Here is a 72,089-nt window from a genome sequence, read left to right as displayed (position 1 = left end):
TTCTCATTGGAAAGACCATCCGTAATGAGTAAAAACATAGGATTTTTACACGTAGGAATCTAGGGAAATATCTTTCACAGCTAAAGTCGAAATAATGCTACGAAAAAACTGGAAAATTCAAGAATAGAAAGCTATTGAGGCATGTAGGAATTAGCGTTGAGAAAACAGCGTCAACGCCAAACGCCGACGCTGTTTTCTCGCGCCAAATTCTTCCACTACTGAGCTAGAAATCTACCTTCTTGTTTCAACTAGTTTTGTAGTACTGTTTACTCGATTTTACTTCATGATTGAGTTTTTCTCTATTTTTTGAAACCCGTATGTGTCCTATATATGGAAATAACCCTCCGGGAATTCATGCTCCATCTACCCAATCGAACGCTCATGGCAACAAAGGGTACATCCGAGATTGTTGAATTCACCAAACCATGGAAGCGAGTTTAACTCGCGGGGTCCCATCCACACGCGCCAACCCTTCCAAAGGTAAGGCTTCCACGCGATGCATCCGGACTCATAACCATGGACTAGGGGTGAGCAATAATTTAGGGTACCCGGTTTTGGAACAGGGACGGTTTGGACCCGGCGGGTCCAGACTCGGAACTGGTCCAACTAGGTCCGGTTCCAAAATTTTGGACCCGGTTAGAACCAGTTCCAGTTCCGGATCCAAAAATTTTGGACCCGGTACTCGGTGGGTACCTGGTTACTACTTACAATTTTACAAAAGGATGAGAAAAAGCTGTGTGTTCTTGCAGCCCAAAAGACAAAGCCCAACATTAACATGCACCTAATATAAATAGCCTAATCTTACCAAACCCTAAAATATCTTATTCTCTCACAGCCTCCAAAATCCAAGTACACCATTTACACTACACTGATACATGAACTCCTTCACCACATTAATTCAATTCACCAAAAAAATCCATCACATGAAAATCGCAACCTCAATACTCCATGATTTTATGAAAATCGCAACCTACATACTCCATGGTTTTATGTAAATCGCAACTTAAAACCACCGTCATATAAGGGATCTGCTACGTCTTCTTCCTACAAATACTTCTTATTCATTGTTGGGTTGTTGATGCAAATATGCAATGGCTTCTTCAATTGATTGTTTTTTTTTTTTTTTTTTTTTTTTTTTTTTTTTTTCAGATTTAGAATTAGGAGAGTCAAAGAGAGTGTGTTACTTAAAAGAGATAAAATACTATTTTTTTAATTCATTTTTTGTTAATATATTTGTTGTTGTAAATCTGTAATCCTTTATATCCTTGTAGATCTAAATGTATTAAATTTAATAATTTTGCAAGAAATTAATTTTTTATTTTTGAAAAATCTGGATAATCACAAGGAACCGGGTACCCGGTCTGGGAACTGGTTCCTACCGATTCCGGGACCAGTTTTGAAAATCAGGGACCCGATTATAACCAGTTCCGGGACTAGTTATCGTGGACCCGGTTATAACCAGTTCCAAAACCAGTTCCTCACTTTTGTACCGGGTACCCGGTATTACTTACACCTACCATGGAACCTCTTTGACTAGCCCATTACCTGAACTTTAGAGAACTAGAGCCATGGTTAGTGATTAGGGGATTTTGCTCCCACCAATCGGAATGCGCCACGTGGGCCAATCAGGTCCTGCCAAGTGTACCCCAGTTGGAACTGTCAGGGTTTGCCACGTGGCACACGTCTATTTGTCCACCCTGGACCTATTATGTCATGACATGTGGCGTCCTCCATGCCTAATGGAGAAACCGGCCACCTAGGCCCAACTTCCGAGGGAAGCCCAATCAGCCCTAGGTTAACCTAAACCTAGGATTGACACGTTTCCCAAGGTTATAAATACCTCCCTTAATCCTCATTAAGGGGGATTACGCACATTTAACACTCTCACCTAGAGAGACCCAATCACTTTTATTTCCGCATTAATTACTCCTTAATCAAGTACTAACTTGACCGTCGGAGGCGGATCTCCAATCTTCCGGAGCATCCGTTTGTTTTGCAGGTACAGGCGTCCGGTCCCAGTCTCGGAATTGTAAGTCTCCCGCAGGACATCAGAAAACCCTGAAACATTTTGGCGCCGTCTGTGGGGAGAGTACTTCTGAGATGGCATCCACGTCTGTACCGACTCCTGAAGAGAGGCGTCCCCTAGACGACCCTCAAGTTCAGTCGGACCATGATACTGAGGAAGAATTTGAAGTTGAAGCTCACACAGCTTCAGACGGGACCCTAAGGCCCGACGCACCGTCATACCGAAAGGAGGGAACGAGAACATCTTCAAACTGGACTCAGTAATCCAGCGCCACCGTTCAGCAGCCGCTGATGGGTCTGCTCCCATTACAAGAAACGAACTCATGACCTTCATGAGGGGCTTCAAGGGAGAGATTCAAGAGTTGCTCAACAAGAAACCTGCTCTGGCCAAGGAGCAGTCGGCTAAGAAACCTTCCACTTTCAGGGAAGAGGAAGCCAGTTCAAGGGCGAGAGGCGACCCCTCATCCTAACTCTAGGAAGTGGGAGCTGCCTGCCCTTGATTTCACAAAGTACCGCTTTCCTACTCCAGGAAAGAGGAAACCTGTTCGTCATATTCAGGCGGACGGGTCGAAGAAAACATACACAGATGCTCGGCTATTGCTAGAACAGAAGAAGAATGACTGATTGTCAGAGTCGGCCTCTACTTCAGACTTCCAAGACAGTCTACGCAATACCTCGATGAAGTATACTCAGTCGTATCATGAGAGTCAGTCAGGCGGCACCTCCCGTCAGTCCGGCTTTCATAGTGACCAGGCGGTACCAAACTTACCATTTGTACCGCAACAACAATATTTTTTGCAGCCACCTCTGTTTGGTGGGCATTACAGCAAAGAATGTCCAACCTATGGACTGGCAGCTACGGTTGCTTAGACTTGGGGAACAGCCGTCGGCCTTCTCCAAGGAAATTGCTGAAGCCGCTCTGCCGACCAAAGTGAAAAATGTATTAGTAGGCGCCTATGACGGCACTACTAACCCAGAAGAACATTTGATGGCATTCACCAACCTGATGTACCTTCAAGGGTTGGATGATCCCACTTGGTGCAAGTGTTTCCCAGCGACTCTCAAAGGAATCGCACAACAATGGTTCGGCAACCTGCCGACTGGTTGTGTGAATAACTTCAGGACGCTTGCTTACTTATTCACCTCCAACTTTGCCATGAACATACCTGCGAAGAAGACGACCCTTGATTTAGGAACGATTCATCAGGGCAAGAAGGAGGGGCTTCGTTCTTACATCAGGCGGTTTAACCTGATGAGAATACAGATTCAAGGGTTACCGGATGAGGTAGCCTATATTGACTTTTTCAGAGGCCTCAAAGACGGATCGACATTCAAATTTGATTTGGTCCGAAAAAGGGTGGCGACTCTTCAAGAGGCCTTGATTGAAGCGGAAGCCTATATACAGGCGACTGATCTTTGTAGTACAAAACAGTCGGACGGGAAAAGGTTCGACAAAAAAGAAGGACGACAGAAACAATTGTCGAACAAAGATGAGAAGAAAAGAAAAGAGGTCTGGGCGGCTGATTCCTCTAAACAGCCGGCCCAGAAGAAGAAAAAAGAATTCAAACCATACTCCCCAAAGTATGCGTTTAACAAGGATAGCCAAGCTATCCTAAAGGAAATCAAGGGACGGATCTCAATTGAGAAGCCGGTCCCCATGAAGGGTTCTAAGCAACCGGAACCAAGAAAAATTCTGTGATTATCATGAAGATGTTGGTCATCACACCAACGAATGCATCAGTCTCATGCGGTATCTGGACCGCCTGGCTGAGCAAGGCGATCTTGACTCTTATGTAAAGAAATCTACGGGGAACACTTCCTCGAAAAAGCAGTCGGCCAAAAAGAGTCAACAGGCCGACAGCTCTGATACAGATGATGCAGTCGTCTACACCATTGCAGGCGGCTTCGCAGGAGGCGGTCCCACTATTAGGGGCAACAAAGACAATATCAGGAGGCTAGATGTAAATTCCGTTCACCAACAACGGCCCCCCAAATATTCATTTCCTGAGATTGTCATCACTGAAGAAGATCTAGGAGGGGTAAGGGGCCGCATGACGACCCTATCGTTATTGAATGTAAAGTGGTCAACCAAAGAGTTGGCCGAATCCTTATAGATACTGGAAGCTCCTCAGATCTTATCAGTAGCAAATGTCTGTCAAAACTAAAAATCCTTATACATCCGGCATCCCACCCTTTAGTAGGGTTTGGAGGAGGTGTCGTCCACCCAGTAGGACGAGTGGATTTACCCATCCGCCTGGGTGAAAAAGGGGAAGGACGACACATGGTAGTCCGGTTCCTGGTAGTAGAAGAACTCTCGGCCTACAACATGATTCTGGGACGACCAACCCTGAATAATTCCAAGGCTGTTATAATCCCATCTCTTATGTTGCTCAAGTTTGAGAGGGATAATGGAACAGTCGGGTCCCTAAGGGGAGATCAGAGGATGGCCCGAGAGTGCTATCTCTCGGATATCAAGCCCACTGTTATGGCCGCTGGGTCAAGTGGTGGAAAAAACAGACCTTGACAATGTCAAGGAGAGTGCGCCTGTTCAAAAAGCAGGCGGCAAGAAGAGAAAGGCAGCCCAGACGGGGGCCGCAAGAAAGGACAGAAAATAGCAATCATTGACAGAGGAGCGGTCGGATGAATTCCGCCCTCAGCCGGCTGGTGAGCATACGGACTTGATTGTAGACGACTCACGTCCTGAGCGAACAGTCAAAGTTGGGACGACTACTCTGAGAGTCCTGGGTGACGATTTTCACAAACTATTAAAAGAATACAAGGACATCTTTGCATTCGAAGTCCACGAAATGCCAGGCATTAGTCCTGACCTGGCGGTACATAAACTGGTTGTGGATCAGAAAAAGAAGCCGGTAAGGCAGAAGAAATGGAACCATGGCGAAGAAAGAAGTCAGGCGGCAGCCGCCGAAGTTAAAAAATTACTTGATGCAGGGTTCATTCGGAAATGTTACTTCCCAGACTGGGTTGCAAATGTGGTGCTTGTTAAAAAGCTGAATGGCACCTGGCGAATGTGTGTAGACTACACAGACTTAAACAAGGCGTGCCCCAAAGACAGTTACCCTCTGCCTAAAATTGATAACCTGGTCGACTCAACAGCCAGCCATGCTTTGATGAGCTTTATGGACGCCTACTCTGGTTTCCATCAAATTCCTCTATGGAAGAAAGATCAGGAGAAGACGGCCTTCGTCACTGATCAAGGGTTATACTGTTACACGGTCATGCCGTTCGGTCTTAAGAATGCCCCGGCCACCTTCCAGCGAATGATAAACACTGTGTTCTTTGATCAGATTGGGAGAAACGTCGAGGCATACATTGATGATATGATTGTCAAGTCTAAGCTTCAGATAGATCATCGGTCGGACCTCCGAGAAACTTTCGCCACACTCAGGCGGCACCATGTCATGCTCAATCCCAAGAAATGTGTATTTGGAGTTGAGTCTGGGAAAATTCTCGGATTCCTTATCAATCAGAGAGGAATAGAGGCGAACCCTGAGAAGGTGCAGGCGGTCATCGACATGCAGTCGCCTCGTACCGTCCGAGAGGTTCAGAAGTTAACAGGTTGTCTGGCGGCCTTGGGAAGGTTTCTAAGCCGATCAGGCGACAAATGCTTATATTTCTTCCAAGCCATTAAGAAGAAGGAAAGGTTTGAATGGGGGCCGGATGCTGAGGCGGCCTTCCAGAAATTGAAAGTTCACTTGCATTCCTTGCGGAGGCTGGTCAGCCCTTTGCCCAAAGAAGTACTCTACATGTACCTGGCCGTCTCTGATCATGCGTTAAGCGCTGTTCTTCTTGCTGAAAGAGACGGCTGTCAGCTACCGGTCTACTTTGTCAGTCATGTACTAAAAAATGCCGAGTTGAGGTATCCTTTAGTGGAGAAATTTGGTCTTGCGCTCTTCATGGCTGTTAAAAAATTGAAGCCCTACTTTTTGGTACATGCAGCCGTCGTGTATACAGATCAACCTATCAAGCGGCCACTGACCACCATGGAGTCAACAGGCCGGATGATCAAATGGGCCATAGAAATACAGAGCCTCGAAGTTACTTTCGAGCCTAGAAAAGCAGTGAAGGGGCAAGCCTTTGCTGACTTTATTGTTGAGATGACTCGTCTCCCTGATTCTCGAGATCCAGACCAAGTCTGGAAGGTATATGTGGATGGAAACTCTACTTCAAATGGCTGTGGAGCAGGCGTCATATGTCAGTCGCCAGAGGGCGACAGGTACGAGTATGCTCTACGCTTCAGTTTTCAGGCCTCAAACAATGAGGCAGAATATGAAGCTTTACTAGCCGGAATCCGCATGTGCAAGGCGGTAGGGGCACGAAAGATAGACGCTTGTTCCGATTCACAATTGATAGTGAGTCAGTATAATGGCGAATACGAAGCAACCCATCCGGCCATGATCAAGTATTTACAGGCGGTACGACAGGCAGTCGGATCCCTTGAAGATTTTCATCTGACTCAAGTGCCGAGATCAGAAAACAACCAGGCGGATACACTTTCAAAATTAGCATCGTCCGCCTCTTGTGATACACCTCGAACTATTTTTTGGGAAGTAATGGAGAAGAGAAGCATCGAGGAAGACCCTATTGGAATCCTAGACAGAAGCTCAACCTGGATGGATCCAATCAGGGCATATCTGACAGACGGTACCCTGCCGGATGATCATCACCAGGCGGCAGCGCTGAAAAAACGGGCAGCTAGTTTTGAAATGATAAAGGGAGAACTTCACAAAAGAGGGTACCTTCAACCCTACTTAAAGTGTGTTACTCCAGAAAAGGGACGAGAGATACTAGACGATCTTCACTCTGGTTACTGCGCTTCCCATATAGGCGGTAGGCCGCTTGCTCAATGGACAAGGCGGTAGGGCTACTTTTGGCCTACTTTAGAAGCAGATGCAATGGAGATGGTGAAAAAATGTGACAAGTGCCAAAGGTTTGGCAAACTAATTCACAGTCCGGCTACTGACCTTACTACCATTCATAGCCCACTACCGTTTGCTAAGTGGGGCATGGATATTCTGGGTCCCTATACGCCTGCTACAGGCGGAAGGAGGTACATACTTATTGCAGTCGACTACTTCACTAAATGGGTGGAGGCGGAAGCTGTAAAGGGAATCAAGACGAAGGATGTAATTTCATTCATCTGGAAAAATGTCATCACTCGGTTCGGGGTTCCCATGTCTATGGTTTTTGATAATGGTCCCCAATTTGAGACGCCTGTTCTCAAAAGCTGGTTGGGTGACCAAGGAATTGCACACCACTTTGCATCAGTCGGCCGTCCACAAGCAAACGGCCAGGTAGAAGCCTTTAATAAAATCATCTCAGACGGTCTCAAGAAAAAGATTGAACGAGCAGGCGGCCTATGGGCGGATGAATTACCACATGTTCTCTAGACCATTAGGACGACTGAAAAAGGGGCGACTGGAGAAACTCCATTCCTCCTAACTTATGGTGCGGAAGCTGTTCTTCCAATTGAACACTACGAGCCAACTCTTCGAGTAATGTTATATGACGAAGAGGCAAACTGGGAAGCCATGCGCCTGGCATTAGACTCACTCCCAGAAAGGAGGGGCAATGCTGTCTTGCGCCATGAAATTTACCGCCTGAGAATGACTAGATCATACAATAAAAAAGTACACAGGCGTCCACTCAAAGTGGGGGACTTTGTACTTAGAAAAATGGAAGCAGTTGGTAGGGCTAATGAGTCTGGAAAATTAACTCCCAACTTGGAAGGACCCTAACGAATCTATGAAGAGGTCAGGGACGGTACCTACCGTCTGGAAACACCAGACGGCCAACCATTGCCTCGAACCAAGAATGTAGATAATCTTAAGAAATATTTCTTTTGAATAATGTAGATAGTCGAGGGCTACTTAATAAAAGTTTGATGTTTCATTCAATTTTGTACTAAGAGGGGCATGCCTACTAACAAACAGTCGGCTACTCTCCATGTTTATTTTTCATTCTTAACTAAGAAGGGCATGCCTACTGACAAACAGTCGGCTACTCTCCATGTTTATTTTTCATTCTTAACTAAGAAGGGCATGCATACTGACAAGCAGTCGGCTACTCTCCATGTTTGTTTTTCATTCTTACTTAAGAGGGGCACGCCGCTTGTTTCATACAACCGGCTACTCTCCCATAACACAGTTCACCAAGAACTATCAAAGGCTCATAGCTAAAATGATCAGACCAGGCGCCAAGCCAACTGATCCAAATATAAGTTCAATTCGACCTGTCCCAACATTATAGCAGGCGTCCGACGGCATCCATCTGGATGAAATTCGTCGCAGAGAACAGCTCCCTTTTGGGTGGAACATTGTTCTATAAAATCATTACACGGCACCTATACGACTGTCTAACCAAGACAACCACGTAGCCGTTTCCCGGACAAGGCTACCCCTCACTTAACTGACTAATCAGGTCAAACAAGTGTTCGCAGTAACCATCCGTGTCAACCTACCGACTGAACTACTTGGGATAAGAACAGTCGGTATCTTGTGAGTTAATAGCCAACAAACATTGGCAAGTAAAGGGGAGCAACCGGTACCCACCGCTTGATACCTCTACTACTCAGTTACCCGGGGACTAGGTAACAATCATGTTTACTTGGTCACTCCTTAAAAATTTAGTATGAGACTAAAAAGGTGTTCATACAGCGCTTGTTCACACTAGGTTAAATGTGGCGGGAAATGGTCGGCCTGGACCGACTAGAGTCTCTAGCTTAAAAAAAACAACAAAAAAAAAGCAAGGCAGGTAGGAAACCACCTTCCTACTTGGATAAAGGGGATCCAGTCTTTAAAGTGGCCGACTGATCGCTTAGCCTGGAAACAGACAACCAGTCGTCCAGGGGCATAGGTGGTGTGATTAACTACCTTGTACCTGTCCGCAACTATCGGCTATGCAAAACAGTCGGTATAAGTATGCAATTGGATATCAGAGTTTTGATACTTAACAAATTTTAACAAATTCAAAACGAAACAAATTCGAAGGACTGGCATAAACATTCATACCCCCGGCCCCTTGGCCGGGTAAAAGATACAAAAGGAAGCCGATCATGAAGACCGGCAAAATATTCAGAACCCCGGCCCCCTGGCCGGGTAAATAGAAACAAATGGCACGCAGGCCGTGAAAAGAAGACATAAAGCTTAAGAAGGGGGCAGATCTTCAATAATAGCAGTTGCCGCCTGGTCAGCACTCTTTTTGCTGGACTTGGCTTCAGCTGCATCCTTCTTCGATGCATCACCCCCAAGCGGCACAAGCGCCACTACCGGCTCCTCCTCCTCCAACGCCTCGTCCTCGGCAGCCGCCAGGATCTCTTGATTATATCTATCAGAACACTGGCGGTACGTTTTTTCCCAGGAGGAAAAGTCGGCATTGGGGAAGAGACGGCCCCAGGTCAGGCGCTGGATTTGAGCAGAGTCTTCCATCATCTCCCGGACCAGCTCTTTCTTTTCTTGCTCGGCCTTTGCCGAGAGCTCCTGAGAAAGACTCTTCTCCAGGGTCACCAGACATTCCTTAACGTGCGCCAAGGATTTCTCCAAGGTGTCGTATGAGGACATTTTTTGGCGAAGAGGTCTCAGCTCGGCCTTGAGATTGTTGATGGTCGTCTCCAGCTCATTATTTTTCTTCTGGGCCGCCTCTAACTGAGCCCGGATGGCAGAAGTAGCCTGCGCCTGATAATAAAGAATATCAATTGTCAAAATCTCATTTTGGGCAATTTGAAACATTGCCTTATCGCAGTCAGAGGCAGCCATAGCTTTTGCAGCCTTTACCTCTTTGTTCTTCCTATCAAGCGGCTTGCGAAGGTCGTTCACTCGGAGCAGGGCCTAAGTAAAAGGGAACAGGCGTCAGTTTCCAAACAAAAAACAGGCGTCCTGGAATTTAAATAACCAAAAATATGCTAAGTATACCTCAGCAAGGACCACTACAACCCCGTCTAGGTCAAGGGTGCCGACACCCCTGACCGCCTCCCTTTCAGCTGGAGGGACGGCTTTGATCATAGACTTGGTCACCTCGACCAAGTCCGGCTCCTGAGGGCCGGCTGCATCAATCATAAACAAACGGGTTAGACCTAGTAAAGAAGGGAGCAAGTCTAAATTCACAAGGACAGCTTCATACTTCTAGGCGACCCGATTGGAGTTTTAGAAGGAGTGGACGGCTGTTTCTCAGCCGCCGCATGTTTCCTGGCAGAACCAGGAGTCCGGCTGTTGGGAAGAAGAGGCTCTTGGAGTGCCTGCCTAAAAAAAAAAAAAAAAAAAAAAAAAAAAAAAAAAAAAAAAAAAAACACACTCGGTCAGTATATGCATAAACCCAACTCCAAAAAGAGAGTGAAAGGTTCGAAGCTCACCAAGGGCGTCCCCTTATTGGGGGAGTCGGTTGAGGACTATTGCATGATGGAGGCTCGCAACATGGTCGTCGCAGTCTTGGAGGCGGTAATTTTGCTCATGGCGTCCGCTGCAAAAACAAATAGCAAAGTTAATAAAAAGTCATAACAGTAATGCATGGAAAAACAGAGTATTCGACAGGCCGGCTACCTCTTGAACACCGACTGCTAAGGCCACAGGCGGCCAGAAAGTACTCGTCATAGAGCCATTTGAAGCTCGGGACGCAGTACAGGGGTACTTGCTCTCGTACCCCTGTAGTAGAGTCGACCCTCGACTCTACTTTAAAGAGTCCTTTATCCAGGATCTCTTTCTTGGCTTTGGGGGGAACAGGCGGCATGCTGCGGCCGCCTGCAAGAAGAGGCGGATTCCTGTTCCACTTGTTGAAGCGCTTGTTCAGCTCTGTGTCTGAACTTTCAATGATAAGGAAGGTGATTCGCCAATCCTTCCACTTGTTTGCTTTACCTCTTGTCATGAGGTAGCCTCTGTGGCTCGTCAATTGATACCAGCCGGTACCACCTGCCTTAGGGGTCCGGCTGAGGTAGTTCATGTGGGCGAAAGCCTCGAAGTTTGGCTCCACCCCGTGCAGTTCGCACCCGGCCACATAGCCGAGTACGTTGACCCAGGAGTTTGGGGCTAATTGCCATAACCCCAACTCATACCCATCCAAGATCCGCTGAACAGCCGGATGTAATGGGAAGCGCAGCCCAGCCCTGATGGCCGCCTCGTAGCAGCCAAAGCAGGCGCCATCATAACTAGTACCAGCCGGCCAGACGACTGTGTCTTCTGGATCCGGCACGAAAACTAAAAAGTCGGGGCCCATTGTGTGGTTCGCAATAAAGCTCCCCACTTTCTCTTGCATGGCCGTGATCCGGCTCCGTGGGACAGTGCAGTAGTAGGGGGTATTTTGCTCTCGGTAAGAGGCGGATGGCTCCGCCCAATTGTCCCCCTTCTCAACTGCGTGAGAAAGCCTCGCCTCTTGTAGGCGGCTGTTTTTCTCTTCTGTGTCCAGAGAAGCATGACCAGAAGAGCTAGACTCGGATTCGTCCTCTGACGAGTCCGAAGAGGACGACTCCTCCCCTCTCCCAGAGGGGCCCGCCTCCTCTCCTTCAAAAGGAGCAGGAGAGAATGTAGACTTGTCAACTGTAAAATTGGAAGGGGTCACTTTGACTCCTCCCTCAGAACTGTCGGCTTTCAAGCCCCTTTGGTTCACTTCCACATCTGGCGCCTGGTCAGATGTTTCACTAATCGGCACCCTGTGGGAGGAGCCGTCTGAGTTCGAAATCCTAGCAGTTCTTTTTGTTCTGGCCATCATGTTCTACATAGACACAGAGACAGTCGGACTTTGTATAAAGGGCAAAGATGGGTCCGGAAAAGGGCAGGCGGCACTCCTAGTCCTAGATTCAGCCGTCCCCGGTGACCGGCTGATCACTAACCTAGGTCGTGTCGTGTGCTTCCGTGGTGCCATTTCAAAAAAGAATAAAATAAAGAAAAAATTAAGAGTAAGAGAACCGACGGTTACCTGAACGAGTGAAGTTGACGGAGTTCTGGAAATCTTGTGTAGTCGGCTTGTCAGAGCAGGCGGTAGGCAGAAAGGGTCCGAATGTGAAAATGACTGAAGTCAACACCCCCTTATATAGGCGAAGTGAGAAGTCGAAGGGTCACTTCCAAAATTCAAAAATTGGGCGGGAGAATCTCTCGGCCTTTCGCCGAGTGACACCTGTAGCAGGTCGTCGCCTGTCACAGTGCGACACCTGTCACAGGTAACACGTGACCAGTCACGTGCCACCTGTGAGGGGCAAATGATTAGGGGATTTTGCTCCCACCAATTGGAATGCGCCACGTGGGCCAATCAGGTCCTACCAAGTGTCCCCAGTTGGAACTGTCAGGGTTTGCCACGTGGCACACGTCTATTTGTCCACCCTGGACCTATTATGTCATGACACGTGGCATCCTCCATGCCTAATGGAGAAACTGGCCACCTAGGCCCAACTTCCAAGGGAAGCCCAATCAGCCCTAGGTTAACCTAAACCTAGGATTGGCACGTTTTCCAAGGTTATAAATACCTCCATTAATCCTCATTAAGGGGGATTACGCACATTTAACACTCTCACCTAGAGAGACCCAATCACTTTTATTTCCGCATTGATTACTCCTTAATCAAGTACTAACTTGACCGTCGGAGGTGGATCTCCAATCATCCGGAGCATCCGTTTGTTTTGCAGGTACAGGCGTCCGGTTCCAGTCTCGGAATTGTAACTCTCCCGCAGGACATCAGAAAACCCCGAAACACCGACTTCTGAGGCCATAAGCGGCCAGGAAGTACTCGTCATAGAGCCATTTGAAGCTCGGGACGCAGTGCAGGGGTACTTGCTCTCGTACCCCTGTAGTAGAGTCGACCCTGTTTTCTACTTTAAAGAGTCCTCGGTCTAGGATCTCTTTTTTAGCTTTTGGGGGAACAGGCGGCATGCTGCGACCGCCTGCAAGAAGAGGCGGGTCTCGGTTCCACCTGTTAAAGCGTTGGTTCAGCTCCTTGTCTGAACTCTCAATGATGAGGAAGGTGCTTCTCCAATCCTTCCATTTGTTTTCTTTACCTCTCGTCATGAGGTAACCTCTGTGGCTCGTCAATTGGTACCAGCCCGTACCGCCTGCCTTAGGGGACCGGTTGAGATAGTTCATATGGGCGAAAGCCTCGAAATTTGGCTCCACCCCGTACATTTCGCACCCGGCTACATAGCCGAGAACGTTGAACCAGGAATTTGGGGCTAGCTGTCATAACCCCAACTCATAACCGTCCAGGATCCGCTGAACAGCCGGATGTAGGGGAAAGCGCAGCCCAGCTCTGATGGCCGCCTCATAGCAGCCGAAGCAGGCGGTATCGTAACTGGTCCCAGCCGGCCAGACGACTGTGTCTTCCGGATCCGGCACAAAAACTAAAAAGCCAGGGCCCATTATATGGTTCGCAATAAAGCTCCCCACTTTCTCTTGCATGGCCTTGATCCGGCCTTTTGGAACCGTGTAGTAGTAAGGGGTGTTTTGCTCTCTATAGGTGGCGGATGGCTCCGCCCAATTGTCCCCTTTCTCTACTGCATGAGAAAGTCTCGCCTCTTGCAGGCGGTTGTGTCTCTCCTCTGTGTCTAGAGAAGGATGGCCGGATGAACTAGAGTCGGACTCGTCCTCTGAAGAGTCCGAAGAGGACGACTCCTCCCCTCTCCTAGAGGGACCCGCCTCCTCTCCTTCAACAGGAGGGGAAGAATATGTAGACATATCTACGGCAAAATGGGAAGGGACCACCTTGACCCCTCCCTCAGAGCTGTCGGCGGTCAATTCGCCTTGGTCCACTTCAACATCTGGCGCCTGGTCAGATGTCTCACTAATCGGCACCTGGTAGGAGGAGCCGTCCGAATTTGTGATCCTAGCAGTTCTTTTTGTTCTGGCCATTATGTTCTGCATAGACACAGAGATAGTCGGACTTTGTATAAAGGGCAAAGATTGGTTCGAAAAGGGACAGGCGGCACTCCTAGTCCTAGACTCAGCTGTCCCCGGTGACCGGCTGATCACTAACCTAGGTCGTGTCGTGTGCTTCCGTGGTGCCATTTCAAAAAGAAAAAATAAAAAGAAAAAGAATGAGAGAACATACGGTTACCTAAACGAGAGAGAAGTTGACGAAGATCTGAAAAGTAATCTGAGTATCAGTCGACTTGTCAGAGCAGGCGGTAGGCTGAAAATGTCCGAAATGTCAGAGCAGATTCAGGGGTCCGAGTGTTCTCTTATAAAAGTTCTCAAGTGTGAAAATATCTGAAGTCAACACACCCTTATATAGGCAAAATGAGAAGACGAAGGGTCACTTCCAAATTAAAATTTTGAGCGGGAAAAGTTCTCGGCCTTTCACCAAGTGACACCTATAGCAGGCCGTCGCCTGTTACGATCCGACGCCTGTCACAGGTGACATGTGACCAGTCACGTGCCACCTGTGAGGGGCAAATGATTAGGGGATTTTTCCCTCCAATCACTATCTGACAAGTGGACCAATCAGGTTCCGTCACGTGTCCTTTACATGGGCAAATAGGAGCCTGCCACGTGTCAGTCAGTGATTCGTCCACCATGGACCAATTGCGACACAACACGTGTCCTCCCCATGACACATGGGATAATCGACCACCTAGGCCCAATCCTTGGAAAAAGCCCAGTCAGCCTTAGGTTTAACCTAAACCTAGAAATTGGCACGCTTCCCAAGGTTATAAATACCTTCATTAATCCTCATTAAGGGGGATTACGCACATTAACACTCTCACCTAGAGAGACACATTTACATTCTTCCGCATTAATTACTCCTTACACAAGTACTAACTTGACCGTTAGAGGCGGAACTCCAATCACTCGGAGTCTCCGTTTGTTTTGCAGGTACAGGCGTCCGGTTCCAGTCTCAGAATTGTAACTCTCCCGCAGGACATCAGAAAACCCCGAAACACTTATAATCTCGACCTGCTGACCCTTAACATTCGGTCATGTGATGCCTGTAGCACTTGACACTCGGCCTTATGACGCCTACTGTACTAGACAGCCGGCCTCACGACGCCTGTGGTATTTGGCCGCCTGGCCGGATGCTCGGAGGCAGATATCATGCCGGTTGTAGGTACTTGAGATAACAAGCCCTTAGCTCTTGCGTTCAAGGCTCATGCGCCTATGCCGACTGGATGTTTGTGTTGTTTAGTAGCTGGATGTCGGTTGTACCCATTGGATGTCATGCTAACTGCATGTTGCTTATCCCACACATGCACAGCCGGATAAGTGGTTTAAGCAGGTCGGTTGCTTATGATGCCGCCTGTATAAGCATGAGGCAAGTATGACCGCATGATGCCTGTAGCACTAGACCTTTGGTCTCATGGTGCCTGTTGTTCTTGACAGTTGGCTTGATGACGCCTGCATTATTCGGCGGTCTAGCGCTTTCACACCAGAAGGTTATTTGTTTGAGAACACAGAAGGTTGTTCCCCAAGGCTTTTGCAGACTAAGCTGCTAGTCCTAATGGATATTTTTGCCGCCTGACCCCTGAACAAGGGTCGGGTGCATACATGACTGTCCACACGGCATGTATGGCTGCTGAAGCGCAAACTGTGCCGAATGGATTATCTGAGGGCTAGAAGGGACGGCCAAGCCGCCTGACTACCCCCCTCGGTTTGATTATGAATGCCTCATTGAGGTGTTCTAGAAGCTGTCTGGGTAGGTCGACGTTTAAGCCAGCTCAGACATTTAGGATAGGGAGGAGGTACTCGGTCTTTGACCTCGACCGTAGGCCGCCTCCTATCAGCAGGCGGTACAGACTGCTGTGAAGCCATCTCAGTGGTACTATCCCCACAGACGGCGCCAAATGCTTCGGGGTTTTTTTTATGTGTCCTGCGGGAGAGTTACAACACCAAGACTAACCTCGGACTGCCTGTACCTGCAAAACAACGGAGACTCCCAAGGGAGTTCCGCCTCCGACGATCAATTTAGAATGTGTATGAGGAGTGTAGTGCGGAATGTAAATACTTCTCTCTGATTCAGAGAGAATTCTGCAATGAATATTACTCGGTTTTTGTGTGGGTTGAATGTGTATTCAATGTATGTTGTTTATAAATGAGGATGGTTCCTCTATTTATAGGGAAGGGGATCAGTTCCCCTTCTAGAGTTTAGGTGACACGTGTCAGTAGAGGGTTGGATCCCTTTGGGCCTTTCTAAGGCTGACACGTGTCAGCATGCTATTGGGACACGTAATGTATTAACATTGGTCCATTTGTCAGGGGTATTTTTACCCCCAAACAGCATTCATCTCCCCTGTGATCACATTTTCTATCCCTTCAAGAGCTTCCTGGAACCCTGTCGGAGAGCTAGTGGCAAAGAGATTCTCAAAGTAGGCTGAGATTAACCGTTCCAGATCAATCCGTTGCTCAAATCATTCACCATCCTCACCCCACAACCCTACAATTCTGTTTTGAGCTTTCCTTTAGCTTGCCTTAAGATGAAAATATTTTGTATTTTTGTCCCCATTTCTAAGTTCATTAGCTCGAGCTCTGGCACGCCAATATGATTCCTCCAATTTATGCACAGTTTCAAGCTTTACAAACAGCTCATTGCACCTCTCAAGTTTCCCACCATCCATCGCTCCTTCTCGAATTTTTTTCTCAACTGTTTTGATTTTCTTCTTCACGGATCCGAAAGTGAGTGCCGCCCATGATGCTAGGGCCTCACTACACACTGCCAATCTAGTCATAATATTCAAACCCACCCCCTCACTCCATCCTTTCACAACCACCGACCCACGATTTTCATTTGAGAACCAAAGAGATTCGAACTTGGAAGCATTACCACTACAAGAGTCCGCACTTTTCTTCACTGTAGGCAAAATAATGGGAGCATGATCCGAGTTTGACTTAAAAATCGGCAAGTTGTTGACTTAAAAATTCGGGAACAAAAGACACCACTCCTCATCAGCCAAAAATTTGTCCATCCTCTCTCTTACAAAAGTCGCCATAGTGTTACCTCTTTCCCAAGTGTAGATACTCCCCTTAAAACAAAGGTCCCGAAGAGAACACCTATCAACCGCATTTCGAAAAGCATCCATGAGCCTCTCGCTCCTTAGTGTCCCACCTTCTTTCTCCGACAAACTAACAATTTCATTGAAGTCACCAAACATGATGCATGGTACATTGCAATCCGCTCTAAGATCAGACATAAGTGACCAAGTCAAATGTTAAATAGCTTGTTCCGGCCAACCATAAATCCCAATTGCTCTCCATTTCGCGGAATTATTTTCATCAATAATATCAATAGCAAAATGGTTCATAAAGTAAGAGACAATATTCACATTCACATCCTTCCACCACATCCCAAAACCCCTCGAATTACCCATACTACTAATACAAACACCATTCGTATATCCGCATTTATTTTTTATTTTATTAAGTCTTTTGTCATCTATCATAAACTCCATAACAAAAACAATATTTGGCCTATCTCTCCAACACAAATCTTGGAGAGCTCTACCTGTCCACGAGTTGCCAAGCCCGTGGCAATTCCAGCTTAAGATTTTCATTGCTTTTTAAGGGCTTCGACATCCCCAAGTCCCTCTACTTTATTTGCAGAAATTTGTGAAATACAAACGGAATCACCAACCTTTAATTTTTTATCTACATAAAAGCTACCAGCCTGCTCCTCGAGGCCAATAGCTTCTGCCCTTCTCTTGCGTGACTAGACCCCCTCACCACGACCTTCTGAAGTGTCCATATCAGTAGCTTCGTTGGTCGACAGCTTCTTTCGATAACCTCTCTTGCCCTGCACCCCTTGCACTACATTCTCGGCCTTCCCCTTCACACCTTCGCCAGAGCTCCCAACGGTTTCACCTTCAGCGGCAAACAAAATCCCATCCTGGCTAGGCACCACGATTGGAGTTGACTGCCTCTCCTCATTCACAGACACAAGGCGCAACACCATCTCAGTACTTCCTTCCACAGCCACCGCCTTCAATGTGATTGCCCTTTCCTTCGGAGGAGTCATAGCATGAGCATTTGGAGAAGAAAATAGTAGCTTCCTAGCAGCCCTTGGTGGCCCAAGTCTAATTCCTTTAGGGTTATTATAGTTGGTTTTTTGTACTCTCCCCCTTACAGCCAGTCAGCCATGTTATCCAGCCATTTCTTCTCTTTCTTCCTCTCCAAAACAGCAGCACGAGTTCTTTGAAGAGGAGAAGCAGCCAAGAAGGGTCTGTATTGGAACACAATAGGTGAGTCTCCTTCCCTACATTCTTTCACATCACAATCTTATCATTGTGACCAATCCGTCCACAATAATAGCAAAAGTCACCCAACCTATTGTACTTAAATTCGACCCACTTAGTAGTATGGTTATCAACAACAACCTTTAACCCCCGTCGAAGAGGTTTCGTAATATCAATCATAACTTTGACCCTTAAAAACTCCTCCCACCTAAGAGGGTCGAAGTCATCCACCTCCAAACATTCACCAATATAGTCACCTACCTTCCGTGCGAATTGCACATTACGCTTACCAAACGGTACATCGATGAGACGAATCCAGAAAGGACACGAATTGAATTCAACCTCTGAAGGTTGCTCATCCGCCTTAGGTTCTTTCAGCAATAGAATTTGATTGTCAAACGCCCAAGGTCTCCCCTCCATCACCTTGTTTTTATCATCAATGTTGAAAAATTGAAACACAAATAAATTAGTATCAATCGTGCGTACAGCCACATTATCATCAATACGACACAAGTTTTTCAAGACCCTTTTCATGGCTTCAAAGTTGAAAGGCTTCTTTGTCAAAAGCTTTCCTACCAGGGATAGGGCAATCTTTGAATTTGCCCCATCGACCACCGCAGCATCACTCGAACCACCAAACACAAAATTTTCGTCTTCTGTCAGTTTCAATCTTTCCCACTCCTTCACCAATTGGTCATCCATAGTGAATCAGGAACACAATAAAATACTCATAGGGAAAATCGCAGAAAAAATCGATCAGAATTGCTTAAAAATACTAGGGATATTGAACCCTAGCAGGGACTCTCGCTATCGCACTTCTCACCCTACGCGAGGGACTCTTAAGTTTATTACTCAAAGCTTTTAGATAAACAATTTCACTTTTTTTACCGACTATTTATTAATTAAAGCACACTATTTTTCTATTTATTTTTATTCAATTAAACTAATTCACTATCATGAATTTTTATATACATTTTAAATTAACAAAATCATTTACTTCTTTTTTTTAAAAAAAATAAAATAAAATTCACCTATAATTAATTAAACCCTAATATATACAAAGTATTTTGTATTTTTTATTTATTTACCTTCCTAAAAACATGTATTAAAAGACAAATAAGAATTTTGTTTGGGGGACAAAGGGAATATTTTTGGTCATACTTAAAGTTGGAGATGGCCAAGAAAAACTCACATATGAGAGGAAAAGGAATGAGGATATATATGGGTATGAAGTAAACTCTTCGTATAATTTTTTTTAACTATCATTGTATTAATTTGCTACGTAGTAATACCATTGGACTTGCTTGTGGTTAGGATTTTCTCTATTGTGAGTTTCGTTTAAAGCGGGCATGAAAAAAGCATGGCACAAACACGAGCACGTGGTTGGCAAGATATGAGTTTTTCTCATGTCTTGAACATCATTGGAAACATTGGAGTTGCATGAGGTCTATTGTAAATTCTGTTCAAATATGAGATGAAAAAAACTAGCATGACATAAAATGAGCACGAGGTAAGCAAGACATTTTTATTTTTGAAAGAGTGTGAGAAAGGCTTGGTACATTACAACAAAAACAAATTAATTTGGCTTAAATACATGCACATTCAAGACACAACATAATAAAATGACATATGGACTTGGGTTGTGTTTGGTCTATCCTTTTAAAAAGTTCGAGACAAGCTAGGCTTTAGGCATATGGGTCTGATATGAGAGATACCTACAACTATCTTTAATTGAGTATGGTGGAAATCCCTCGATACTTTTTATAATTTAAATTAAAAATACGGAGATTAAGGAATATCAGTTTATTGTTTATGTTCATGAAGATTGATTATCAATAAAAATTCATTTATATACGTAGTGCCAACTAAAAATCTAATATTATTGGGTTGTTATAATCATGCTATTGTAATAAATCAAAGTATTTTTTGTTTTTTATTAATTTTGTATTTGTATATTTGGGGGGAAGGACGGAAATGATGAGTGGTGAGCCCATGAAAATGCACAGAAACGCACTAACTCCCACATGACACAACAAAGCACGCACACTTCAAGGGCAAGAAAGAAAACACAAAAAGAAGCACCAATAATCCAAATAGTCTTCAACTCATCATAACTTAAGGGAAACAGAGGGGCATGTGTCTGATGTCCATTATACATACGCGTGTACTTTTTAGAACGCTCGTTTACATAGTACATAATCTATATCGGGTACTTTTACACTCTTTTACACTCGAGTATATAATGAAAATTCCGAGATAAGGCGATGAGGTGTGTGAAATGAAAACTAAAGGGCACTAACAACAATAATATCCCATCAATTAAGAGTGTGAACCCAATATAGTTCAGTTGTTTTCAAATCTAAGCACTTACCAGTCAATAGTAGTGGCACTCAATTTTATTTGATCACAACAACTTCTTCTAAGTTCCCTGTGTATATCTCTTTATCCTTCCTTTCTATACAAGAACACCCACCTGAAAGATCTAGAACTGCTCTTAGGTGCAACATTAATCAAGAGGATTAGCACTCGAAATCGATCGAGGATGGCAAAATACAGCTAATTTTTTACAAGAAAAATGGGTAATTGTTGGTTTAGATGGGAGCATGATTCAATCTACACAGTCTCTTCAGATCCCAAACCAGGTTTTTTTTTTTCTTTCTTTGTTCTTTGTTTCAAATCTAATTACTTTTATTTCTTTCTTCATTTCTAGTCTCTTATTAAAATGATCACGAAAATTTATGTACGAGTGTATAGTATACAACAGTCACCCAACCTCTTGTGAAAAGGGTTCGATTCTTACGGTAGCATGGGGATTGGAGGAATGGGGTGTAGGTGTTGCTTGGTTGGGCTGATAACCCTGAGGTACGGCCCGTGCCCACGTGTGCTTGTCAAATAAAAGCAATTGTCACCTCGAAGTTATAAAATTGTTATTTTAACGCGTAGTTAAATTTTGAAGTGACTTTTGTTAGATTTGGGGGTGGCTTTTGGACAACAAATGAAATTTTGGTAAATATGTACCGTTGTATACAATACAGTCGTACACAAGACTTATGCGACGAATGAGCTAGTAATAACGTGCACGAAATTTTCAGATTCATCAACGCAGAACGACGTTGTGAAAGAGAGTAAATTGCCTTCTAACGCTAAGGAAGTAGAGGATTTACGTGGCCGCGATTCAGTGACAAATCCACTCCTAGTTTTCACCTTCCAAGAACTAAAAATTATCACTGAAAATTTTAGACCAGATCATTTGTTAGGAGGAGGTGGTTTTGGAAGTGTTTTTAAAGGTTTCATTTCAAAAGATTTAAGAGATAGCATTCAACCAATTCAAGTAGCCGTTAAGGTTCACGACGGGGACAATAGTTACCAAGGTCACAGAGAATGGCTGGTAAGTCATATACTCCCTCTGTCCCAAAAACGTGACTACATTTAACGTGTGAGAAAATAATAATGGGTCATATTTAACTTTTCGGGTTTCAGGCCGAAGTCATATTTCTTGGACAACTTTCGCATCCTAATTTAGTGAAGTTGATTGGATATTGCTGTGAAGAGGATCATCGTGTGTTGATATACGAGTATATGTCACGAGGCAGTGTGGAGAACAATTTGTTTTCAAGTAAGCTTTATTTGTACCATGTAAATTACTTTGTTTAATAACTAAAATATAGAATAATTAGTTGTTTGTAATTAGTCATTTAATATGAGTTAGTTGCAATTAGATATAATTAGAATTTAGGTGTCTAAACTGTCTATTAAACTAGGTGTACCTAGAGCTAGGTAGTCAATTAGGTACACCCAACTCCCAAATAAGCAATAATACGGTTCAATTTTTGCTCATTTGGATAATCATTTGGAAACTGAAAATTAGTAGAAATTTTTGCTCATTTGTATATAAAATGAGCAATTCAAAAATAAAATTTTGAACTCAAATGAGCATAAAAGCATAAATTTTAATTTGCTTGATTAACCTATATTTTTTTTAGATTGCAATTTTATGATTATGCATGTGTAATTCAACATTTGTAATTATATAGATAAAATTGTGATGATATGCTTATTGTGAATGACTGAATGTATCCTTGATAAACTTGGATTATCTTTTTCATAAATGTAAATTGCTGCCAATGTACGCAGAGTCCAATTGTAAGGATTCAAATGTGCATCATAAAAAATAAATACACATTTATAATATTTCCTGTATTTTTTAAATTGTTCTACTTTGAGTGAGGACATATATTTCAATTCGCAACTTGGTCACTATAATACTCGGCTTTTTATTTCGAATCGATCGTAATAGTAGATTAGACACATATTATTAAAATTAAAAAAAAAAAAAAAAAAAAAAAAAAAAAGGGGGGGGGGGGGGGTAGGGAGCAAAGGAGGAATCTAATAAGTTTTCTAGTGGGGTATATTTAAAAAGTAATATAGAATAGAGGGAGTATGAAAATATACAATTAAATTACAATTTTTTTATAGAATTTTTTATTTTTTTATTTTTTTTGTTTTAATACGAGTACACAATTTTTATATTTTGAACAACATTTAGACTAGTAAATAAAGTTATGCACAAATTATTCCCCTCACTCGGCCTATCCAAATGAATAACATAAAATTTAGACAAGTCAATATTAACCCATAACTTAGTTCACCAGCATAATTGTATATATTTAACTCATAATAACATATAATTTTATTATAGGAGTATTGCTTCCCCTATCTTGGGGTATCAGAATGAAGATTGCTTTTGGTGCAGCAAAAGGACTCGCTTATTTACACGATGCTGAGAAGCCTGTCATATACCGAGACTTTAAGACATCTAACATCTTGTTGGATGAGGTGGGGAACTTACGTTTTAATAATACTACACTATGTTTTCTATCTTTACCTTACAAATGTGCTTAATTTCACACCCTTATTTACTCCGTTCAACATTCATATATACATTACAGGATTACAATGCAAAACTCTCGGATTTTGGCCTTGCTAAAGATGGGCCTGTTGGCGACAAGTCTCATGTCTCCACTCGTATAATGGGAACATATGGATATGCAGCTCCGGAATATATCATGACAGGTAAACTGTCAATGTATGACTATTAATTCTGAACAAAGGGAGTATTGGTTATTAGTTTATTACAGTGTTATTAAACAAGTTACTGGTGGATGTGTAATTGCAGGTCACTTAACTCCTAGGAGTGATGTTTACAGCTACGGTGTAGTCTTACTTGAGCTTCTCACAGGAAGGAAGTCATTAGACAAGTCACGACCAGCAAGAGAGCAAAACCTTACAGACTGGGCTATTCCTTTACTTAAAGAGAAGAAAAAACTACTTAACATCATAGATCCTAGACTTGGAGGAGATTATCCTGTAAAAGGAGCACAAAAGGCAGCCATGTTAGCCTATCATTGCTTGAATCGCAACCCCAAGGCTAGACCACTTATGCGCGATATAGTGGACTCCCTTGAGCCTCTTCAAATCGATGACAATGAACCTCAAATTTTGAATGGTCAAACCACTTTGACTTTCCAAGCCGAGGTTCCAAAAACTATCTAGTTACATGTACAATACGCTGAGGTTTGTCGTCTGTGACATGTAGTCTGTTGATATATTTTCTTTTTATTAAGGACAATGAGATGTTATGAACTAGGTATCCTTCTAAGCAAGGTTTTAGCTAATTTATCATCGATCATAGTAATTGGGAGGTGGAATAGTTGATTGATGTACTTGTTTGAAAAGTTTTTGTATTTTTGGCTTTATAAAACCTTCACAATTTGTCCTTAGTTTGTATGTATTAGGATCTTGTACTAAAAGCCTGATATTATTCTAAAATGATAATCTGATTTTCATTAAGCTAATTTGTGTACAGGATATTGCTCTAATGCTCTCACTGTGTAATTAATCAATCTAACAAAATAGACTGTAGGCTACATGAAATCGGTATGCTACAATATTTCATTTTTTATGCAGAATAAAGTTTGATCTTAATTTAGAGTTGCTCACCATGCCAAAAGAGGGCACACCAGATGAAATCTTAAGCGCTTACATTTTTATTTTTTTTATTATTAATTTTTTTTTTTAAGGTGGTAGCCGATGGTGATAGCCTGATAGGCTATGTACTAAGTCTTACAAAAGAGGAGAAAACATGGACAAGAGGGAGGGAGATAAGTATCAAAGATGGTAATTAGATTGTGACAAAAGAGTTGTGTCGAGTTTTATGGTAGCAAAAAGGGTTGAGTTTTATAATTGCCAAATAAGTCTACTTCAGTTAAATCATTGCTCAACTCCCAAACGGTGAGTCCCAAGTTCCTAACAGTATACTCAACTCCTTCACCTGCCTTTGGCCGTTTGGGTGCACCTAATTCTAGAACACCGGAGTTCATAATTGTAGCCTTAAATATAAATATTGCAAAGGTGAAATTTAGCTAGAGCGATATCTATACCCTAGGGATCAAGCATCATAAGCTGGTGTTCGCTGTTCAGCCTATTCTAGTTACATACAATCATACTTCAATCTAGAATAAACACTGCTTCACGAGTTTATATTACAAATCACATTCCACAGCCCACGTAAAAGATCCCCACCACCCCCAAACACCCTCAAAGTAAAAAATAACCCTTAAATTCCATAAATACTAAATCCCATTCCTTACCTTTCTTGCATCAACATGCTACATAACTAAAATAGATTTCAGCCATCATCTACTCTACACATTCATGGGATCTGGAAGACCATGTACTCTACCACTGCCCATCAGCAACAAACAGACTCTATCTCACCTCATGATTTAGAACCACATGTAACAACATGTGACTTGAATTCTTCAAGCTCTGCTAAAACCTCTTCTTCTGGTCGGTAAATTAGATCACTCATACGCCATATCTGCAGAAAAAATCATGTAAGAAGACATCAGGGTTTCTGTTTAAAGCTAACAAAATTATGTTAGTTGAATGATGTGGTAAATCAGATTATCAGAAGACTGATACAGCCTCAAATTAATTGTAGATTTCTGTCACTTCAAAGCAAAGGACTTGCTGGCTCCTTTAGATTAAGGCTTTGACTGAATAAAGCCAAAGTACTAATGTAAAAAAGGGCTTGTCAATAGCTTGAGTATTAATTTAGGTCTAGCAACAAAGTGGGAAATTAATTTATATTTAGGCTGATGCGGCAACGTCATGCTTCAACTTAAATGAAAACTAAAACGCATTTCTTTCTCTCTTTGAATATGGTCGTTTGGTTCATTAGGGAAGTGAAAATTCCCATGAAATTTCAATTTGTAAGAATTAAGTTCCTTCATCAAAATCATGGGAATTCATCAAATTTGTTTGGTTGAAAATGGAGGAAGTAAATTCCCATAGGAATTTTAACTTACCCGGGGGAGGGGGGGGGGGGGCGCAAGTAAATTCCCATGTTTTGATGGAAGGAAAAACTCCCATGAATTGTCATTGCCCCCATTTTCACTTTTTTGTGTCAACCAAACAAGAAGTCCAAAATGAAATTCATGGGAATTTTGAATGCCCAAGAAATTAAGCCAACCAAACAACACCTTTGAATGAGCTAATATCATGATTACGGTCATGAGAATCACGAGTCATGAGTCAGGACATCTAGTGCATATGTAGCAATCAGAGATGAAAGGTACCTGTAGAGTTCCACCGCCGCCACTAGAATCACAGTCATCAGAAACACTCACAATAGTCCAAGCATCATAGGTATTCCAATGAAAATCAACCACCTTATCCCTGTATATAATTCAGAAAAGCAAATTTGCTCAGTTGTAAGGCGACCTCATCTATTAGAACAAACACAGCAGTCAGAAAACATACAAAATACTTTTGAAAACAAAGGCTAATATCAAATTTGCATCAAAAGCTTTTTTAGGATTAGCATTAGACAGAACCATGAACTGTTAAATTTTTTATAAAGACTTGATGTCAATTATTCTACAAGATGACAATACAAACTTATTAGCAGAGAAAATCGTTTAATGGAACATGTAGAAAGATTTGATGAACAAAAAATTTCCGAGTCTTTAAAATATCCTATAAACACAAAAGAAATGAAAATATCAACATGTAGAAACATATTAAGGAAAAGCCAAACCTGTGTCCAGCATGCTGAAAAAAGAGACCTGGAGGAGCATTCGGTGTTCTTACCCCACGCTCTTTCTTTTTACCAACCTGGAAAAAATAGCAGAGGGTATATCAAAGAAGTTGTACAAGTGGTACAAAAATGCAGAAACAACAACCAAAAAAAAAAAAAAAAAAAAAAGGAGGCCAGGATATAATAAGATGAAATGCTTGAAATATCTAAGTTTTATTAAGTATTGTAAAATCTTAACTATGTCACTAATTCACGATCGGATAACCCTTTAATAACACACGCCAAAAAATTATAATATCAGCAAAGCACAGAAATCTCAAGACTTTGTTCTATCTGGCTTATTTAGTCTCAAATTACCTAGTCTGAATTTGTTTTAGCTTTGAACTTTAACTCGTATTATTTGAATATCTGAGTTATATGACTATATCCGACTCATTTGTCTGAACTTTATTACATAAATTTAAGTTAATTCCACTGTGGCAGAACTCATTTGTGAGTGTGTCAAAACTTATTATTTGTGGAACTTATCTGAACTTTATTCCCAAGAAACAATATAACCAATGCACAAGAGTCCCATGGTTATTCTTACACTAGATCTATGACTTAAATAGATGATGTACTTGCCATGGTTGGTATGTATTCAAAAGTCAATTTCATATAATCTTCAGACAGATATTAGCAGATGTTCATAGTTATTAAAAGAAGGAAAGTGGGGACACTGGGGCAAGAGAGAATTCAGCAATTGACAAATACAATAAGCACTAGAATATGAAATCAAAAGCTAGAACCCTGGCATATTTCTTTTACTGTGAGCAACTTTCAGCACATAAGTTAAACCACAAGTCCAAGCAACTAAACTAATTCCTATCTCCTGAACTCCTCTGCCTATAGTTGTTTTATCCACAGGTCTCCAAAAACATTACAAGAGTAAATGCTAATTTTCTTTACCTTCTCATAGTCCCAAATGTTGAGAACACCATCCTCTGCAGCACTTCCAAAGACAGTTGGATTGTCAGGAGACCACTGAAATTAAGGATGTGTTAAGAACAGAATTTGCAGGATTATAGAATGTGGTTACAAACATTATGCGAAAAACATTTAGAACCTGGACACAAAGAACTGCAGCTTTGTGGCCCTCAAATTTGTGAACAGGTGATCCTACTCCGTCAGAAGTAAGATTACGCCGGTCAAACATACGAACAGAGCTATCAGCAGATCTGAAGAAAATAACACAGAAGCCATGTCAACTCCTACAATAATAAAAGGGTTATTACTGTTATCTAGCAAGGGTAAGGCTGTGCATATTTTGACCTCCCAGACTGACCTACGAAGGGATCAAACTATATTCCTATCCTTCTTCTCATATGAATATATAATAGATGAGCATATCTCATGTATAAATGAAGCAACCTAATACTTCACCTGTTCACTAAATTGCAACACGTTGACTTATGCAATATTCACGTACTTTACTCTGACTAACTTTTATGATTTATGGTTATGGAAAAATAGAGTCATGTGGGATCTTGTTAGATTTGCCTCATTTCATACTTTCAAGAAAAATAATAATTATACACTTATTGATATATAAAAATATTAGAGATTGAAATAATGCATTGTCAAGCGTGAAATGAGAAGTGTTACATTTTAGTGAAACAGAGGAAGTACAACATAAACGGAAAACTCAGTGATGCAGAGCATACCCTGTGAGGATGTAATTTTCATCAAAAGGATTCCAGTCAACACAGTGAAGATCGGCATTATGAGCCTTCTCAACCTGTCAAATTCAGGACCAAAGCACCAAGTCATGTAACAAATAGAATCAGAGTTAATTACATATAGTAATAACAAAATTTAAAAGATAAGTTTAGACTTAAAATAAACATATAGTCTATTTAGTTGAAAGGGTAGAAAATCCCTTGAAAATCACTATCACAATAGCATCAATTAAGGGAATTTACAATAGCATTAGATCACCATTAATTTATATAAAATTCTTACTGCTGAGGTCAAATGGAAATTTCATCAATTGGACCAAATTAGAATAGCATTTGTCATTCAAGTTTGTAGCTCAAAAAAGTAAAGATACATTTTGAAATCTGCTATTATACATGGTATATGATACTTCCTCTGTTCCACAAATATTGCAACAAGAATGAAATTACGCATCCCAAAGCACATTTTATATGTTAAATATCCATAATTATATAAGAGTAAAAATTATAAAAAGTTAATATTGTGAAAGTATTTTACGAGACGAATCTAACAAGACCCCACAAGATTATATTTTATTTTACGTATAAATCATAATATGTGGTCGAACAAGCGTAATGAATAGTACAAAAGTCCAGTTGTTGCAATATTACTAGAATGGAGGAAGTATTATGTATGTGCCTGTGTGCATGTATGCATGTTTGTAACTATAATAAAATAATCAAGTCCGGCTAAAATCACCAAAAAAAAAAAATTAATGACAATTCTACCTTAATGGCTGGATCAGACCCGGTCCGAGCATCCCACAGTATAAGGCAAGAGTCATCTCCAACACTACAGAACTCCTGAGAGCTTCAAGATAATTGCAATAGAGTCAAAACCAAATGATGACACTGCAAAACTCAAGAGTCCCAAATTTTGTATAAATTTCATAGGCAGCAATTTACTAATAACATAAAATTGGAAAATCACCTTTTTGGACAAAATTGCACATCTTCCACAGTATCTTCATGGCCTTGAAAGATACCTCGAGGTCCAACAGAAGGGCTTTCACCATTTTGTTTCACTATTGTCGCCCCCGATCCTTGAGGCTTGTTGGTTGAAGGGTCTGAGGATGTTGTTGTTATGTGGTCCTGAATGCTCCACAAAACTACGGACTTGTCTTTCCCTGCAAAATTATTGATGTGTGACAAATTTCGCAAAAATAATTTAAGCATACTAAAGCAAGTGATGCAAGTACAATTTATGGAGCTCCATTTTCAAGCAACCTGCTGCCATTGCTAATAAAATTGTCTGTCTTTGTACATGCTTTTTTGAGGAAGTATATAAGAGGAGTTATATAGGTAAGATATTTAAAGCAGGAAGAAAGCATGTTTATAAGAAGGATATGAATCTTTCACAGACCTGCTAAATAAAAAATGGTATAATCTACAGCCAATGATCGGCATCTACCTATATAGATCTCCATCTGACTTTTAGAAATATATGAAGTTGAAGGCAATAGTAATGATGGCAAGAAGAACACACACAATCACATTAATAAACAAACCACACAATTTCCTTATATCAGTGAAGTCCCAATAATACCCCATCATCTTACATTCAACACTGGAATCTCATCCATGAGCAAAACCAACAGCCTTAAGGCACCCCTCTCAGGATAACATTATGATGTCAATGGTGCACCATATAACGGGCCTATAAATCTCATTTATAGGTATCCCACCTCCTTGATGTAGTGCTAGGGTAAAACAGTGTGGTCAGGTTACATTGATACAATTCAAGAGAAAACAACCCACTTAAGAAAATCACTTCCCTAGTGGTAATGTGGTATGCTACATTTCCCTACACACAGCTCTCAGAAAAAGGAATGAATCAAACAAAAATCTCCTTAAGATAGAGTAATATCCTAAGGAGTATTACTACTGACCAGTAGGGAAGTAAATTCCAAATATCTACAGGACAATAATATGTTTACAATCAGATTAATGACTCTCTGTTCTAAAAATAAATCACCTCACTACTAGTATGGTACATCCTTACATAAGTTCCTCTTTCCCTAAAAGAAAAATCAATTATTTAAGCACTATTTCACTTTACTCTCTATCGCGTCAGCTTTTTTCCAATCTCTATGTATACTACTTAGTTCTTACCTTTTTCCCTCTTTTCAACTTCTTGCATTTCATTCATTTATATTCAAAATTTACTTTCTAATTTTGAGTGAAAATCATCTAGGAACACTTTATTGTGGTACAAATAGAATATGATCCAACATATATTACCATAACTATAATTTGGATAAGCTGGACTTGATTTTTCAACCCACTTTGAACCAAAACCACTCCAAAATTCCACAGCGCAATGCTGGATTTACAAATAATTGAATCACTTGTTAGTTTTCACACGGATGCAACAGAAGACAGTAAGGTGAAGATATGTGCTTGCTAGACTAGTTATCTGTGTGCGCTCTTTTATTGGATTGGCAGATTTTTCTTTGTGCTTGTAATACTATGAATATTCGCACCTAGTGAATGAACAAAAACTGTTCCCAGATCCTACCCTCTCCCTCCCTCCAACCCCCCCCCCCCCACCCCCACCCAAAAAAAAATAAAAAAATAAAAAAAAAAAACTATAATAAGATGAGATGATTGGGAATTGAATAGAATACCCAGCCAATAGCAAGCTCAAGAATCCATGAAGTCGGACATTCCAAGATAATACTATGAGAAAACATGATAGGATATTAACATCAATGTGATTCCGAAGAAAGAAATACATCACATGAGCATCAAGATGAAGTCAAAACTAGAGGTACTAATAATACAGCCTCCCCACCTCCAGAGAGCACATAAGGTTCCTTTGGGCACATTGCAAGAGCAAACTCAGCATTTTCTTTATGTCCTGTCAATACCTGCAAGAGAGCATGACATATTATGCTTGCATGTTCCTTGGAATTAAAGCAAAATGAATAACCCTAGATATATTATGACAAGAACTGAACAACAGAGAAAAAAAATAATACTAAATAATAAATAAATAAATACAAAACATACCAAATCTGGACGAGAAGGAGTTGCACCTAGCACAGCATGGCGATTGGGTTGAGTCTCAACATCCCAAATCAAAACCTAAAATACAATCATATATAAACTTTTTTTGTAGAGAAAGTACATGAAAATAGAACAAGGGATAATTATAACATTTAGATATTAATTGTTTACTGTATGTCTAGAAAAGGCTTACATCAGGACTATCTGTATGGGTGGCAACAATATGATTGTGCTGAGGAAGTTCCCTGATTCTGTTCACCTGTTAAAACACATTGGGAATAAACCATGATTGCTCATGTTCTCTTCAGAAAGGAAATCATGTGCTAAAAGTAACACTAATGAGTAGGTTCTTTCATAAGATGTCAAGCCATGCATAAAGAGTAAAACCAACTCAAGAAAAGGCACACACTCTCAATGTCCAAGTTGATGACAATTGAAAATAAGCTATAATGTATGTCAACTTTTTATGTTTCCACTTAAATTGTCATCTTTCTGAATTCTCTCTAAAAACAGCCTATCCAGGGCACCAGGCTTGAATAGTGTTAATTCATATTTTACAAGTTACAAACAAACAAAGGACATTTGAAGAGTAGCCATCAGTAACATACACAAAGTTACAAATAATATAATTCCGAACAAAGGCTCTAGCATGAAAATATGAACATCCTTCAATACAAATATGCATATACGAGCGAGTTGAACATACTTGTATAATCAGAGCTCTAGAATTCATAAACAATTTTTCCTCACCTCTCCAGGATGTATAATGGTCTTGTACTTCTTCACAAATGGAGAGCGAGCTTCTTCATTAAACTACACCAAAAAGAAATTTAACATATTACAATCATCAAATGGAAAAACTGAACACGAAATCAACAAAATAAGGCATTTCAATTTTTATGAATCAGGATGGGGTGATATTTTTTTGTTTACAGCATTTATATGTAAGCTTCATCTACTCAAGAAATATATATGAAATTGGAACACATCGTGCCCTTGTTCCCCCAATACGGATGTGACTCACAACCACAGATTACAAAGTGTACTTAGAAATTGGGACAAAAGGAGTATTAAGCAAATTCTACATCCTTCAATCATATCTTGCCACTTTCAAGATGAAAAGCACACCCATAAAGAAAATAAAATAATAAACAGTTTTGAACTCAATTTCGAAATAACTGTCTTTAAAGTAGATTCACGAAATATTAGTTATTCTATATATATATATATATATATATATATATATATATATATATATATATATATATATATATATATATATATATATATATATATATATATATATATATGAAATAAGAGTAAGGAAAGTTGGTCAAGCAAGCACTTAAATTTGAGAGCAGGGAACAACATAAGATAATAAAGATCACCTGTGAGATATGCTCTGCAGCAGCAACTCTTGGCTTTACAATTTCACAGTTTGCTATCACCAGTGTATTTGGCACACTGCCATCGGTCTGAAAAATTACAAAGAGAATAACCATCACAATTAAAAAGAACCATTGTATAAAAGAGCAAAGACAGATTTAAATTCCAAGCATGTGTGAATGCAACTTTCTGAACAAACATTCACTGAGTTCATGCAAAAGAAAATTTCAAATATAAACAATTTGATGGAGAATTGGAGATGGACAATCAAGTAGCTGAAAAACAGAAATTTAATCATTAACGATGCCATTGCTTGGTCCATGTCATGCCATAGCCAACGCCTCTAATGAGGCTTTTACCTATAGCAATTCAAGCAACCTCACCCACAAAAGCAAAGAGGGTTTTCTTAGATCAGACCTGTAATCTGAAAGTCACCTAACTAAACTACAATTTCACAACAGATAAAACATAAGGTATAAATGATTATTTAGTGACATGTTATATGTAATCCATTATAGTTGAAAGTTGATATATAGTCCATCATAGATGTTAGAATATGCCTTAAATCAGTTAGCCACTTAGCCCCCTTTGAATGACTATCACTAATTGTTGTGTGGGCTATGATTTTTTGTTTTTAAGCCTATATTCGGCCTATTCCATTTTAAGTTTTAGGAGTACTATATAAAGGGTTTAACACTTTAACCTAGCCACTATTATAGAGATTGAACTTTCCTCAAGATCAATAAAACTCTCCTCTCGCTTGTCCGTCAACATAGCTAACTCATCGTTAGTGAACTAAATAAAATTTGTGTTCTTGTTTGTTGATTTCTTTAATCTTTCTTGCACCCATTATAACAATAGACGTCTTCATACTTGTTGAGAAACGGAGTATTAGAGGAGGTCTCTCAATCATGTCATTTAGAACTTGAAAAGAAAATTTAAAAGAATTGCAACCCGGAAAACATAAGATGAAAACATTTAAGCATGGAATTTAAGGGAATTTTTTTTAATTTATTTTTTACTATAAATTCATACAGCGACAACATTGTACTACGAAATTAACCACTATTAAGATTGAAAGGAGAGAGATAGGAAGAAAAGCAGAATATGCCTGTTCAGAGAGATAGAGACGCTGCCGGTTCTTGTAAGTAGCTTGCTCGAGCTGCGGGCCCCACCTGCACAAGGCCATGAACACAATTGTTCAAGACACACTAAAAGTATAGGTTTTTTTAGAGTAAATTATAAGGATGACAGATAATTAAGTTGCGCCCATTTGAAGTGAGTCTGTCGTATTTAACTCTTCACAATTAGACCTGCTTATTATTTTTATTTTAACTCTGAAATTAACATCATACTTCAAAAGTTCAAACTTCGAAATGCCAATTATAACACCATGCAGGAATATTACTTATTATTAAAGCTCTAAAATTGCACAAAATGTACTACAAAATCAGAAAATAAGGTAGTTCCACAACTCATACAGTCAAAGAATTTCAAAGGCGGACAATTTATGTTCATTTCATTCTTCAGCACTACATTAAGTCATCAACACTACCCAAAATTAACAACAGATAATAAAACTTTGAAACATTATGTTACGATTAAGGTTCAATTCTCGGCACCATATCAACACTACCAAAATCAGCAACAACGAACAAACAAACAAACAAGAATTTCTCAACTGACATTTATTATTTTTCCAGCCAACAAAACCAAAACGAACACAATTATCAAACTAAGTCAACCATTTCGGACATAAAATTCACCATTACAACAAAAGAAGACGAACATAAACAATCACCAACTAAAAAATGCTAGAAATTAACCAAATAAAATAAAATAAAAAAAAACCCTCAAAAAATGCACCAACTTCATCAAAATACATCACCTAAACCAAAAAATACGCCAATTCAGTCAAATTAGGGCATCAAGAATGCAACATTTCCAAATTTTTGCAGTGAAACAGGAAAATGATAAAATATAAAACCCTAAAAAAGTACCGGCAAGAGAGAGAAGGCCAGACGAGGTTGTGATTAGCGAGCCAGTCGTAGAGAACAGGGACGAGAGATTTCCATTGAGCGTACTTCTCATCAACTGCTGATTGTTGATGTTTTCCTCTCATTTTCTTCTTCTCCTTCTCCAGCTTTCTCTATTTCTTCTTCTTGTTGTTACAGTTGAAGTGAGCTGCTTTGTGATTTACACTTTTACATACGGACAACACTAAAATTAGGGAGTTGGCACCCTATTGTGAATCGCTAAACATCGCCCGCAAATCTTCACATAAAGCCCACAAATTTGTATTGAAGTGACCTTATTGCCCTCGTTTTTAAAAAAAACTACTCACTACATCTCTCTAAAAGCGGCAAGGGAAAGAGGTGGCGGCGACGGCGGAGGAAAGGCGGCGACTTGGTGGCAAGGTAATTATTTAAATTATTTTTTTTAAAAAAAAAAATAAGCGGCGAAGGTGGGGCGCCTGGCCAGGACGCCCACCCACTGGCGGTGGCGCCAGCTCCGGCAGCCAGTGCCGGTGGCATGGCGTGTGGCTTGGAAGCCCAGCCAACGGTAGAGGCGTCCAAACCAGGCGCCTGCCCACTGGCTATGGCTGCCGGATCTGGCGCCACCGCCAGTGGGTGGGCGTCCTGGCCAGGCGCCCCACCTACCTTATATATATATATATATATATATATATATATATATATATATATATATATATATATATATATATGTATATATATATATATATATATATATATTTGGAAAATCAGAAAATTTGTGTTACTTTTAAATAATTTTGTTTTATGTCTAATTTTTTTTTAATGTGTTTGATTTTTTTTTTAATATTTATCAATTTTATGTGTTACTTTTTATAAGTCTAGTATATATATTTTTTATAAAATCAAATAAAAAACATAAATTTCCACATCCTAAATCAAAACATAAATTTATTAAACATAATTTTAAAAAAAAAACTATTTTTAATAGAATTCCGGATTTTCAATTTTTTTTAAAAAAAAACAAAAACAAAATAAAAAAAAGGCAAAAAAAAATTAAAATTAAACGGTAATGGCGGCGTTTGGCAGAAACGCCAGTGCACTAGTGGTGGCGCCTGGCCTGGACGCCTGTGCACTGGTTGAGGCGCCTGGGCTGGATGCCAGTGCACTAGTTGTGGCGTCTGGCATGCACGCCAGTGCACTGGTTGTGGCGCCTTGCCTGGACGTCCTTGCCATGGTTCCGGCGTCCAAACTAGGCGCCACCTCATTTTCCGTCGAAGACGACGTATCTCCGGCGTCCCTCGCCTCTCCGGCCTTCCCTCCAGTCTCCCTAGGCAACCCAGTACGACTCCACATTTGTTAGATCGAGATTTGTTCACTTTGGGTACGGTTTTAGAAATGGGCAAAATTGTCAAACCATGTCTAATTTGTGGGCTTTATGTGGAGATTTACGGGCGATGTTTAACAAATCCCTATTTATTTTGTCTGTCTCTGGAATTATTGGAGTACGAATACCACTGTAAGAGAGATGAGAAAATACTTGGTACAAGTTTATCTCCGCTATAAACTTGAAATGTTTATTTAAGGGTATAATTGTCAATTTACATATTAAAGTATGGGTAAATTTATAATTTTAGGGATAAAAAAGGGAGTAACATTGTTAACTCTCCTGAACAATGACGTTGATGGAGGACGGAGGATTTGAAGAACTTCAATGACGAAATCATTCGCTTCAATGCCGAAATTGAAGCTCACAAGCAATGTTAATGGAGGAGGATGATATCTATATCCTTTGGGGTTAACTATGCCCTTTATTTCTCCACTTTCTATTAGGGTTTTTGGTTATGGTGAAAGACATTGTGGTTCATGAGCAGCTTCAATGGAGGAAAGAAGAAAGCATGAGAAGCTTCAATGGAGGAAATAGGGAAGCGACGTTAGTGACAATTTCTTGGGCAGTTTACAGCTGGATTGTTGATGTGGTTCGTTCACTGTTCGAGTTATTTACCAAATCACCATTTGATATACATAAAAACATTATTCATGAAGATCAATGGGAGCCGAATCAAGAGAGATGATTGTGAATTTGTGACTTTGTGACTTTAGTCCTTTTGATCAGCTTGTTCGAACATGACCTGACCTGATTAGAACCCTAAAGCCCTAAATGTATTAAAAACTGACCCAACTCAATTAAATTTGACTTAATTTGAAACTGACTCATTATAAATTTCGACTTATATGAACACATTGAAATAAACTCGACCTGATTAGACCAACTAAGTGGGAGCCAAATTAACACCTTTAAGAATCGACAATTTATTAGCTGGACCAGGTATCTTTGGCTAGCTATCCAATTCCAACACGACTCTGTTTATCGCCTTATTTACTCCGTATAAATTCTTCAACTTAAGATGATTCTATTAGTTTTTTCGGTTTTCTTCATGTGCTTTTCTTCTCCCCTCTCTCTTTCCTCTTTCTTTTTCCATCAGAATCTTGAATTACAATCCTTTTTTTTTAAAGCAATTGTAAACTTACATTGATTTTCGTTTCTTCAGAAAGGTGCTGCTAATTTTTGAAGTAGGAGAAGAAGTTAACCAATGATTTTATCTTGTATCTTTGATTTAAAAATTGAAGTATTTGATTAATCCTGTTTTTTTTTTTTCCCTTGTGGACTATTATTAAAATTAAAATTTGTAGTTTGTTTGATTGATAAATTCAAAAAAATGTTTATTGGCATGAATGCTCTTAATTACCATCCCCAATCTCGATCTCATAACTGCCAACATTGTATTGCTTTGAAATGAAAAAACTTACTTGACATCAATACTTCCCACGACATCCCAAATGGATGCCTAACTATCCTTCATGGAGTAAAAGTGCCTACACATTATCACGCGCACCAAAAGATGATTTCTCAAACACCTCGTTCACGATGATGAAGGCGACATAAGTTCTAGTAATATCTTTCATCTTCGTTGGCACAAACTTTAATGTCCGTTGGCATTCCCATAACCCTTTTGAACTGTTATCATGTACTTGTCTGAATAAATATGCAATTGAATCCATAACTATCATTCTTGTAAGTCTACATCCTTCTAGTGACTTGAAAAGAGAGATACTAGTTAAATACTACGTATTAAATTCATAATGCATATCCAAATAATTGATCACACGCATGCATGGTGACTGGTGAGAGTCAACAATATGCATGTGTGTGATTGAATTGAAAAGAGAGATAAATATTAGGTTGAAACCCCAACTTGGGGATTGAACCCCCTTCATGTGAGAGAAAAGGAGAGGAAAGAAAAAATAGGGTTAGCAAAAAGGAGATAGAAAATAAAGTTAATTAGGTAAGGGTATATTGGTCATGTATCATCATTGAAGATTATTTATCTTCCAAATATTCTCAATTTTGGAAATATAGCTAATTCCTCCACCCCTTCCTTTTCGGCCTTTCCCTGCAATTCCTTCTATCTAGACAAAGTGTAAATGATGAAGATTTCTCATGAATTATAAAGAGATGGATTCAAACATCTAATGTGATATAAATCATGTAATAAGTCGTAAAGTTTATCCTACTTCATCCGCCAATTGAATTTTGAATTGTCTTTCAGCCAACACTAGTGAACTTCTTTCTTCATACTAGACTTTTGAAAATTTAACCTTATATCAAAAAGTATAGTCCCCCCATAATAAAGCATTGTTGATCAACCCAATTCATGGAAGAAACCATGGTGAGGTCCATTACAGTTCATGATTCATAAGCCACAGTGAACTGGAAAATTGTCAAAACATGGCCAACTTTAACTATTACTCAATACTCTATATCAAACAGATGGATTAAACACTAAAAATCAGACATAAACACCGCTTGATAGGAGCAAAAATAAAGATCCAAAGCCCTGCAACAGAGACAAAGATTTGCGTCAATTCAAGAGGGACTACAGGGCTATCAATTTCAGATAGTTAAATTATATAAACTAGATGATACATAATTGCTTACCAAAAACACAGAAGCAACTCCTCCAGTGACGAGTTCTTTAGCAAGACTTCGATTCTTCTTAGCAGAAGTAGCCGCATAGCTACAATAAATATTAGAGTAAATATGTGGAACAAACAATAACAATGATACCATATAACCAGACAGAGGTAATCAACATTGATCAACCAGTACCATACAAGATGAATGCAGCGGAATCCATACTTAAATCAAACCGAAGTCCAAACACCAAGTAGTCCAAATCAGTATTTAACTCTCTTATACAACTAGTGCTGCACAAATGTTTCTGACAATCTGACCTCTATTGGTCAATGTGACATACATGAATTTTAATCCATACTACTTTCACTTAGGATTTCCAAGATAATTTTCACCTTTGCATCCAAATTGAAAGATAAGAACTCCGAGCATTTCAAACACTTCCAGCCAGTTTGGAAAATCACACCATTGTTTAGCTAATTAGCAATAGCTGATCACCAATTAATGTTAGCAGTAAGATGTTGAGCCAGTTAGAGGTTAGACGTTAAACTTACTCTTATACAAGTATATTAGTATTCAGCACGACCAGGTTTCAAATGCACAAGAAAATTAGATCTAGAAAAAAAATCTAAAAAAACATAGATTGACACAATAATACCCTAGATACTAATCATACATTATGCAAAATCCTATCTTATACTATAACATTAGTGCTCAAACTGCTCCCCACTACTCTATCAAAGACTGATACTTGGAAGTTGGAACAAGTAAAGTTTTGTCTCGGTCAAACTCTGAAAGGTACTGCCAAACATGCCTTTGATTTTATCATGCTATACTACAATTGCTTCATTTTTTATACATCTCAACATTGTCATTTATTATCCTTCCATACAAGCAATTTAAAAAATGTCCTACTACCCACAACTTAAATTTGCATCCTTAAAATAAGACAACTACTTTTATATAGTAGAAAAAAAAACATATTACTGTCAGTACACTTAACAGAGTAAAATCCAGGCACCATCATAAATCATCATGTGGAGATGGAATGCACTCACTGTAAAGTTTGTCATACTTAGTTCAGTGTTTACTAATTCTTCTTTAGTTCCTAATTTACTGGCCAGATCTGAGGTTGGATAACTTTCAAAACCTTAGAGACTTCGAGTCTTTTTAAAGATAATCCTAACTCCTAACTACCAACCTCAAATTTTTTGGAACCTTATTACCTTAATCAAATTCCCTGCATATCCATCTACAGTTGACTGGATTCACAGGAGCAAAAGAAACCTGTGTAAGATCTAAGTCTTTTTGTAAGATTCACAGCAATACATTCGTGACTCATACACGTATACACTAGGCATGCTATTCCCTACACATTCTAAAACCCTCATATGTCATTGATAACAATAAGGGGGTGTTTGGTTCACGAAATATAGGTATGAGGTATGGGTTTAGAATGATTTAAACCCACATCATATGTTTGGTTGATGATTTTATGAATTTTAAACCCATACCTCAAACCCTAAGATATGGGGTTTAGAAACCAAAGGGGGGAGGTGGGTTTGGCTTATACCAATACTTCAAGTATTATCAAATAAAAGAATAAACCAAACACTTGGTATTAAGAATTAAGTTCCAAACCTATACCATCATGGTTTCATTCTTGATTCAACCCCATACCATCATGGTTTCATTCCTGATTCAACTCCATACCACTATAGGAACCGAATAGCCCCTAAAAGGAATACAAACCTTCAAGTGCAGGAAATCAAATGGGAGAGAGAAAAATAAAACCCTCCACCTAATGTTCACTTCTTTGGTTCTTCCTACTTTCTCCTCTTCTATTTGTTTGTCTAAAGCTCACTTCTTCAATTCTTCCTATCTCCCCTTTCAATTTGTTGTCCAAACAATTTTCATTTAAAATTTAAACCCAACTAAAGAGCGAATTTAGTTAAGGATTTTGAAGAAGTATACCAATTTGTGAGAGTTAAAATTTACGAGATACAAAAAGCACAACATACACTGTAGAGTAGCCTGAAGATTTAAACTACTAAATGTGAATAAAACATAGGTTAGGTAAAAGTGAGTGGAAAATTTTGAAGGAAGAAAAAAAAAAGAGACATTTGTTTGGCAAATAACAATGAAAAAAGCACAAGCCTATGCAAAGATTCCAGTTGTTGTCGTGAATGGCCGGACTCAATATGAACTCATAAAAGCTCATAAGTTCATCAGGTGCTGATGTATGAGTATTACTGATGAACAGCCTATAAGCCCTTCCCAATTCCCCTACCCCATCTCCCCCCATTTTGCGACAGTAACTGAAATTTCATTTGCATCCTCAATCTCCAAAAGTTCAGCTCCTCCCAATCAAGCATAAAATTTGGCATCCCAACCTCCCACTTCTACATACTAAATGAAATATAATCTCCATTGCAATAACATTACTTGAACTCTACCACAAACATAACCCAACAAGGGCATCAACAAACATAAAAATTGAATTACAGCGAGACGCCAGGTTTGGAATCATTAAATTCACAAGGTCTAGGCCTTAACGATTTTAACAATTCAATCAATCAATCTTTTCTTTTTGAACAAATTCAATCAATCAATCTTGGTATAACTACATTATCAAAATACCCAATTCAGATATTCAGATCACAAAAAACACATACATACCAATCCATATAACATTAACCAGAAAATCCCAATTCAAAACAAAAATCTCACAGCAAAACCCACCAATTAAAATACAAAATCACAACGAAAAGTATATAAAAAATAAAATAAAATAAAAAAAAATCCAACCCAATTAACCAACAATTACTCAATGAAATAGAAAAACTTAGAAGAATAAGAAGAGATCGACTTACATAAAGAAAGAAGCAGTGACAATGAGCCCAAAAACGAGGAGAAAGAAAGCTAGGGTAGGATACAACGATGGAGGAACAGGACTAGTGATGGGTTTTGCCGAATGAGCCTGAAAATCACCATTAAAAGAGAAACAAGTACAGATCAAAGATTGATTAAAAATATAGGTTCGAAGAAGAAGACGAGTGGAAATAGAGGAGAGAGATTGGTACCATGAGAGATGACGAAGAGAAATCGCGATCTGCTGAAGGTTTTTGTGTTGCTTCAGCGAACTCTGGGAGACTGAAACAGGTTGAAGTGATGCACGCGCTACACTCTCTTGAGGTTTATGGATTTTTTTTTTTTTCAAAAAAAAAAAAAAACTAACTAATGTATGGCACGGACAATGCCTCGAATGCTAGTTTGTACTTGTTTAGTTTTCTAATCATGTCCGACTGTTTTTTCTTAGAGTTTTGATAATCATTTTGAAATTTCATAACTTGGAAAAAGACTTATAAACACTAAGGGGCCGTTTGGTTTGCACGGGGTAAATGGAATGGAATGAACAAAGGGAATGAAATGGAATGGAATGAAAATCCCTCAAATGTAGTACTTCCTCCGTTTTTTTTATTGCATCATAGGGGTTTTGGAGGCAAAATTTGGTAGTGGGAAAAAGTAAGAGAGAGAAACGTAAAAATACAAAATTGTCCATGTAATGTAAGATAAAATAAAAAGTAAGTGTGAAAAAGTAAGGGTATGTTAAGTATTTGCAGTGTGAACACAGATATTTTTTATCCTAAAAAGGAAATGATGCAATAATAAGTAAACTTCCTAAAGTAGTAAGTGATGCGATAAAAAAAAGAACGGAGGAAGTATGTTGTTTGGTTGTAAAAAAACAATGGGAATCATTAGATTCACCACCACCACACCCACACACCCTCACTTTCTTCAGCGACGGAACCCTAACCCCCATCCCTACCCCTCGCCGCCCATCCCTAACCCCTCGCCACTCAGACCTAACCCCTCCAACTACACGGCGGTCGACTTAGAAGGGTTTCTAGGGTTGGGGTGGCATTTTCGAGGAGAGGGGGTGGCGTTTTCAAGGGCTATGCGTGGGTATGGGGAAGGTTTTCCGGGGAGGGAAGGTAGTTTCAGGGGGCGGCGAAGGGTTAGGGAGGGGCGGCGAGTTTCGGCGAAGGGTTAGGGAGGGGCGAGATTAGGGAATTTTTTCGAGGGAGTTGAGGAGATGGACGAGATTTGGGACTTTTTTTCGAGGGAGTTGAGGGGATGGCCGAGATTTGGGAATTTTTTCTAGGGAGTTAAAGGGATGGCCGGCGAGGGGTGGGGGAGGTGTGGCGAAGGGTAGGCGGTGGTGCGGTTTCCGGTGATGTGGGTGGGGTAGGAGGGTGGTGGTATGGTGGTGTGGTGGTGGCCAAGGAATGGAATGGAAATACCTTGGGGGGTGAGGAATGAACTTGGAGGGATTTGAAGGAATGAAGGAGGTAAAGGGAATTGGAAAAGAGGCCTAACAAACAACAACAAAGGGAATGATTACCGTCGATTCCCATTCCCTTTTTTGAATACCCCCAACCAAACAACCCCTAATTATCTTGTACAGGTTACCTATAATTTTGTTTGATAGAAAAGCACAATAAATGAATAACTTAGATGGTTAGACTTGTAACTTAAGACTTGTTGGTCTTGAGTTCAAGTCTTGCTCACATATTCTGTTTTAGGAAAGACAAGTAATGAAAATCAATCCCAGAATCACCTCACTAATTAAAGACTATCGAGTGAAACCGATTTGGTTATGCGTGACAAATGAGCAAAATGGACTATCGATTGCACTTTGCAACAAATGGGAAAAGCCAATTTATACATGTGTGACATCGATCATCCAATTGTACCATTACAAGTTCTTATTAGGGGTTCACTTTCATGTAATCTCTTCTAATTCCCTAGGTTTGTGTATGTTTTGAAATAGGCGATGTATATTTGTGGAAAAATAGTCAGCAAATACAAGGATTCAGGCCCCGTTCACTTCACCTTATTTTTGCTGAACTGAAATTATTTTTATAGAATTGAAATTATTTTTGTTGAACTTAAATTATTTTTACTGAACTGAAATTATTTTTGCTGAACTGAAATTAATTTTACCGATTCTCTTTTATATTTCTTTTTTAAACTTACTGATTTTTACTGAACTGAAATTATTTTTACTGAACTGAACTTATTTTTGCTGAACTGACATTATTTTTGCTGAACTGACGTTATTTTTACTGAATATTATTATTTTTACTATTATTATTTAACTGAATATTATTATTTTAAGGTGAAGTGAACAGGGCCTTACATGGTTCGATTATTCTATTTCACGAGTAGAGGACTTTGGAGCTTTTGAAAACTTCAAATGGTGAACTACAAGAGGATTACAAGGCTCAATCTAAATGATCATCTAATGATTTTTTTTTATTTTATATATATATATATAATATAATATTACAGAAATCTTTAATTAGTCCCCATGATTAACCCAATCACATCATAAGAAAACTCGAAAAAAGAAAACAAAATTAAGATGCAAAAATAAAAACTAGAGCGAAGAGAAGTTTAAGCAAACTTCCTTTGAGTGAAAACTTTTAGCTTCAAACTTACAGGTTTTTTTTTTTTTTTTTGGTGGTGAAAGAAGCTTCATCTTTAAATGGTCATTAGATTTTATCATTTCTTATCATAAATAGGCTTATGACTAGTCTTTGTAAGTCTATTGAAACAAACTTTCATCTTTTAACTTAAAATCGTATTTAGATTGAGAGATGTGTGCATCTAAATTCAGGTAATCGCTATTCTTCTTTGATTTCGAGGCACAGTCAACAACGTGATTAGCCACTAGCCCACTACTATGAGAAAAAAAAAAAAAAAAAAAAAAACATAATAATAATCAATCAATTGGGAGAAATGAGTGATGAACCAGGACTTTCTTAACAAATATTATTTGATGATTTGCATAATCTCATGTTAAGTTTGATAATTATCTTGCCAGCCATATCATATTGTATAGTGTGGACTGTGGAGTAATATTAATTAGGCCGGCAAGATTGAAGGAAGAGATTATAAATACATGTAGCATCCCTTTATAAGTTAGTAATCTACAAATCCTACAATATTAATCACACAAAAATATAGTATCATATAGGAAAAATATGGCTAAGTTCATCCGTAGCACCAACTTAGCTGCTGCTTTACTACTTGTGTTCGTCGTGTGCTCTGTCCATGATGCTGCTCTGGCGCAAGATGGTAATGTATACTTCAACCTAGATCTTTCATTTACTCCCCACAAATGTCCTTTCTTTGATTTCAAAAGCAGATTAAAAGGCTAATTATATTGTGTTCACGTAATTTAAGAAAATTACATACATATCCTGTAAATTAGCACAGATAAAAACTTGTAGACTAATACCCGTATTTATTAATTAACTAGCTAAAGTCCCATCTTAAATTTTATATCGGACTATATTTTTTTATGATGTTTTAACAAAAAATTATTTTTAACCAAATAACTTAAATTTAATGTATATCCAATACCAAAGACATCAAAGTTATAAACCTTCATCGTTGTATTTTTTTTTTATATATACTTCGTATATGTTATCAAAATAATTTTTTTTAATGAAATGAATTCTATAGCCAAAAAATAAAGTTAAAAAAAAAGAATGATAATATTACTGTAATCATTAATAATACTGTAATATTAATCTAATTACCTTATATAATACTTCCTCCGTTTCTTTTTAGTTGACATGTTTTTTAAGTCACGTTTGTCAATGCATAAATTCAACCGCTAATATCTTTAATTACTTATTACCAAAAATTATAAAAAGTTGATATTTTGAAAATATACATCGTGACGAATCTAAAGACCCCACATGAATATATTTTTCATTTCGTATAAATCACAAAACACGGTCAAAAGGAAGTGTATGAATAGTGCTAAAGTCAAAACGTGTCAGCTAAAAAAAGAAGGTAGTAGTACACTTCCTCCGGCTTTTTAATATTGCACCACTTGCCTTTTAAAGAAGTTTCACAAATATTGCACCTAATATATCCTTGCTGTTCAACACTTGACTTTTTATTTTATGTATACGATCAAATGGACAATTTTGTATTTCTACGTTTCTCTCTCATCCTTTTTTCCACTACCAAAAAAATTGTGCCAAATCCTTGTGATGTAATAATAAAAGAGCGGAGGAAGTATATAAAAAGGAAATTTTGACTTTTACTACCACTAAAAAGCACCACTTTGATTTTTGCTACCCATTTAAAATCTTACAAAGTATTTTTATTTTACTATCACAAAATATATATATATATATATATATATATATATATATATATATATATTTATATATATATATAAAAAGATTTTGCTACCACTTAACGCTTTCCGTTAGTGGTCAGCCTTTAATATATTTTTTTTTTCATTTTGCGTGCCAAAAAATGTCCCGTGAAGGTTTTAGGGTGTCATTTTAATCTTTAAGGATCCAAATTGAGCTCGGAAATGCAAAAAATAACATCAATGTCTTGTTTTGCATGTCATAAAATACATCGATTTGCGTGCAATTATTCTTTTGCCGTGAAAAATTTTCGGGTAAGGTTTTAAGGGGTCATCTTATCCCTTCAGGATCCAAATTGAATTTAGAATTGACAAAAAAATAACATAAATGTCTCGTTTTGTGTGATTAATTCGAAATTATTAATCTCGTAATTAACATAATTTGAAACATAAAACGAGGTATTTATATAATTTTTTTTGGCGTTTCTAAGCTCAATTTGGGCCCAAAAGGACTAAAATGACCCCCAAAACCTTACCCCGAAGCAATTTCGCGGCAAAAGAATAGTTGCACGCAATCTTAATGTTTTTTGACAAGCAAAACAAGACACTTACGTTATTTTTTTGCTAATTCCGATCTCAATTTGGATCTTTAAGAGCTCAAATGACCCTCTAAAATCTTAACGGAACATTTTTCGGCACGCAAATCAAGGAAAAATAATTTAATGGTTGACCATTAATATAACCCTAGCGGAAAATGTTAAGCGGTAACAAAACCAATTTTTTTGTGTTTTTGGTGGTGGTAAAATAAAATAAATTTTAAATGGGTAGTAAAAATCAAAGTGGTGTTTTTTAGTGGTAGTAAAAATCAAATTTTCCATATAAATATTTACCTAGTATATTTTGAAGATATATACAAATATATATTCTAGTTAACTGTATACAAATTGAATATGATTACCAAAATGAAAAGACAATAATATAGGTTATAAATTGAGATTTTTAATTTGATACACTTTTATAGGTCCTATTGTAATATACTTCGAATGTATAAGTGAATCAGTTGTAATGTAAAATTATTTTGTTTAATGTATTTTCCTTAATAACATAGGAGACATTGCATTTATAAAAAAAAAATAAAAAAATAAAAAAAATTATATTGTATAAATATATATGTATAATGTTAGTTAATGATTTTCTCATTTGGTAAATATATGGTAATTTTTTTTTTTTTTTTTTTTGGTATAGATATATGGAAAATCTTAATCAATCAATGGACATTTAAAAAATTTGGTATAGATATATGGAAAATCTTAATCAATCAAGGGACATTTAAAAAAATTAGATTTTTTTTTAAGTTGGAGGGAAAAAACAGCACCATGAATGACATGTCATACAATAATACTACAGTTTGTTTTATACTTTGTATATGGTGAATTGTATAGAGGAATAACAGGTAGGGGGATAGGAATTAGTAATCTAAAAAAGACTATTTTTATTGTTTATTTATAGGGCATAAAAAGACCTGACCCAAATGAACTAAGTGTCATCTCTATCGACAGCATTAAACCTGGGCACGGGCCGGGTTGGCCCGCGTGCCGCCCGGCACGGCACGCCGTTCGGCGCAGCCCGGCACGGCCCGAATTCAAGCACGGCACGGCACGAAGTTCAACTCCCGTGTCATGGGCCGTGCCACGGACAGGGTTGAGAATTCCCAGGCACGGCCCGGCACGAGCACGGCCATGGCCCGCCGTGCTGGCCCGTCGTGCCGGCCCGCAGGCACGGCCCGGAACGGCCCGCGGGCCAATGGTAATGTTACCGTTTATTCTAGCTCCTTAATAAGCCAAAAAAACGGCTAAAAAACGGCTAGTTTTTTGCCAATTTGCTCCCCAAAAGTTCTATAAATACTCACCTCCATTTCATTCCCAAATCACAAAATCACAATCTCTTCTTCTTATCTCTTATATTCTCTAAATCTCTAATAATCCTTATTTTCTTAAATTCTCTAATTATTCTCTTAAATTCTCTAATTATTTTCCTAATATCGGAAAAAATTAAAAAGTTCGTAATCGTAATTAGTGGAGCGTTGAAGCACGGTTGTAAGATCTAAACTAATCTTAAATTTATTATTGTTTTATTGTTATTATTAGAATAATCTTGTTTAATTATTATTGTTGTTAATTGTTATTGTTGTTGTTATAATTGTTGTTATTAATTATTATTATTGTTACAATTGTTGTTATTATTTATTTTTGTTGTTATTGTTATTGTTATAGTTGTTGTTATTAATTATTATTATTGATATTTTTATTGTTAAAATTGTTGTTATTAATTATTATTATTATAGTTAACCACTTTTTATTAAAAAATTAATTGTTAATTATGGCATCGAACAACCCATCATCTAGGTCTAGGGGGAAAGGCCGACTTATCCGTAGTAGTAGTTCTAGGGAACCACCAAATACAACGAGCCCCCAAATTACGAGTCAAACCAATGACCCCATTTACTTCCCCCCGGGCTATGAGCCATATAATACGTCGGGATTTCCAGCACCACCACTAAACCAATTTCCACTACCACCATACCAATTTCCACCTAATTATATCGGTGATCAACAAAACTATTGTTCTAGCCAAGGTAGCCAAGAAAGTACCCGAATTCCCTCCGGTTCTACCCCTTCTACTGCCACTCCCACTAGTCCCACTACTAACCATCACACACATCATGAATGGTTAACCGAAACTGAGATGCTACTTTTGAAAAACCGAAGGAGTGAGGTATGGCGTTATTTTGTCCTAAGTAAAGATGGTGAACAATGGGCAAAATGTAAAACATGTAATAGTGTATTCACGACAGTTACCAAAAACGGGACGGGACACTTATCTAGACACATGAAAGCTTGTGCAAAACCAGCTAGTGATCCAACCCAGCCCAAAATTTCCCAATTCCATCCATACGGCTTTACATACAACTATGAGAGGGATAGGGATGAACTAGGAAAAATGATAGTACACGCCGAACAACCTTTTCTTTTCTCGGAAAGTGACGCATTCAACACCTACATTAACAAAGCACTACAACCCCAACATAAAAGAATCTCTAGGAAAACCGTTCGTTCCGCCGCAATGAAAAATTTCCTAGAGTACAAAGTCCGGTTACAAGCCGAATTGAGTAACCTTAACTGTAGAGTATCTTTAACAGCCGATTCTTGGGATAGTGGTTACAAATATCACTATTTATGTGTGACTTGCCATTGGGTAGATGATCAATGGATGTTACAAAAAAGAATAATACATTTCAAAATGCAGGAATACCCACACACCGGCATTAACATTGCTCACCATTTAATGCAAGCAATAGACGAATACAACCTTCGAGATAAAATGATGTCTATGACTTTTGATAATGCAACCTTTATGACATACACAACTAATCTTATCAAACAAAACTTAACCGATGTACTATTAGACGGTGAAGCTCTTCATACTAGATGTGTTTGCCATGTACTTAACTTATGTGTACAGGATGGAGTTCGGGCAATTGGCCCATACTACAGCAAAATCAGAGATGCTATTATGTCTATTAATAGCTCTAACATGAGATACCAAGAATGGAAGAGTTTTCTAAAACAACAAAATATAAGGGTAATAAAAATTAGAACCGATTGCCCAACTAGGTGGAATTCCACCTATGACATGTTAACAAAGGCAATTGAGTACAAGGGCCCGTTAACATTATTTTACAACCAAAAATTTCCACAAAATGCTTTGTATGATGATGATTGGAATAACTGTGAAAGATATATGCAATTTTTACAGTTATTATATAACATGACGTATTGTTTTTCTACTGTTTACAATCCTTGTGCTCAAAACTTTCTTTCTAATGCATGCTTACTCGCCCAACTTTTCGCTGATCATCGCCATCAAAGTGATTATGATCAGTATCTTCCAGCAATGGAAAAAAAGTGGCGTAAATATTATAGTGAGATTCCTTTGATTTATATTTTTGCTTCCATATTAGATCCTAGGCAAAAGTATGAAAACACATTTATGTTAGTTGACATTTACTTTCAATGCATGTTTCTTGACGATGATGTAGAAAACTATAAGACTAATGTGAAGGATCAGTTTTTTGCTTTATATAGAGTCTATGAAGCCAAATATGGCACCTTTCCTCGCTCAGGGCCTTCCCAACCATCCAAAAACGTAAGTAAGAAGGCCAAACATTTATTTTCACAAGCTACTAACTTGATTTCAAGGTTTTCAGGTGATTCATCAATCAGGAGAACGCAAAGCGACGTCTCGGAGTTGCAGATGTACCTGAGTTACGACTTCACCAAAGGCATGGACGACGATGAGATAAAAAGCCTCGACCTCCTTGCATGGTGGAAACAACAAAGCTCGAAGCATCCAACTTTGGCGGCAATGGCACGAGACATTCTTGCTATTCAAGTTTCCTCCGTCGCCTCCGAACGAGCTTTCAGCGCATCCGGAAGGGTTTTAGATGATAGAAGAACAAGTCTAAAACCCGAAACACTAGAAATGTGCGTGTGTTTCAAAGATTGGTTGGATGCGGAAAATCGCTCACAAGACCGTTCTTACGACCACAACGACAACGAAGAAGGAACCTCCGCTTCCGGTTCGGGTTCGGCTAGTTCCCAATCTATGCAACTAGCCGATGACCTTGAAGGCGAAGGCGAAGACGAAGACGAAGACGAGCAAGAAGAAGGAGAAGAAGAATAAACAATTATTGTATATTGTACGATTTTAAAAATATCAATTTTATCATTTTCCAATTTTTGTTTAATACCATCATTGTATGATTTTTATCATTGTTATCATTGTACAATTTTCTCAACTCAAGTAATAATAATATAAAGTACGCATTATTCACATCCAAAGTCCAATTTGCCTTTTTTCCCCGTTTTGTTACAATTTGTAAATTCATATTAAAAAAAAATAAAATTATACCAATTACTAATAAATCATAAACATTAAATTTTAAAGTAATAGTATAAAGTAAATATATAAATATAAATATTGAATATACAAATTATAAAACATAAATATTCAACTTATAATTATAAAATTCATAACTTAATAACTTATAACTTATAAACTTATAAGTTATAACCTTATAAAACTTATAATTATAATTTTATAACTTATATACATTATAAACTTATTAATTTATAATGTTGTCATATATATAAAAAAAAAATAAAAATAAAAAAAATTATTTGAAAATTGCACCAGCCCGCAGGCCGGCACGTGGCTGACACGGCACGAGCCCGCCAGGCACGAGGGTCGTGCCGTGCCGTGGGCTGGCCTGTGAAAATGGCCGGCACGGCACGGCACGAAATCCTGGGCCCGCCGGCACGACCGGCACGACACGAACCAGCCCGTGGCCCGCCAGGCACGGCCCGGCACGGTGCCCAGGTTTAGACAACATCATTATCATTGGCAATAATGTGATCGAAAAATACATGCATGGCATTATTGGCATTTTTTCTAAGTATATCACTATACTCCTGTCATGATATGAGAGTGAGGGATAGCTCAAACGGTTAAAGCTCCTCTCCCGATTTTAAGTGATTTTAGGATTGATTCTCATCACTCGCTACTGTGGTTCTCTAAACACCTAAAAAAATGATATGATTTACTTGATTGTAGGCTCTCGCAGAGAGTTTTGCGATAGATTGAGCAAGACAATGAAAGGTGATTGCACAGATCATAAAGCATGTAGAAATTCATGCTTGGATGAAGATGGTCCTGTTCAAGGTGGAGGATGCATTCAAACATCTTTATCATTTGATCAAACTCCATTTACCGACTGCTTGAGTGAAGGTGATCAATCGATAGAACAGTGTGGCCAAAGTGCCCGTCGCGATACCATGAACAGATGCGTCTGCTTTGTTGCCTGTCAATGAATGATATCATAACCCAAAATCACTATCAATCCATTCAAGTTCTTATTATTTCAATTGTACTACATGTTCTCAATTGTACAACCCTTTTTAATATTCAGTTTGTGTGTTTTTCTTTTGTTAATTTCATTCAATTACCAGTGTATTTTGTTAATTTTTAGAGATTCAACTCCAAAACTTTAACCAATTATGTTAGTTGACATCTACTTTTGTTATTCTAATGTCAAATTAGAAAACTAAAGTATATTGAACCTCGTTTCACCCACGTAGTGAAGAAAAGGCACCAAAGGTGCACCAATGCTAGCACAGCACCTTCGTACGCACGCCTAAATAAGCAACCACCATAAGTAATTTATGCAAATGTCTAAGTCTTGATGCTGGAATGGAGAGGAGAGATTTCCTTTATTATTGTGATTTTTGTAATAATACGTTGAAACCAGCTTTACATTTAACAGTTATATTTCAGTTGAAACTGCCCCAAAAATCTACATTTAACATTGTTACAAAATCTTCTATACATTTCAATAAACAGATGAATGCCTTTACCTCAACACCAGATAATCAAGCTAGTACTCATTCTTCTAACCTCCATCCTTGGCGTAAACTTATAAACAAGACCTCCAAATATGTCCTCGAACATTCATCCCACTTCCGTCTATCCGTATTCCGTAAGATATTAACATAAAAGAAAACAAAATGCCTAATTACCTTGAAAAAAATGAGAAGCAAGCACTAAACTAAAAACTAAAAAAGAAGTTTCTGAACACTCAGTGTGACCCTGCCCATAACCTATACATAATACCGTGCTCACTTGCACTTCCATTAGACAGCCTCATTTTCTGCCAAAAATTCCGGCCCCTTGTTGTTTTTAAAGGACCTGATGCAGAGTGTCTTTGAAAAGAATCTGATGTCTGCCTATACGTCCTTGCTGATGCATTGAAATTTTCGGACATTGACATACCCTTCTCAACATCTAATGCAGATTGATAGTTTTGGAGAGAGAATTGAGTTGGTAAGTAATCAGGTGCCTCTGAGACTGGGCTTGCTTTATCATCGTAATCCACCGATAAGTTTTCATGGCTGCCATGTCTAGAGTTGCCATCCCTGGAGTCATCACACTCATCACACACTAGCTTCAATGCCTGTACAACCTCACCCATAAAAGGACGGTGAGACACCTCAGATTGCACACACATTGAGGCAATAGCAGCAACTTTCGCCGCACTATCTAAAGATACATCAGACCCTAAGGAGGGGTCAAGGATCAATTCTATTCCTTCTTTAGTAGTGAGGAATGGCCTTGTCCAAGCAGCTAGGTTTTCTTGGCCAGGTGGTTGTGTCATATCTACTGGCTTTCTTCCAGTTAAAAGCTCAAGAAGAACAACTCCATAGCTGTAGACGTCACTCTTTACAAGAAGGTGTCCTGTCATAGCGTACTCTGGAGCAACATACCTAAATAGAATTGAAGAGAATTAGGAGACAAAACATGGAATATGAAATCCTAATTAGAGTAAAATGAAGCAAAATCTGCTAAGAAAAAAAAGGACTATACTGTCATAATGTTTCTATTTACAGATTATAAAAAAATAATAAAAAAAAAATTAATAAAAAAGTAAAGCTTTACTATTATTATGACTGGGGTGTTCATGAGCCGAGCCGAGAATTTTAAGGAATTAGGAAACAAAAGGAATATGCAATTTTAATTAGAGTATAATGAAGCAAGAAATTAAAAATAGTCACCATACTGTCATAGGTCTTAACTTACGTTCCAAAAAAAAAAAAAAAAAAAAAAAGTTACAACTTTTATGTCACTAGTAGGTGTGTTAACAAGCCAAGCTAAGGCTGGGCTAGGGGTTACTCAAATATACATCTTCTTGGATTGTATATACGAAGTACATATTTTTCTTTCTTGAATTTTAATGCACAGGATTTCTAAAAAAAACTCTTGATAAAGGAAATTTGAACATAAAAATTGTGTATTTCTAGTTCAAATGAGATGCATATTCAATTCAAAAAAGATGACATGAATCCTCATTCTAACTTACTCATTTTAAGCCCATTCTCACTTGATCCTAGCTAAAATTAAATTAAGCTCAATATGTTTTTCAGATCCCATATAATTTCACCTTTAAAAAAATATAATAATACTCAAATTTTTACTGGGATTATGAAAAAACTAAAATTTTCCAAATTATACTTTTAAGAAAAAAAAATTCATAATTTAAGTGCAGTTGATTGACCCACTAGTTAAAACATGGATTTATCAGTGGCCACACTATTCTCCCCAGTCCCCAGCCATGAAAGACAAGTCATCACAAACAACCAGGAATCCATAGAATATAATCAAACAAGCACCAGAATTGTGTATACTTTCTTCAACAAAAGAGGAAGCATTCACAGAAAACTCAATAGCTCAAATACAGTGAAACATTAAATCTAGCATATTCCTCCAGATCACCATGCAAAAGACAAAGGGAATTTTCATACCCAAAAGTTCCCATTACACGTGTAGAGATGTGTTGATTGTCTCCATCCATAGCAGAACGAGCTAAGCCAAAGTCTGAGACTTTTGGTGTGAAATCATTCTCCAACAAAATGTTGCTGGACTTGAAATCTCTATGAATGACTCGAGGACTGGAATCCTCATGCAAATAGGCAAGACCACGTGCAGCACCCAGTGCTATCTTCATCCGAGAAGCCCAATCAAGAGGAGCGGTTTCTTTATCTGTCCCTAACAACACAAGAGCCAGCAGTTAGTCATGCTGTTTTAGTTTCAATAGAGGAAAAAGAAACAACAAAAATAGTATAACATTACTACCATGTAGATGAGACTCCACACTGCCATTTGGAATAAGTTCATAAATTAAGCAACGTAAGTGCTCATCGGTACAAATGCCAATTAACTTGACCAAATTCCTGTGATGAAGACGGCTAAGCATTTCAACTTCAGCCAAGAATTCCCGACCACCCTGCTGATCATCTCTCTTGAGAACCTTTACAGCAACACTAGTTTCATCTTCCAGAACACCACCATATACAAGACCAAAACCACCTTCCCCGACTATTCTTGAAGGACTGAAGCCATCAGTGGCCTTTTCTATCTCACTTGCATTGAAAGTCTTAGCTGATCCAGTGTATGCCGCAAGGTTAGATCCAATTGACAATGAAGAGCTTGGACCACTCCCAATTGAATTTCCTGTAGGCCCTGAAATATGAATAGTTCGGTACCTATTAATCTTCAATTATATCTGATAATCTATAGTATCAGGTCACAGTCCATATAAATCAGATAATTATTTCATTAGTGTTTATCTAAATTAAAGTCACTCTGTGCTGATGCCAAAACTCCTAAAGTCTTAATTCCCCCTATGCCTATAACAATGCTGCCTCTTTCCATTCTGTAGGAACTAGGAAGTGTGTGGTAAGGGCAGGAAAGAGAGGGGGGGGGGGTGTTTGGAAGAGCTCTATTACCACACAGTTGAACAGGCCTTTTAGCCACACACACCTACATTTGCAGAGAGGCTTAATGACTGAATCAGTTACACCTTATTTTGAAATGCAACTAAATTTCCTAATACAAAGCATATAAGGAACAATGAATTGCCCATTAGAAACTCTTTCCACTTCACAGAAATTAGACTCGAGTTAGTAAAAGTTCCCGGAACCTGACTATGAATACAATCATTGCCTTCATCTCTCCTTTTTTTTTTCCTTCTTTTGGCTGATTCAAAAATTGGCTACTTAAGTTTGCAGGAGTCATGGCAACACTACTCTGAGTACTCTCTGTCATATCTGTTATATAATGCTTTTGAAAGATCAAGGAAACAACAAGATCAACATAATTCCAATTTTGTTGTGTCCAATATCGTTGTTCTGGTTTTATAGGATAGTAATGTACAAGGAAAAGTTCCAAAGTTTACAATACCAAAACATAGCACACCCTTGTTTTTCTAAATCTATATCAGGTGTAAACGTGTAAAGGGATTGCTAGATCTATTCACCTTCAATGTAATATGACAGTGTAAAGGGATTGCTAGATCTATTCACCTTCAATGTAATATGAAGGTGAGACTTACTCCCGAGGATGACAACAGCTACTCCCTTCGTACCGGATTTGTCGCACCATTTTGAGGGGTGCAGGATTTTATGCATAACAATCGACTTTCTTATTTTATTGTATGTTAGAATACACTTGGTTTTTTTTTTTTTCCCTTGAATGCTCTTTCTTTTACTCACTTAGGTCCAGTTCATTTTACCTTAAAAAAATAATATTAAGTAAAAATAATTTCAGTTTAGTAAAAATAAATTCAATTCAGTAAAAATAATTTCAGTTCAGTAAAAATAAGTTCAGTTCAATAAAATTCAGTAACTTTAAAGAATAAATATAATAGAAAATCAGTAAAAATAATTTCAGTCTAGCAAAAATAGTTTCAGTTCAGTAAAATTAATTTCAGTTCAGTAAAAATAATTTAAGTTCAGTAAAAATAATTCCAGTTGAGTAAAAATAATTTCAATTCAGTAAAAATGAGGTGAAGTGAACTCTTTCAACTGATTATCATGTTATGTTCCTTTCTTTATATCATACGGTTCCTTTTGACGATTCATATTAGCTGACCCCAAATCATTTTGGCACTAAGGCTTTGTTGTTGTTGTTATAATTATAGTTAGTGTGAAGTGGGTCATTGCTTTTTCAGGGTATGAGTGGGAATATTTTTATTTCAGTTTTTTATTAGAAAGTAGTAAGTATATTGGAGTATTGGACCCAAAATAAGTGAGAAAAATATTATATACGTATTATAAATATTAATAATTAAATAAATAGTGGGTTTTATTTTTAATTTTTTTTTTAAAATATAAAAGTGTTTTGCTAGTAATCCAGGAGGACTTAAGTGAGTGAAAGGATAACAAGGGTATCACCTGATGATCTTCCAAGTGAAGGTAGACCACGTGCAATTTGTACTGGTTCAGGATCACGGTTCATATGTCTGAATAGCAGAACCCAAGCAACAGAACAGCAGATCAACACACAAACAATTGCTGAAAAAATTATAGCAGCAATAACAATGCCACTAAGTTTTTTTTTATGCTTCTGCTTTGTCACATCAACTCCCAGAGGATGCACACTATTCTGATTAGGGTCTCGAACAGAGTAAGGCATGCCATTAATAACCGCAATGTCAGCAGGAGCCATAGGTGGAGATGCAGGGAGACCTAAAATATCAAAGATCAAATCAACGATAATAATGATCAATTTTTACGTTTTAGTGAAAGAAGTAAGAACAAAGGAAAGACTCTTTTCACCTGTCAAATATTTCACTTTGCCACCAAAAGAAATAAAAAAGAAAAGAAGGAGAATCAAACAACCAGAGGCATTTAGCTATAGGGTAATACCTGGATAGCGTACATACAGCACGTCATAATCACCAAATATGGACTTGTCTATGATGACCTGCTTGTGCCAGAACCTCTGAAATGTCAACAATGCTGTAACATTGTCAAATTTTTCATCAAGGGGTACCAAGTCGACTAGGGCAATAGTTTTATCTGATTCCTGGCTTGCTGCATTGGCTCCCATTACGCGAACTTGACTTTGTTTCATAAATACCCCAGCTGCAATTTCCCTGGACAACTCTGATACCAAAGGGAAAAATGTATACAAAGGCACACTAAGGCGCAGCCCAACTTGCATCGGCCAGACACAACCACAGGGTGATCCAGGAGGCGTATTTGTAAAAGGCTCGGGGCATGTAAGGTATGCACAATCTACAATTTAGTCAACCTGTGTTAGATTAATGCAGATAAAGAAAAGAGATAAAGACAAGCATAACATAAAGAGGAGTGAGGGCTTATGGACCTGCGTTGGGTGGTGGAGGCGGTAATGACCAAATTGGTGGTGCAAGTGGTCTCTTTGTTTTCCTTGTTGAAGACCCAGAAGGAGAAATTTTAGGAGAGAGAAAGGGAACTTGCAAGAAGAAAAAATGTTTAAAATAAATAAGCCATTTCTATACAGATGCAGAATTAGAATGCATATCAACAAGTGTTTTACTTACTTCCAGAATTACCAGGCGATGCCCTCTGGAGGGGTGAAGGCGCAGGAGTAATTTCAGGAATTCCTGGAGGAGATGGTAAAGGGCCCATAGCTGTTGGAGATCCTGAAGTAAACAAACAGAAAATAACTGATATCATTGTCAAGCCATTAGCAATAATTTGGCATTCGTATAGGAGCATTTAGAAACTAAGGGCTTTCAGCTTGAACTTAAACCCAAATAAAAAATAAAAAAAAATGAATTTACAACTCCATCTCAAAAGAAGATAGGATTAATTACTACGAATACATGAATTAACTATCTCAAACAACATTATGAATATGATTTTGAGCTGGTGGGAGAAGGAACATAAATTTTATTTATTCCTTAGGTAAAGGTGCTTATGTATCAATAGAGGTTGATGAAGAAGGCACCGAAAATGAGATCCTTCACATGGTGCTAGTAAGGAGATAGCGAAGCATGAACAGTATTGAAACTAGATGTCCTTGTGGATTTATGGATCAACGGAGTTTCTAACAGAAAAATTCCTGGAAATTACTCTAAAAATGTGATGTTCACTGAATTATTTTTCAGTAAAAAATTAGAGATTGTGTCCAACTTACCCTTTCCACTCTACTTGTTTACTTTCTCAACTGATTTTTCTTGTTCCAATTTCCACAAATGGCTTTGAATAAAAGTTCATATTAGCCAGCCCCAAATCCTTTTGGAATTAAAGCTATATTGTTGTGAGAGTGTGCTATCACCTAGATTATAGATGTGATACATGATTATAAGATGCATTTACATACATAGCTAGGTTATGAAATTTTTAGTTCATTGTCTTATTGATTACATGCATAAATCTAGGGAATCTGATCTGTCTAAGATCTGTGTATTAGTTGATATTCCATCAAATCCAGGAGAATTCAAGAAAAAATTGAGAGAAGCATGTGAACATGGGAACAATCAGTTTACAGCAAGGTTATGTTCTAAAATCTACACCACCCTAGGGTATTGCATCTCCAACGTTTCTACTCTTGTTTCAAGTTCATGTCTTACTATCTTGGCCCCGAGCGCAATACATCATTTACTCTTCATATCTAGTCACTTTCCTGCCCACATTTAATACAAATTCACCATCTAAGTTTTTAGCCTCCTACACCTACAAGTGTTTTCAGAGCTTGACTATAGAGAGCTAGAGACCCTCTAATGTCAACAGAAACAATAAATCAAACCAAACAGTACCTGTAACTGGAGAATGATGTAGTGAATGATGAGATCCGTTATTTGCAGGAGGCACTTTGAATGAGAATGGGGCGGGAGCATTTGCATTGTGTCTCTCAAATTTAGGTTTTGACGGAGCTTTATTAGGGGATGGATCCCACAAAACAAGGAATGGAAATTTATTAGTCTAGCAGACAAGTTTCTTCAACACAAATAAGACAGATATCTTCATTATATTCTTACCATGATGTGGTGAAAACTTGTCCTCTGGTGATTGATTTGGTGCTCTACCTGGAGGTGCCATTGGTGAAGATCTACCACTAACAGGGTTATTGCTTGGAGGTGGAGCAGATAATGGGGATGTATTGGGTTCTGTTAAATGAGTTCAAGCCAAAAAGAAAGTTTGACACTGGGTTCAATGAGCTGTATACAGGTAATGTATAGCAAATTATATGCAAACAAGATTGGTGGCACATCTGACAGAAAGACAGACAGGTACCTGAAACATTTGGTCTTGAGATGGGAGCATGCTTTGGTGCTTCTGATTGATGAGAACTCGGGGGAAGGGATCTAGGAGTAACTTCGGGGCCAGGTGGCGCACCTTCTGGCAATGTTCTTGGAGAAGGTGATCGCTCTGAGATGTAGGCAGAATTCAGATTAATTGAATATAAAGAAGAAGTACAATGCAAGGATATGCACTTTCATATAAGTTGACATACCTGGAGAAGCTAGTGATGGTGGAGGAGCCATATCCGGTGTTTCTTTTCTTTGAGAAGATTGAGGGGGTGCAGTGGGAACAGTTTGTTGCCTTACTGGAGAAGGTGGAACAGAGGAATGTAATGGCTCTGAAGATGGAGGAGCAGATAAAGGTTGCGACGGGTTTGCAGGAGAAGCTGGAGACAGAGGGGTCAAGAAAGGGGATGGAGGAGAAGCATTTGGTGGAACTTCTCCAGGTACAATGGACGAACGTGGAGGGGAGATGTGAGGTAACTCTAACGGTGGTGGTGCAGGCAAAACATAGGGAGGTGGTGAGGGATGAGGTGGGGCCAATTGAGGTAGTGGAGCTGATGCATGTGATGGCATAGCAGAAGAATGGGGCGGAACAGCTGGGGGTGGTAAAGGTAAATCTGGTGGAGGCATCACAGAAGACGGTGGTACTGAAGCATTTGAAGGGAATGCAGACGTTGGAGGAGAGGCAGGTGGAGGGATCAGTTGAGGAAGAGGAGAAGATGCAATTGGAGGGATCAGTTGAGGGGGAGGAGAAGATAGAATTGGGGGCACATGTTGAGGCGGAGGAGATAGAACATTTGATGGAAGAGGAGAAGGTGAAGCTAAAGTTGGTGGAGGGTCCAAGGTAGGAGGCGCCATTGAAGGAGGAAGAGAAGCATTTGAAGGCACGGTAGAAGTTGGGGGAGGAGCATGCGGCAAGACCAACTGTGGTGGGGGAGACATCGTATATGGTGAAACCGATTGTGGAGAGGGAGATGATTGATGAGGTGGCACTGGTTGAGGCATAGGAGATGATTTATTCGGCATGCTCAACTGAGGCGGAGGAGATGATGCATTTGGCATGCCTAACTCAGGTGGAGGAGACTGCGTATCTAAAGGATGTGGTGGCATTGTAGGGTGTAGCAAAGGTAAAATTGGCGATGCCTTTGGGGGAGGTGTCAAATTCAATCCTTGTGGTGGCTTTGTAGGCAATGGGGGCTCGGGAAACGGTGGGTTTGCGGCCAGTGGAAGAGCCGGAATATGAGAAGGTTTAGCAGCTCGTGGTGGTTGAGCTAATGCATGTGTCGGGGCCAAAATAGCAGGTGAAGTTGAGTTAGGTGGGGCCTCAGCAACAGGAATGTGAGGTAATACTTCTGGTGGTTGAGCAGAAGGCAATTGAGGTATGACCAGTGGAGGCTTTGCCGATGAAGCATGCGGTGGTTCGGCAACAGACAATGGGGGCTTAGCAACAAATGGAAGATCCGAACTATGAGGAGGTTTTGCAACTAATGGATGAGAAGAAGCATGTGATGGGGCCATAACAGTCGGGGGAGTTAAATTTACTGGGGTCTCGGTAGGAATAGGAGGGGACTGCATGGTCGAAGAATGTTGCGAGAATTTTGGTGGTGGCGAAGGAAATGCTTGAGGTAACGCCTTTGGTGGTTCAGCACTTGGCAATTGAGGTAAGATCCCAGGTGACTTTGCATGTGGTGTTTCTGCAATAGGCAACGGGGGCTTAAAATCTATTGGCTTACTTTGAGGAGGCCTAGCATCTAGTGGCTGAGATGAAGCATGTGAAGGGGCCAATACAGTCGGTGGAGTTGATACAACTGGAGCATCAGCTCCAGACATAGGAGGTGACTGCATGGTTGAATTATGTTGTGAAACTTCCCGTGGTGGTGAAGGAGATGCTAGAGCCTCTGGTGGTTGAGAAGTTGGCTGCCGAGATACGGCCACCGGTGGCTTTGCTGCTAGTGGAATAGCTGACGCATATGGTGGCTCCGCAGCTGGCAATGGGGGCTTAAGATCTAAGGGCTTTGCAGCTTGTGGAACCAAAACAGATGGTGATGTTGAAATAATTGGGGCCTCAGATTCCGGTATCGGAGGAATAGGAAGGGATTGCATGGTTGTATTATGCTGTGAAACTTCCATATGTGGTGAAGGAGATGCCAATGGGAAAGGCTCTGGTGGTGATATAGTACTTGACACTTGAGGTATGACTACTGGCGGCTTTGCAGTCGGTGGAACTGCTAAAGCACGTGGTGGCTCAACAGACGGAATCATAATTGAATCATATGATGGCTCATCACTAGCTGGTTGAGTTGTATAATGTGGTGGTTTAGCAGCTTGTAAAGATGGTGCCAAATCATTTGATTGCTGGGCCGCAGGTGGTGACGTGGATTCTTGTGGAGCCTTTGCAGATGGAAAAGCTGAATAGCTTGGTGATTCCTCAGATGATGTTGGTGTGGAACCATGGAAGCCATGCTGTGGTGGCAGTGTATTTGATTGTCTTGGTGTCGGGAAGGGTGGTGGCCCTTGGATTAACTGATAAACTGGAGGAGAATTGATTGATGGAGATGAAATGGGAGGCTGAACGATCAAACCTAATTCATAGATAAACACAAACTAATTAGCATGAAAATTTTGTTCTTTAAAGCAGTAGCACATATGCTATCAGAATCAACAACTTACCATTTTGCAGTGGCTCTTGTTCAAGTATGAAATTAGGCACTTGTGTTTCTATGGAAGGAATTGGAGATGAGGACTCCAGTGACAGAGGTTCACCAAAACCTGCAGATTATTACGATCATATAAGTCAAAATGGTATACAAATGTGCTAAATCATTCTGTTTCAAAATAACAATTATCAGCCAATATGAATCTCATTGTTAGGCTGGTCATAATCAGGTTCGGATGTACAAAATCTTCCCCCTAACCAAATCAGACTAGTTGACAGGCTGCTTTCCACAAAGTTTTTAGGATTGGAAAGATTACAAGAAAGTGCAATCTAAAACCATAAGAAAGACTGTGGTCCTTGTGAAGATGAAGTTCTGACTCCGTTCGTGACTGCATGTAGTCAAATTAATAGCACCCTTTTTTTCCGAATAGTAACTAATTACAATTTAAAGTTGGTTAAGTTGTCATTAATTTTATCAGGATGCAATAACTGGCATGGAAGTTCATTTATCAATCACATTCAACCACATTACATTGGCCACTACTAAACAACAATGAGGCAGAAACCAGACTGCAGTCAAGTCATATTGCAGGCTAAAAAGGCGACGACATCCTCCGGTAACGGGAGCAGCAGACGAAATACGGTTCATCCAATAACCGGATGCGCTCAAACCGCAATATGGACCATACAATAAATGGCAACCAGGGTAATGTACAAGTAGAATCCATCAAATGCTCAAACAACAAATTTCATGCATTAGAAGTTGGAATCAGTCCATACTTCAGCTTAATCTTACTTAACAGGTGATTTCGTATTCTAAGAGAGATGACTGATATTTGAACATCAATCACTGTTACATCTGTCACCAACACAGGAATTTTGACAGCAGAAGTAAAAAATCAAACCCATGATCTTATTCTTAACCCCCTAATTACCCAATTTGACAATCTTCAGCATTATGTATCTTCAAAATCTCCCAAAAAAATACAGCAAAATTCAATGAAAAAACTAACCCAAATCAATATTCAGAAAATGTGATAACCCAGATGAGATTATAGATAAAACTTAGCAAATTAATCAAGAATTGAACAACAAAATCCCAAAAAAATTAAAATATAGCACATTGGAAAGTAAAATTTATTACCTGGAGATCCTGGAACAAGAATAGCTACAGCAATGATGAATAGATTCATCAATTGCCAAGTAACTTGAAGCATCAACCCCATCCCATGAAGTAGTATAAAATTCAAATCTCTGAATTTTAAGCTTTTTAATCATAGAAAATTAAACAACCCATAAAACCAAGAACAAAAAAAAAAAAAAATCACCAAATTTGTGATTTTAAGCAAAATCACTTCTCACCCAGAAAATAGCAGTAATTTTTAAGCAATAAGAATATAATTTAATCTACAGAAACCCAAAAACCAAGCAATCTTTTTAGAATAAAAATTTAATTTAAAAAAATCCCTCTTTTTTTTTCCCACTTATTTCCTGCAACTCTGAAAACTAAAGCTGGCTAAAGCACAGAACTGCGGTTGCCATGAACCGTTTCTACTGTCAAGAGTTAAGAGAAATGCCAATAACTGACTAATTATTAATTAAATAATAAAAGAAGGTGTAGTTACACTTGTATTATACACTGTACTAGTTTATTAATTATGTCCATCTTCCCTAATTAGAGAGAAAAAGAAATTAAAAAAAAAAATACTAAGAGAGAGAAATGAGGGATACTGCCAAATATTAAAGTATGCAAGTTGGTAATAATGGAATTTTATCAAGTGATTGTTTGATAACTAGTTTTCAATAAATATCCTTAATTATTTGTATGTTAAGATTAGAGAGGGATGATATTTTGAAGATTAATAATCTTTGAGTTCGAGAATAATCACAAGCGGTAATAGATTGATTGACACACTTGTTTATGAGGTAATAAGTCAAATTATTACATCTGAAATAAAGATATTTCAGTAAAATATTTTACGAGATTCAAAATATACTCCATATGAAATAAGTTTTTCTACGGTATAAGTAACCAAATATGATCTGAATAAGTATTTGGTGAGTGGATAATATACTTTTGTTTCGAATTAAATTACCCCTTTTTAAAATGTGTCGATTTATTAGTTGGTCTATTCCTTTAATGAATAACTTCATCTGCCTAATGTTTTCTTAATTTTTTCATTTTTAATATTATGTCATTTAATGAAGCAAATAAACTAAAAGAAAATGCTATACATAATCTTTAAAACTATGTATAAGAAGGTAAAAAAAAAAAAAGTATTAATAGAATATATTCATTAATTACACTGATTTGAGGGTGATTTTGTCATGCATACATTGCTAAACTAATACGGAGTACCAAATAAAGTAAGATATTAATGCTTATTTATAGTCCTAACTCCTAAGAGCTACGTAAGTATAGCATTACCCTAAACTAAAACATCTAAAAAAAAAAAAAGTATTAATAACTGTTGCGTGGATGTAGTTGGTTAAAGTATATCAAGTTGGTGAAAATGTAGTTTTATCGAGTGAATGTAAGGTAGTGTTGGAAATCAGCCAAAAAAAGTTTGAAGAAAAATAATAAAAGAGGAAAGTGATAGTTTATTATTAGGAGGCTGCTCATTACCATGAATTTGTTGGATTGTCAGCAACTTAAAATAGTTAAAAATATGTCATGTATCTAAACAGGTATTGCCACATCATCCTTCTTTATATCTAATTTTTCTCTAATTTGCCTTTTAAGACAAAACAAGTCCCTATGTGAGCATCATCATATTTTCTGCTCCTATTTATAAACCATAACACTTTGGTTTTTATATATCCTTTTTTTTTTTTTTTTTTTTTTTTTTTTTTTTTTTTTTTTTTTAGAATATTGGTTTTCATATATCCTACTCAACTTAATATAGGTTTATATGCAAATAAAGTTTTAAGTAATTAAGCAAAAACAAAAAAAATTATTTATTTCAGAAATAAAGGTTTGTTTAACAAGCTAAGTTCATATAAAGAGTGTTCAGCAAATGAATGATAAAAATAAGTAAAGGAAAAAAAAATTATGTAATTGAAAATTTATTAGTTTATCCATCCGGAGTAGTTTTTGTTTTGTTTTTTTAAATAGGTTTAGGCTTTATTCTCTCTTCACCATATTCTTATTACTCCGTACCCAACTATCTTAGTTTTAGTACTTATTCTTATCAAAATCATATTAGATTTCGTTTGCTTATTGTCAGATATCTTTAATTTCATATTTGTAAACGTATGATATAAGATAATATAATAGCTATACTATTTCATTTTGTTAATTACCTTTGACTATCAAATCTTTCATTACATATATTAACAAAAAACTATAAAATAGTTTATATTACAAAACTACACATGCATTAAGGCGAATCTAATTAACAATGTCTCACAACTTTATTTTTTGTATATATTAATGAGAATTTTAGGTCAAAGTTTAAAGTTCAACTATAAATGTATAGATATGAAAGGGTATACACATTAAATTGATCTAACATAATTTTAATTGATAATGTTTTTCCTTATTCATTAACCTACAATTAAATCAAATAAAGTTCAGTCAAGTTAGACAATTGAATCAAAAACTACTTCATATGTGCCGAATGAACTCATTTTACACGCACCTTTCATCGATCATAAAAGAGATGTAATATTACGAAAGGACTCCTCCACGGCTCTACATTGAGATTGAAATAATTGTCATCTCATAAATATGGAGCTTTAATTTGAGTAAAAAGCAAACAATGACGGGAGAATTAAAGGCAGTTGAGGAGTCCAAAAAGGAGGACCAAATGAATATACGATGGCTTATGCACAAAAAAAAGATCATGAGGACATGGACATCCTCGCTTTCAACTTGCGACCGTTGCTAAGACACCAAAGAATCAAGGATATAATTGAACATAAATATGTGCCAACTCCTCCAACCACAAAATGCCCCAAAGTAGACTTAATAAATCTAATCTATAATATATATATATATATATATATATATATATATATATATATATATATATATATATATATATATATATATATATATATATATATATATATATATATATGGCATTTTTGGAGAGCATTCGGAGCGCCTCGTAAGAAATATACATATTTCGACCAATAAGAAGAAAGATTTGTATTTTATTTTTGAATTAAAAAATTATGTCACCACCTAAATAAAAGTAACGAATTAGATTTGATATATCTCAAAATTTTAATGCCACGTAGATTATAATCCACGAATTAAATTATTTTAATGAAAAAAATAAAGTAAAAATATAAGAAAAGAAAATTTTATTAATTCAATACTACGAGTATAAGAAATCCAAAAAAATATACTAAGAAATATTTAAATGATAAACGCTTATAGTAAAGTTTGATACCTATCATTATAAGATAAATTTTGATAGTTTTTATAATAAGAAATACAAATTGTTCGTTAATTATAATTAAATTAAAATTTGTGATACCTACCATTATAAATTGACACATCATACGACACAAATAAAATTTCGTATCAATAAAAAACCCTATCAAGAGAATTTTGTATTAGTAATTTTGTGTTAATTTTTGGTCATCAATGGCCGAGTAATTTTTAACTTAATTTTTAAAATCCTATGTTTAAATTAGTATTTCTAATTATTACTTACATTGTATTAATTTGGGATACTCAACGATTATATGTTTATGTTTTATTTACTAAATGTTTTTTTTTACATGCAGATCTAACACATTATATGACACAAATAAAATTTCATATCAATACAAAACCCCATCAAGTGAATTTTGTGTTAGTTTTAGGTCATCAATGTCCGGGTATTTTTTAAAATCTTATGATTAAATTTATGTTTGTAATTATTAGTTACATTGTATTTATTTAGGATACTTAACGATTATTTGTTTATGTAATGACATACGATTAGATGTTGTATACTTAATATGTAGATGGCTTTGATCATTTTTGGAGATGATGAAAAAATTCCAATGCATAGATTTGATTTATATCGCAACAATTTTTCATTTATTGGTAAATATATTGATTTATTTTATATAAATGTAAAGATTTAATTTATATCAATTTCAGTTTGGCTAACATTTCATGGTTTAATTTATCCATTAATGTAGTAGGTTGATTGTGGACGAGGTTGGTGATTTTATCGAAATAAAAGATATGGTAAAACAATGAATAATGATTTAGTATTTAAATTATTAAAAATTTATCATTTCTACATTAAAGATTTTATATAACGCAAAAAATATTATATTTACAATTTATTTATATTTAATAAATTCATTATATATATTATAGTAAAAAAAAATATTAAACTTTTGTAATTTTGTTTGAAATTATTAAATACAATAAATCAAATAATTAAAAATCTTAGATGAAAAAACCGTGCATCGCACGGGCTTCCATCTATATAAATAAAGTAGGCATTTTTGGAGAGCATTCAAAGCGCCACGTAAGAAATATACTTATTTCGACCAATAAGAAGAAAGATTTGTATTTTATTTTTGAATTAAAAAATTATGTCGCCACCTAGATAAAAGTAACGAATTAGATTTGATATATCTAAAATTTTAATGCCACGTAGATTATAATCCACGAATTAAATTATTTTAATGAAAAAAAATAAAGTAAAAATATAGGAAAGATTTATTAATTCAATACTACGAGTATAAGAAATCCAAAAACATTTACTAAAAAATATTTAAATGATAAACGCTTATAATAAAGTTTGATACCTACCATTATAAATTGACACATCATACGACACAAATAAAATTTCGTATTAATAAAAAACCCCATCAAGCGAATTTTGTGTAAATTTTTGGTCATCAATGGCCGGGTAATTTTTAGCTTAATTTTTAAAATCCTATGTTTTAAATTAGTATTTCTAATTATTACTTACATTGTATTAATTTGGGATACTCAATGATTATATGTTTATGTTTATTTACTAAATGTTTTTTTACATGCACATCTAACACATCATACGACACAAATAAAATTTCGTATCAATACAAAACCCCATCAAGCGAATTTTTTGTTAGTTTTAGGTCATCAATGTCCGAGTAATTTTTAAAATCTTATGTTTAAATTTATATTTGTAATTATTAGTTACATTGTATATATTTAGGATACTTAACGATTACTTGTTTATGTAATGGCATACGATTAGATGTTGTATACTTAATATGTGGATGGCTTTGGTTATTTTTGGAGACGGTGAAAAAATTCCAATGCATAGATTTGATTTTATATCGCAACAATTTTTCATTTATTGGTAAATATATTGATTTATTTTATATAAATGTAAAGATTTAATTTATATCAATTTCAGTTTGGCTAACATTTCACGGTTCAATTTATCCATTGATGTAGTAGGTTGGTTGTAGACGAGGGTTGTGATTCTATTGAAATAAAAGATATGGTAAAACAATGAATAATGATTTAGTATTTAAATTATTAAAAATTTATCATTTCTACATTAAAGATTTTATATAACGGAAAAAATATTATATTTACAATTTATTTATATTTAATAAATTCATTATAAATTATAGTAAAAAAAAAAATATTAAACTTTTGTAATTTTTTCTGAAATTATTAAATACAATAAATCAAATAATTAAAAATCTTAGATGAAAAAATCGTGCATCGCACGGGCTTTCATCTACTAAATAAATACTAGTAGTCAAAATACATTTATTAACTATTATGATTATATTACCTACGTAGTATTCACCCAATCACCCTGTATTTTGTATTCATGGTACGGAGTAGTTTTTTTTTTTTTTTAAAAGGTTGTACGGAGTAGTAATGATCAAATGTATTTTAATGCATAATTTTATGTAATGAGACAATGCTTTTTAAAATCATTCCTTATGTTCTTCTATTCTAATTAGAACATCTACGCTAGCTTAGTAGAAACTATAAAATTTTACAAAGTAAAATATGAAGAACTTTCTTTTTCTTCTATCATGATTCATATTCGATATACTCGTCTGTTTCAGAATATAATAATTGACACAATTAACTTTTTTTTTTTCCTTATATTAACTTTGACCATCTTTTATTGCTATTATATAAACTAAAATTTTGATAAAAAGAAGGGAGACATGCAATCATGCAGACAAGTTGAAGTGGAGAAAGAGCTAAAGTTTAGATCGATCGATAAGCCGATAAGGTATGGCAAAAGGGTGTAATTCTACTTTCTAGAACCATAGTTAAATGCCCTAAAACTTTGAGCTACTACATACACTATTCAATTAGAAACTACAACTGCATCATCATGATTATCTTTTCAAAAAACACTCAAGTAAAACGAATGAATTGAAGGGAAAGAAATAAGTATAATTAAATATTGTAGATGCTGCGGACATGTCGAAGAATATGTGACTCCAGTGTGGATATTCACATTTTTAATACCAAGGACATTTTTTTAAAACTCTTTGACCCCAAATGATGTGATAGCAATGCTACATAAAGTCTTAGGAAATCAACATGTGTTTGTTACTAAATCACATTAGCAGTATTTAATTTCTCCATGCGGTTGGGATGTTAATTAACTTATGGTCAAAATTATTTAACAACCTAACTTACATATTTTAAAAAGAAACACGGAAGGTCTTTATGTTATATTGATTTCATTTCATATTGTTCTTTTTATTTAGACCAATTTTATGTTACAAAAACATTTAAAGTAAGCGCATAATAAAAAATATCTAAAATATCACTATATGTTGATATTTTTTCACCTCCTATTCTCGCGGGAATAGTATGAGTAATATTTGTAATTGGTATCTTGCGGGGACAAGGACAAAAAAAATTGTTGTCACAAACTCACAATATCACTATTACAACATGGGCGGTGGAAAACCATCAGACATGATTTAATGGACGATCTTGTACTTGGTCTTGGTGGAAATACTTGTTTCATCAATATATTTCTTGTTCTACTATGCTACTGCGTAAATCACTGGCTTTTATATATAGTCGGCACATGGTATGGTCAATCATTATGGGAGTTACTTTGTTAATATAATTATATAGGTTACTCGATCAGTGTTATAAGAGTTATTTCGTTAATGTTATAGATGTTACCCGGTCAGTGTTATAGGGGTTACTCGATCAGTGGTATCGCCTTATAAGGATTACTCGGTCAATCTTATAAAGATTATTTTGTTTATTTACATGCGGCCATATGGTGTGGCTAGCCGCATACAAATGCACTTTGTGTAAATTTATACATGTAGTACTCGCTTTTTTTCTTTTCTTTTTTGGGTTTATTATTGGTCATCTTTTGTTTAAAATTTTATACAGATTTGATCAAATCACCTATTAAGATTTTTCACAGTTTTCATTAGTTAATTGTCCAATTTAGAATCATTATACAGTACATTTCAATAACAATAATGAAATCATTAACGTGTACATGATTGTCTTGGATGAAAAGAAAGGTAAGAAACAAGAAATGGTTTAAGTTCCAAAGTTAAATCTTGTAGAACAATGTTGAGAAAGTAGATGTTCACGAGAATCAATTTTTAACAACTTTTGTTGTTGTGTTTAAAATTAAATGGAACATTCGATTGAAGTTTGCCTACGAAAACTACTGCATGTGATTAGAGAATATCCATGAAAATAAAAAGATCCACACTTTTTGTCAACATAATTATTTTATAAGTTTTGATTGAATTATTTCCAATTGCTCACTCATTTCTCAATTCTTTCACCTGAACAAACGTTACTTTTTAGTGTGATTACGGATATGGGCATTCAAAAATTGATCCGGATCAAAAAATGGACCGGATTGGATTGGACCAAATTAATTGGTCCGGTCTCTGGGTCGAGAAATTTATGTTCCAATTTTCGGTCCGGTTCGATCCAATAACCGGTCTTGGACCGAACCCAGTTTTTTTGCTTAAAATTATACATAAAACCTTTAATAATGATTAAGATTATCCCTAACAAACTTGGAAAACTTTAGTCGTATGAGTTTTTTTGTACTAAACACATAAAAAAAAGTTAAAATATTGTTTTCCTTTATTTTTTTCGAGTTTTCTATAAATTATTTAAAATTTAGAAATTTTTTTATAAAAATTCTAAAATCGGTCCAAACCGATCCGGTCCGGGTTTTGGACTGATTTTTTCGGTCCATTTCGAGTTCGTTCCGGTTTTCGATTCTTGAAATTCAATTTTTCGGTCTTCAGTCCGGTCTTGGACCGATGAACAACCCTAATCACGGATCCATCATGTTGCTAATTTCAAATTAACTTAATTGATTTCCAAAAAAAAAATATACTTTGTATATACTTAATTAATGATGAATTGGGCTTCATGGATTAATAAAAAGATTGAGCTATCTAAATATGTCGATGAGAGCCTCAAAGCAAAGGACCATTGGACTCAAGTGCGATTATATAGTCCAACTTAATTATACAGCATTAAAATAAATACAGAGTATATGGTTTCGTTACCTTTTTAGAATAATAAATCAAACAAAGAAATTACAAGTTATTTTTAACCAAAAGATGTCATGCTTTGATATAAATTTTTTGACTTTTAAAATAGTCAGACTTGTATCAATGCTAAAATTAATTATACAAAGGTTGTATTATTTTAAGCAAGTATAGCAATACAAATTCAATGGTACTCATCCTTAAAATGACTACCATTATACTAATTTGTTATTAGCTGATTTTTTATTTATTATTTATGTCAAAATAAATTATAAATTTTTTCTTATTTTTAAAATTTAATGTTTATTTTTTTTTTATATTTTTATACTTAATTTAAGAATGATTTTTAAATTTGGGTAATAATAAAAACTGAATTTTGTAAATTATTTATAAAAATTATAAAAGTAATACAAAAATTATTTCAAAATTAAGAAATGAATTATAAAAATTAGATAGATTTATAATTAATTTTGACATTAAAAATGAATAAAAGTCAGCCAATAAAGAATTAGTTTTTTTTTTTTTTTTGAACGGATAAAGAATTATTATAATGATAGTCATTTTAAGGATGACTACCATAGAATCATCCGCAATAAATGTTGTATTATTTTTGATAAATTTTCCTATATAAAATCTCTAAACATGTGAGAGGTTACATTAGATATAATCAATATCAACTCAAGACCCACCTGAA

General features: G+C 37.4%; 4 protein-coding genes across 5 annotated transcripts; 1 reads left to right on the top strand and 3 right to left on the bottom strand.

The window, feature by feature from the left end:
• Positions 1-20,126: 20,126 nt before the first annotated feature.
• LOC110683086 (probable serine/threonine-protein kinase PBL16) lies at positions 20,127-24,038 on the top strand. The gene is made up of 6 exons (XM_021859436.1): positions 20,127-20,817; positions 21,268-21,563; positions 21,656-21,791; positions 22,875-23,011; positions 23,125-23,248; positions 23,352-24,038. Exons 1-6 carry the CDS (start codon positions 20,751-20,753, stop codon positions 23,726-23,728), a joined length of 1,137 nt encoding a protein of 378 aa, XP_021715128.1. The 5' UTR covers positions 20,127-20,750; the 3' UTR covers positions 23,729-24,038.
• Positions 24,039-24,550: 512 nt separating this feature from the next.
• LOC110683085 (WD-40 repeat-containing protein MSI4-like) lies at positions 24,551-34,641 on the bottom strand. Its single transcript, XM_021859434.1, has 15 exons — positions 34,426-34,641; positions 33,537-33,600; positions 32,428-32,514; positions 31,790-31,852; positions 31,233-31,298; positions 31,043-31,117; positions 30,825-30,900; positions 28,962-29,157; positions 28,760-28,841; positions 27,980-28,053; positions 27,382-27,493; positions 27,225-27,299; positions 26,277-26,353; positions 25,816-25,915; positions 24,551-25,055 (listed from the first exon to the last, which is right to left on the bottom strand). Exons 1-15 carry the CDS (start codon positions 34,545-34,547, stop codon positions 24,954-24,956), a joined length of 1,371 nt encoding a protein of 456 aa, XP_021715126.1. The 5' UTR covers positions 34,548-34,641; the 3' UTR covers positions 24,551-24,953.
• A 3,380-nt stretch (positions 34,642-38,021) lies between these two features.
• LOC110683087 (transmembrane protein 258-like) lies at positions 38,022-41,608 on the bottom strand. Its single transcript, XM_021859437.1, has 4 exons — positions 41,476-41,608; positions 41,266-41,372; positions 38,417-38,495; positions 38,022-38,315 (listed from the first exon to the last, which is right to left on the bottom strand). Exons 1-4 carry the CDS (start codon positions 41,476-41,478, stop codon positions 38,268-38,270), a joined length of 237 nt encoding a protein of 78 aa, XP_021715129.1. The 5' UTR covers positions 41,479-41,608; the 3' UTR covers positions 38,022-38,267.
• A 10,274-nt stretch (positions 41,609-51,882) lies between these two features.
• Positions 51,883-63,629, bottom strand: LOC110683084 (proline-rich protein 36-like). 2 transcript variants are annotated; one of them, XM_021859433.1, is made up of 13 exons: positions 63,060-63,629; positions 61,930-62,028; positions 59,469-61,841; positions 59,249-59,383; positions 58,993-59,121; positions 58,771-58,887; positions 57,550-57,651; positions 57,354-57,461; positions 56,891-57,262; positions 56,417-56,710; positions 54,318-54,704; positions 53,987-54,224; positions 51,883-52,951 (listed from the first exon to the last, which is right to left on the bottom strand). In XM_021859433.1, exons 1-13 carry the CDS (start codon positions 63,139-63,141, stop codon positions 52,267-52,269), a joined length of 5,121 nt encoding a protein of 1,706 aa, XP_021715125.1. In that variant the 5' UTR covers positions 63,142-63,629; the 3' UTR covers positions 51,883-52,266. The 2 variants fall into 2 exon arrangements, with proteins under 2 accessions (XP_021715125.1, XP_021715124.1); XM_021859432.1 differs by having other exon boundaries at positions 53,987-54,230; positions 63,060-63,628.
• Between the last annotated feature and the right edge of the window lie 8,460 nt (positions 63,630-72,089).

Source organism: Chenopodium quinoa, unplaced genomic scaffold, assembly GCF_001683475.1.
Source record: "Chenopodium quinoa cultivar QQ74 unplaced genomic scaffold, ASM168347v1, whole genome shotgun sequence".
In the NCBI taxonomy this organism is placed as follows: domain Eukaryota; kingdom Viridiplantae; phylum Streptophyta; class Magnoliopsida; order Caryophyllales; family Amaranthaceae; genus Chenopodium; species Chenopodium quinoa.
The sequence above is the reverse complement of the archived record's forward strand: the minus strand, read 5'-3'. Positions and strand labels throughout refer to the sequence as shown.

Excerpts from the sequence above, each read along its gene's own strand:
- LOC110683086 (XM_021859436.1), top strand. The coding sequence starts at position 20,751 with ATGGGTAATTGTTGGTTTAGATGGGAGCATGATTCAATCTACACAGTC. Across the intron at positions 21,792-22,874 it reads GGAGAACAATTTGTTTTCAA|GAGTATTGCTTCCCCTATCT; the intron begins GTAAGCTTTATT and ends ATTTTATTATAG. Across the intron at positions 23,249-23,351 it reads TCCGGAATATATCATGACAG|GTCACTTAACTCCTAGGAGT; the intron begins GTAAACTGTCAA and ends GTGTAATTGCAG.
- LOC110683085 (XM_021859434.1), bottom strand. The coding sequence starts at position 34,547 with ATGAGAGGAAAACATCAACAATCAGCAGTTGATGAGAAGTACGCTCAA. Across the intron at positions 30,901-31,042 it reads CTCCTTCTCGTCCAGATTTG|GTATTGACAGGACATAAAGA; the intron begins GTATGTTTTGTA and ends GCTCTCTTGCAG. Across the intron at positions 25,916-26,276 it reads TTTCAGCATGCTGGACACAG|GGATAAGGTGGTTGATTTTC; the intron begins GTTTGGCTTTTC and ends AATTATATACAG.
- LOC110683087 (XM_021859437.1), bottom strand. Across the intron at positions 38,496-41,265 it reads GTCACTGCTTCTTTCTTTAT|CTATGCGGCTACTTCTGCTA; the intron begins GTAAGTCGATCT and ends TATTTATTGTAG. Across the intron at positions 38,316-38,416 it reads GAGTTGCTTCTGTGTTTTTG|GGCTTTGGATCTTTATTTTT; the intron begins GTAAGCAATTAT and ends TCTCTGTTGCAG.
- LOC110683084 (XM_021859432.1), bottom strand. The coding sequence starts at position 63,141 with ATGGGGTTGATGCTTCAAGTTACTTGGCAATTGATGAATCTATTCATC. Across the intron at positions 61,842-61,929 it reads ACAAGAGCCACTGCAAAATG|GTTTGATCGTTCAGCCTCCC; the intron begins GTAAGTTGTTGA and ends TCTATGAATTAG. Across the intron at positions 54,705-56,416 it reads TTCACTTGGAAGATCATCAG|GGCCTACAGGAAATTCAATT; the intron begins GTGATACCCTTG and ends TTCATATTTCAG.